The sequence below is a fragment of the Oncorhynchus masou genome, chromosome 17 (genome assembly GCF_036934945.1).
Source record: "Oncorhynchus masou masou isolate Uvic2021 chromosome 17, UVic_Omas_1.1, whole genome shotgun sequence".
NCBI classification, from domain to species: domain Eukaryota; kingdom Metazoa; phylum Chordata; class Actinopteri; order Salmoniformes; family Salmonidae; genus Oncorhynchus; species Oncorhynchus masou.
Window position 1 is genome coordinate 888,481 of NC_088228.1, and position 72,089 is coordinate 960,569.

The window sequence follows — 72,089 nt, forward strand, 5'->3', positions numbered from 1 at the left end:
ATTGAGATTTTCAATAAGTATTTTTCTACGGCTGGCCATGCTTTCCACCTGGCTACCCCTACACAGGTCAACAGCCCTGCATCTGCACAGCAACGTGCCCAAACCTCCCCCATTTCTCCTTCACCCAAATCCAGATAGCCAATGTTCTAAAAGAACTGCAAAATATGAACCATTACAAATCAGCTGGGCTAGACAATCTGGACCCTCACTTCCTAAAATGACCTGCCGAAATTGTTGCCACCCCTATTACTAGCCTGTTCAACATCTCTTTCACATTGTCTGTGATCCCCAAAGATTGGAAAGCTGCCACGGCATCCCCCTCTTCAAAGGGGGAGACACTCTAGACCCAAACTGCTACAGACCTATATCTATCCTACCCTGTCTTTCTAAGGAAAGCCAAGTTAACAAACAGATCATTGACTATTTTGAATCCCACCATACCTTCTCCGCTATGCAATCTGGTTTCTGAGCTGGTCATGGGTGCACCTCAGCCACGCTCAAGGTCCTAAACAATATCATAACCGCCATCGATAAGAGACAATACTGTGCAGCTGTATTCATCGACCTGGCCAAGGCTTTTGACTCTGTCAATCACTGCATTCTTATCGGCATACTCAACAGCCTTAGTTTCTCAAATGATTGCCTCGTCTGGTTCACCAACTACTTCTCTGATAGAGTTCAGTGTGTCAAATCGGAGGGCCTGTTGTCCAGACCTCTTGCACCCTGTATGGGGGTGCCACAGGGTTCAATCCTCGGGCCAAATCTTTTCTCTGTATACATCAATGATGTCGCTCTTGCTGCTGGTGAATTCTCTCTACGCAGACGACACCATTCTGTATACATCTGGCCCTTGGACACTGTGGACACCTTTGGACACTGTGTTAACTAACCTCCTGACGAGCTTCAATGCCATACAACTCTCCTTCCGTGGTCGCAAACTGCTCTTAAATGCAAGTAACACATGACTCCAGTTCTCCAGTTCTCTGCTGCCAATGACTGGAACAAACTGCAAAAAATCACTGAAGCTGGAGACCCATATCTCCATCACTAACTTTAAGCACCAGCTGTCAGAGCAGCTCACAGATCACTGCACCTGTACATAGCCCATCTGTAAATATCCCATCCAACTACCTCATCCCCATACTGTATTTATTTATTTATTCTGCTCCTTTGCACCCCAGTATCTCTACTTGCACATTCATCTTCTGCATATCTATCACTCCAGTGTTTAATTGCTATATTGTATTTACTTCACCACTATGGCCTATTTATTGCCTTTACCTCCCTTATCTCACCTCATTTGCTCACACTGTATATAGACTTTCTATTGTGTTATTGACTATACATTTGTTTATTCCATGTGTAACTCTGTGTTGTTTGTGTCACACTGCTTTGCTTTATCTTGGTCACAGTTGTAAATGAGAACTTGTTCTCAACTGGTTAAATAAAGAAGAAATAAAATAATACATCCATTACAGATGAAACCAAAACAACATAATAATGGTGCAGATGTTTTATATCTTAATCCCAGAATCGAGGCTAAGAGAGTATTACCACCCTCTTTCTCAACACACAGTCCAACACCAGCACACACACACCAACATACCACAAACACACACACACACACCAAAATATCACACACACACGCACACGCACACACACACACACACACACCAACATACCACACACACACACACCACACACACACACACACACATACATACACACACACACTCACCAACACAAGCGCACACACACACACACCTCACATACATACACACACACCGCACTCACACACATTTTGTGCGTTGTGTACCATCCTTTGGGCTTCTCACACTGACAGCTGTCTATTCTGAGCGAATAGAGATTAGATTGATCTGTAGTGCACACATGCACCGCACACACGCGCACACACACCGCATGCACACACACCGCATGCACACACACCGCATGCACACACACCGCATGCACACACACCGCATGCACACACACCGCATGCACACACACCGCATGCACACACACCGCATGCACACACACCGCATGCACACACACCGCATGCACACACACCGCATGCACACACACACACACCACACACCGCATGCACACACACCGCATGCACACACACACCACACACCGCATGCACACACACCGCATGCACACACACCACATGCACACACACCGCATGCACACACACCGCATGCACACAAAATCTCTGCATCAGATATCCCATCAGTGTTTCCTTCCACAGTATCACACTCTAAGTCTCTCCTTCCTTCACTGTCTCTCCTTCCTTCACTGTCTCTCCTTCCTTCACTGTCTCTCCTTCCTTCACTGTCTCTCCTTCCTTCACTGTCTCTCCTTCCTTCACTGTCTCTCCTTCCTTCACTGTCTCTCCTTCCTTCCTTCACTGTCTGTCTCTCCTTCCTTCCTTCACTGTCTGTCTCTCCTTCCTTCCTTCACTGTCTGTCTCTCCTTCCTTCCTTCACTGTCTGTCTCTCCTTCCTTCCTTCACTGTCTGTCTCTCCTTCCTTCCTTCACTGTCTGTCTCTCCTTCCTTCCTTCACTGTCTGTCTCTCCTTCCTTCCTTCACTGTCTCTCCTACTCTACTCCACTCCACTACACAATCAATACTCTTCCATTGTAGCTGATGAGTGGCTGGCCTCCTGCTGGTCCCAGAGAACACTAAAGCCGATTCTCACCAGGCTCTAGTTTAATGGAAACATGGGAGATCAATAAAGGTCATATGTAGTTTCAGTCGTCCTCATCAGACACTGTGCAGCACAGGGCTATACCAGAGGACATATTGGGAAAACCCATTTACAGCCCACACTGTTCAAATGAAATACAACACCAAACTAGTGGCGACTGAGCTGCCACACATGATGTTTTGAAACATTACTTAATCAAGCGTTGTACAACGCTTTGCCAGGGACTGGGAGTACTACCGAGTACTACCGAGTACTACCGAGTACTACCGGGTACTACCAAGTACTACCGGGTACTACCGAGTACTACCGAGTACTACCGGGTACTACCGAGTACTACCGGGTACTACCGAGTACTACCGAGTGCTACCGGGTGCTACCGAGTACTACCGGGTACTACCGAGTACTACCGAGTACTACCGGGTACTACCGAGTACTACCGAGTACTACCGGGTGCTACCGGGTATTACCGGGTACTACCGGGTGCTACCGGGTATTACCGGGTACTACCGGGTACTACCGGGTGCTACCGGGTACTACCGAGTACTACCGGGTACTACCGAGTACTACCGAGTACTACCGGGTACTACCGAGAGTACTACCGGGTACTACCGGTACTACCGAGTACTACCGAGTACTACCGGGTACTACCGAGTACTACCGGTACTACCGAGTACTACCGAGTACTACCGGGTACTACCGAGAGTACTACCGGGTACTACCGGGTACTACCGAGTACTACCGAGTACTACCGAAAAAGATTGAGAGTTGGTGGTGTTTCCTCTGCATAGCCTCTAAACACTGAGGGTGTTTCCTCTATAGCCTCTAAACACTGAGAGTGTTTCCTCTATAGCCTCTAAACACTGATGGTGTTTCCTCTCTCTATAGCCTCTAAACACTATGGTGGTGTTTCCTCTCTCTATAGCCTCTAAACACTGAGGGTGTTTCCTCACTCTCTATAGCCTCTAAACACTGAGGGTGTTTCCTCACTCTCTATAGCCTCTAAACACTGAGGGTGTTTCCTCACTCTCTATAGCCTCTAAACACTGAGGGTGTTTCCTCTCTCTATAGCCTCTAAACACTGAGGGTGTTTCCTCACTCTCTATAGCCTCTAAACACTGAGGGTGTTTCCTCACTCTCTATAGCCTCTAAACACTGAGGGTGTTTCCTCACTCTCTATAGCCTCTAAACACTGAGGGTGTTTCCTCTCTCTATAGCCTCTAAACACTGAGGGTGTTTCACATCCTGTCTAGTGGAGAATTAGATCCCTCCTTCTGGAGTATATAGTTTAACGTCGTTTCTGATCATTTCACAGTTTAACCCATTTTGTCCGGCATTGCTGATCACGTTGCTCAGACCACCAGCCGTGACTAGAGGTTTTACAGTAAGCACTGCATGATACTGTATTTGCCTCTACAATTAAATATTGGAAATATGGGAATGGGTCGTCTCATCATTACACCTCATTCTGCCTGCTGGTTCTGATGTCCATTCATCATGCTGGTTCTGATATCCATTCATCTGGCTGGTTCTGATATCCATTCATCTGGCTGGTTCTGATAACTGTTCATCACGCTGGTTCTGATATCCATTCATCTGGCTGGTTCTGATATCCATTCATCTGGCTGGTTCTGATATCCATTCATCACACTGGTTCTGATATCCATTCATCTGGCTGGTTCTGATATCCATTCATCATGCTGGTTCTGATATCCATTCATCTGGCTGGTTCTGATATTCATTCATCACGCTGGTTCTGATATCCCTTCATCACGCTGGTTCTGATATCCATTCATCACGCTGGTTCTGATATCCCTTCATCACGCTGGTTCTGATATTCATTCATCTGGCTGGTTCTGATATCCATTCATCACGCTGGTTCTGATATCCATTCATCTGGCTGGTTCTGATATCCATTCATCTGGCTGGTTCTGATATCCATTCATCATGCTGGTTCTGATATCCCTTCATCACGCTGGTTCTGATATCCCTTCATCACGCTGGTTCTGATATCCCTTCATCTGGCTGGTTCTGATATCCCTTCATCACGCTGGTTCTGATATCCCTTCATCACGCTGGTTCTGATATCCCTTCATCACGCTGGTTCTGATATCCATTCATCTGGCTGGTTCTGATATCCCTTCATCACGCTGGTTCTGATATCCATTGATCATGCTGGTTCTGATATCCATTCATCTGGCTGGTTCTGATATCCATTCATCTGGCTGGTTCTGATATTCATTCATCACGCTGGTTCTGATAACTGTTCATCACGCTGGTTCTGATATCCATTCATCTGGCTGGTTCTGATATCCGTTCATCATGCTGGTTCTGATAACTGTTCATCACGCTGGTTCTGATATCCATTCATCACGCTGGTTCTGATATTCATTCATCACGCTGGTTCTGATAACTGTTCATCACGCTGGTTCTGATATCCATTCATCTGGCTGGTTCTGATAACTGTTCATCACGCTGGTTCTGATATCCATTGATCATGCTGGTTCTGATATCCATTCATCACGCTGGTTCTGATATCCATTCATCACGCTGGTTCTGATATCCCTTCATCTGGCTGGTTCTGATATCCGTTCATCACGCTGGTTCTGATATTCATTCATCACGCTGGTTCTGATATCCCTTCATCACGCTGGTTCTGATATCCATTCATCACGCTGGTTCTGATATCCATTCATCACGCTGGTTCTGATATCCATTCATCTGGCTGGTTCTGATATCCCTTCATCTGGCTGGTTCTGATATCCATTCATCACGCTGGTTCTGATATCCATTCATCTGGCTGGTTCTGATATCCGTTCATCATGCTGGTTCTGATATCCCTTCATCTGGCTGGTTCTGATATCCATTCATCTGGCTGGTTCTGATATCCATTCATCTGGCTGGTTCTGATATCCGTTCATCACGCTGGTTCTGATATCCATTCATCACGCTGGTTCTGATATCCCTTCATCACACTGGTTCTGATATCCATTCATCACGCTGGTTCTGATATCCATTCATCTGGCTGGTTCTGATATCCATTCATCACGCTGGTTCTGATATCCCTTCATCACACTGGTTCTGATATCCCTTCATCACACTGGTTCTGATATCCATTCATCTGGCTGGTTCTGATAACTGTTCATCACGCTGGTTCTGATATCCATTCATCTGGCTGGTTCTGATATCCGTTCATCATGCTGGTTCTGATATCCATTCATCTGGCTGGTTCTGATATCCGTTCATCACGCTGGTTCTGATATCCATTCATCTGGCTGGTTCTGATATCCCTTCATCACGCTGGTTCTGATATCCATTCATCTGGCTGGTTCTGATATCCATTCATCACGCTGGTTCTGATATCCATTCATCTGGCTGGTTCTGATATCCGTTCATCATGCTGGTTCTGATAACTGTTCATCACGCTGGTTCTGATATCCATTCATCACGCTGGTTCTGATATTCATTCATCACGCTGGTTCTGATATCCATTCATCTGGCTGGTTCTGATATCCATTCATCTGGCTGGTTCTGATATCCATTCATCACGCTGGTTCTGATATCCATTCATCATGCTGGTTCTGATATCCATTCATCACGCTGGTTCTGATATCCATTCATCATGCTGGTTCTGATATCCATTCATCTGGCTGGTTCTGATATCCATTCATCACGCTGGTTCTGATATTCATTCATCACGCTGGTTCTGATATCCATTCATCACGCTGGTTCTGATATCCATTCATCACGCTGGTTCTGATATCCATTCATCACGCTGGTTCTGATATCCATTCATCATGCTGGTTCTGATATCCATTCATCTGGCTGGTTCTGATATCCATTCATCACGCTGGTTCTGATATCCCTTCATCACGCTGGTTCTGATATCCATTCATCTGGCTGGTTCTGATATCCATTCATCATGCTGGTTCTGATATCCATTCATCACACTGGTTCTGATATCCATTCATCTGGCTGGTTCTGATATCCATTCATCACACTGGTTCTGATATCCATTCATCACGCTGGTTCTGATATCCATTCATCACACTGGTTCTGATATCCATTCATCTGGCTGGTTCTGATATCCATTCATCACGCTGGTTCTGATATCCATTCATCATGCTGGTTCTGATATCCATTCATCATGCTGGTTCTGATATCCATTCATCTGGCTGGTTCTGATATCCCTCACAAGCTGCTTAATACTTATATAGATTAAACGTTTATTTCTTCAAACAGGCAACATTGTGTAACATAATCATTACTTAAAAATAAAAAAAGCATTGAATTACCCACAATCCTATGAAAACAGAGCCTCTTGGCAAGATAGGAAATGCAAGGAGATTAAAACTAGACTTCCAATGTGATCAATCCCTTAATTATCTCTGTCTTTGGTTGTCCTCATAAAAGACACTGACATTTTGAGCAAAAAATTAAGTTGGTTTTATTATGATCCATAGTATAACCATCTTAAAACAATTCCATATGCTCTAAAGAATTAAAAGAGAAACATATTCATGAAAACATTTCACAGCACATTTAGCCAATAAACCCTTTTTTCCCCATAACGTTTTTGAGTGAATTAAGAAGGAATCTCAGATTTAACTTCTAACGATCTAAAAAGCTAAATTCAGTTTTCCATCAAAATAAGAATTATTGCGAGCTAATGTGACTAATATGTCACGAGAGAAAAGACCATTTGCCCTTTTATGAAAATGTAAAAAGGAATGTTAGACTATTTTCTGGTACTTGTGCTGTTAATATGTGCCTGATGTTAAGACTACGGACTGTTTATAAAGGGCCTATTTGCGAGATTGACTTTTTGCGAGGCTAGGTCTACTGACTAAAATCAGGGTTTTTGATTGTAATTCAACTTGCCATGGTTTAGTTAGCTAGATGCAGGTAGCCTATAGCACCTGATAACCTAATCTAACTGTTACCTTCAATCTAATGCAGTTGTTCCCCAGGGGTACGCGCAATGCTGTCGGGGTACGCGCAATGCCGTCGGGGTACGCGCAATGCCGTCGGGGCCATACATTTGGGTGAGGTTTTTTTCTCACCTGAGTAGCCTCGTTTCACCGCCAAAAATAAAATGTAACCATCTAGAGTTCAGCCAAATAACAACACAATGTCAAATACAGGTAGTCAAATAATTAACATCCAATCACATTAACCATCTATCTCTAATCTTACCTCATTTGCACACATTGTATATAGATTTTTCTACCGTATTATTGACTGTATGTTTGTTTATCCTATGTGTAACTCTGTATTGTTGTTTATTTCGCACTGCTTTGCTTTATCTTGGCCAGGTCGCAGTTGTTAATGAGACCTTGTTCTTAACTGACCTACCTGGTTAAGTTAAGTAAAGCCATGACAGGGAGACGTAGCGGAGAGGTAACGCGTGTATAAGCAGTTGCTCCTGACGCCACTTGGGTACACTGCAGCATCATTATTATTATTATATTATTATTATATATTTATCATTATTATATTATTATATTTATCACTATTATATTATTATTATATTTAGCATTATTATATTTAGCATTATTATTTGTGCTCTAGTCTTTTAAGAGCTCTTTGTCACTTCCCACGAGCCGGTTTGTGACAGAAACTCACATTCATTCTTACATTTATTAAACATATCGTATAGTGTGTGTGGCAGGCTTACAATGATGGCAAAACAACATTTGAGAGTGCGCTGCCCCTGGTGTTAGAGGGGGTACAGCTGGAGGTTGAATGTTTGAAGGGGTACGGGACTATAAAACGTTAGTGAACCACTGCTCTAATGCATTCTAACAACAGCTGATAACCTGGAGCCTAATCTGACTGACTGTTACATTCAATGCAATGTATTCTTGGACTAGGTATCCACCTTACCCTTTCTAATAGCTGATCGGCAGTTGTGATAGAACTGTGACCATGATCACAATTGATAACTTCCAATTTAATTAATTAAAAACGTCCATTAATAATTCATTTATAACAAGGCTTCAACGACAAAAGTAAAAGTGAAGTTATAGGCTATTTATTAAATCAGTTTGTCAGCTCCAGGTAGCCTACGCAAGTGGCACAAACTGTCTGCAATGACTCCAGGGATATCGTCATTTCAACATATTTATTGTATAAAATGGTAGGCTACAGTAGCCTACACAGGCATGGAAATGAACAGGCTAATTGATGGCCAACAGATGTTTCATTCTCCAGATTTAATGTCAGGTTCATTGAGGACTTTTCCCCATAACAGAAGCACGAGGGGGAGTTCCACAACTTCCATTTGGAATGTCCACTCGAGGCCCGAGAACTGAGCGTAAAACCCCTTGATATTGTTTTCTAGATAATTGGGCGCCGCACTATGGGTCTCCCAATCACGGCCGGTTGTGATACAGCCTGGAATTGAACCAGGGTTTGTAATGACGCCTCTAGATGCAGTGCCTTCGGCCCGTGTCTTGATGGCTTGGGAGCTTCCCTGAAGGAATATTGTATTCCGGTTTGCAGCGCTTCACAGCGGTGTTGCTGAGGAGACGCTGATGGAAACAAGACCCAGGACTGGACTGAAGAGATCTAAATATGGAGATAGCGTAAGTTCAGTGATGGAGAAACAAAGCTTTCTGAAGCATTGAGCATTTATAGCCAATTGTGTCGAAAATGGGTTGATTACTCGAGGCATTGGTCAACACAGTGTACAGTAGCGGCACCTGCTGGACAAAACCATTTAAACAGACAAACTATAGATGACGTGGACCACGCCATAACGCGTGCGCAGTGTAGCCTTTTTCTCTTCTACTAAACCAATCAGGTGTTTTAGTTTATAATAATGTAGAATAGTCTGTATACATACAAGAAGTACACAAATAGACAATGAAACATATGCTAGGGGGTACAACAAATTACAGATTATACAAAGACCTTAAAAGAAACAACCATATTGATTGTTTTAACAGCTTTCTGATTAGAAGAATGTAGAATGGTCTTAATGTACTGCTGGAATAGAAAACACGGAAGAGTGGTTTTCTATTAGTGAATTTACATTATTAATATGAAATTTTGCCATTAGCACAATTAGATTTATGAGGTAAAATTGTTTTTCTTTATCTTTATGGACATGAAATTCTGAATAAGGAAACCGAGCAGCACATTCTCCTATAACAAAACAAAAGTCATCAAGAATATGAATAATTATAAAACTGTGAATATCTTTCCATAATTGTTTTACATGTAGACAATGCCAAAATAAATAAACTGTTTCTGAATGCTCAACACAAATAATACAATCAATGTTAATGTCTTTTTGAGTTTCTTCAGGTAATGATTCGACAGGGTAATACTCATGGATCATTCTGAAAGAGACCTCTTTGGCCTTGTTAACAAGCAAGTATTTGTGTGGTAATAACCAGACTTTTTTCCAACAGATATTAGTGACCAATGTATTCCAGTAACTTGTGACATAAGGAATGGATACAATATCCCTTTGAAATAAAGCATGTTGTTCTGAGGGAGCGAGGAGAAACATATTTTCCATATTGGAGAGTCAACTGGATTAAGGAGGTCAACAAGGTGAGGTCTGGCTACACCTCTAAATAACATGAGAGTTCCAGACGGAACAGCATCAAAGACTATGGAGAACCCTCTAGGTGTTACAGGGATATTGTGATGAGATCATTTTTTTTAAAGTCCTCATAATTGAGTAACAATCCTTCTGCATTAAAAAGTTGACTCACCAGCAGGATATGATTATTGAACCAATTCTTAAAAAACGTGTTTCTATACAAAATGTCCTTATTGTTACAAATGAAAGACTTAAGCAGGAAAAACATTTTTATATATTAACGACCACACTATTTTTTATTTTATTTGACCTTTATTTAACTAGGCAAGTCAGTAAAGAACAAATTCTTATTTTCAATGACGGCCTAGGAACAGTGGGTTAACTGCCTGTTCAGGGGCAGAACAACAGGTTTGTACCTTGTCAGCTCGGGGGTTTGAACTTGCAACCTTCTGGTTGTGTGTAGGGACTGGGCTGTGTGTAGGGACTGGGCTGTGTGTAGGGACTGGGCTGTATATAGGGACTGGGCTGTATATAGGGACTGGGCTGTATGTAGGGACTGGGCTGCATGTAGGGGACTGGGCTGTATATAGGGACTGGGCTGTATGTAGGGACTGGGCTGTATATAGGGACTGGGCTGCATATAGGGACTGGGCTGCGTTTAGGGACTGGGCTGCGTTTAGGGACTGGGCTGTATGTAGGGACTGGGCTGTATGTAGGGACTGGGCTGCATGTAGGGACTGGGCTGTATGTAGGGAATGGGCTGCATGTAGGGACTGGGCTGCGTGTAGGGACTGGGCTGTGTGTAGGGACTGGGCTGTGTGTAGGGACTGGGCTGTATATAGGGACTGGGCTGTATATAGGGACTGGGCTGTATGTAGGGACTGGGCTGCATGTAGGGGACTGGGCTGTATATAGGGACTGGGCTGTATGTAGGGACTGGGCTGTATGTAGGGACTGGGCTGCATGTAGGGGACTGGGCTGCATGTAGGGGACTGGGCTGCATGTAGGGGACTGGGCTGCATGTAGGGACTGGGCTGCATGTAGGGACTGGGCTGCATGTAGGGACTGGGCTGCATGTAGGGACTGGGCTGCATGTAGGGACTGGGCTGTATGTAGGGACTGGGCTATATGTAGGGACTGGGCTGTGTGTAGGGACTGGGCTGTATGTAGGGACTGGGCTGTATGTAGGGACTGGGCTGCATAAGTAAGTCTGGAGATATCTTCATCTTTAGAAAGCAATACTCAACCTTTCAAGGATAAATCCCTCTGCAACCAATGGTTCATCTTCTTTTAGTTTTTTTTCAATAATAGTTATGAAATGTAAGGAGCATCTTTCCTGTCTATCCTTAGAAATGGTAATCCCAAGGTATTGTACCTTTTCCTTGACTGGAAAATTGAATATAGAAGGTATCACAAAGTCTTAACAGCAAACAATTCACACTTATTAACTCTTGATACTCTCCATCCCGGATCCGGGAGTGTAATCATCGACTGACACTAATTAGCATAACGCAATGGGCATAAATATCACTATAAAATATTCCTTTTCATGAAAATCACAATTGAAATATATTGAGACACAGCTTAGCCTTTTGTTAATCACCCTGTCATCTCAGATGTTCAAAATATGCTTTACAGCCAAAGCAAGACAAGCATTTGTGTAAGTTTATCGATAGCCTAGCATAGCATTATGTCCAGCTAGCAGCAGGTAACTTGGTCACGAAAATCAGAAAAGCAATCAAATTAAATCATTTACCTTTGATGAGTTTCGGTTGTTTTCACTCAAGAGACTCCCAGTTAGATAGCCAATGTTCATTTTTTCCAAAAATATTATTTTTGTAGGCGAAACAGCTCCGTTTGTTCTTCACGTTTGGCTGAGAAATCGCCCGGAAATTGCGGTCACCACAACGCCAATTTTTTTTCAAAATTAGCTCCATAATATCAACAGAAACATGGCAAACGTTGTTTAGAATCCATCCTCAAGGTGTTTTTCTAATATCTATTTGATAATATATCCGTCGGGACAATTCCTTTTTCTCTAGGACCGATTGGAGTAATGGCTACCTCTGTACTTTACGCGAGAATCTCTCTCGGAGCCACCATGTGACCACTTACGCAATGTGCCCCCATACGGCTATTCTTCAACAGAAATGTGTAAAACTACGTCACAATGCTGTCGACACCTTGGGGAATATGTAGAAAACGTAAGCTCGTTGATGGTACATTCACAGCTGAATAGGGAGTCATTGGAACGCAGCGCTTTCAAAACCTGGGGCACTTCCGGATTGGATTTTTCTCAGGCTTTCGCTTGCAACATCAGTTCTGTTATACTCACAGACAATATCTTTACAGTTTTGGAAACGTTAGAGTGTTTTCTATCAAAAGCTGTCAATTATATGCATATTCTAGCATCTTTTCCTGACAAAATATCCCGTTTAAAACGGGAACGTTTTTTTTTCTCCAAAAATGACAATACTGCCCTTAGAGTTCCAAGAGGTTTTTAAGGCTGGGACACAGCCAGTTGATTAAGGCTGGGACACAGCCAGTTGATTAATGCTGGGACACAGCCAGTTGATTAATGCTGGGACACAGCCAGTTGATTAATGCTGGGACACAGCCAGTTGATTAAGGCTGGGGCACAGCCAGTAGAATAAGACATGTGAAATGAAAGCATCCAACAGGAAAATGTGAGTAATGCCACGAAACAGAGACAGTGGAGCATGTATTGATACAGTGTGGACATTATTGTAGAGAAAGAGAGAGGATGAGATCTAGTATGAGGGAGAAGGGGGATACAGGAAATTAGTTTAAAGAGTATAGTGAGTAGAACGTCATTAGATATAGTCGCAAATATTTTATCTTTTTTTAAGAGCAACGGGGCTGACAGGTAGGATTTAGTTTCTCCGTGTCCCTGGCCCACACTCCAGTACAGTAGGTGGCGGTAATGCACCATAATATTGGATGCCAACCGCCGATAAACCCCACCGAAGAAGACTGAATACTGCTTCGTGATTTCAACGCATACCTCGGAGCTCCGGTATCAAATGTAACATAACTATTTAAACATTTAGAATAGGTTTTACTTGACTTGGGAAGTTGTGAATTCCACACGAGACTGATTTTTTTGTCGAGGGAGAGTGACAACTACACAGATTTGTTTGATACATATCTGCTCTTCAAATCTATTTCTGTAATTGTTTCTCAGCCTGAACTGCAGCCCGGAGTTTCAGGATAAGACGGTGAACGTGCAGTGTTGATTTCGGACAACACGTTTCTGATCAAAACAGTCATGTAAGTTTGTTACGACTAAACTTCAACGTTGGTCTGCGCTGTCCGCTGTGAGTTCATGTAATTTCTAAGTTCGCTTAAAAATGTGTTAATATCTAATTCACATTTGGAAGACTATAACATCTTTACTGTGCCACTTTTATATGGATGGGAGGCTAATCTACATTTCCCCTTTTATATACAAACTGAGTGTACAAAACATTACATGTTCTTTCTATGACCAGGTGAATCCAGGTGAAAGCTATGATCCCTTATTGATGTCACTTGTTAAATCCACTTCGAATCAGTGTACATTTGGTGAGGAGGCGGGTTAAAGAGGGATTTTTAAGCTTTGAAACATGGATTGTGTATGTGGCATTAAGGGTGAATGGCCAAGACAATAGTCTGAATGACTAAAACCAGGTAGAAAGTGTGTAGAAATGATAATTAAACTTTTTTTAAATTTAACCTCTTTTTTTTAAAGTTAACCTCTGAACTCTTTTTCTTTCCATTAGTATTTTCAACAGTTATTAGCAGCACTATTTAGTGAATTTGGTAGATTTTTGATCTCAAACCAGTGAATTTAACATTCAAGTATATGGGCAAAACTGAATTATTGATAATGGAAAAGTTGTTCCCTTGTCATGTAATTGGTACATTTACTATCAATCTAGTTTTCCAGATTGCATTTTGACCCCCCCTCCCCAATATGGATCACGACAGACAACCTGGTTCAATTTGGGTCTGAGGCAAAACCAGTTGAGAACCACAGTATTAGGCTAGCCCATTACTGGACTACAGGAGTTTATCGTTACTCCATATAATCCAAGGACCTTAGCTTGCTACATGTTCTGTTTAAAGGCCAATTTGGCTCTGGAAGCCGAAACGGACAAATACTACATCCTGAACGTGAATCGATTCTCTGCGGTACGGTTCTAGAAGCAAAAATCCCTTGACTTTCTTATCACATCAAAATAATTCCACAACTGAAAAAGACACTCTTAACCGGTTGGTGCCAACAGTATTTTTCGGTGACAGCACGTTGGTGGCATCATTCTCCTGTTTAGGAGATGTAGATGGTCAACTGGCATCGGTAGTCCACTCTGTCTTCATTAACACGCTCTTATATGGACATATGACTGTGTTGGGACACTAACCCTAACCATATCAATTTCACACTAAACCTGACCGTGTATCAATTTAACCCTATTTATATATATATATATATAGTGGGGCAAAAAAGTATTTAGTCAGCCACCAATTGTGCAAGTTCTCCCACTTTAAAAATATGAGGCCTGTAATTTTCATCATAGGTGCACTTCAACTATGACAGACAAAAATGAGAGAAAAAAATATAAAAAAATCACATTGTAGGATTTTTAATGAATTTATTTGCAAATTCTGGTGGAAAATAAGTATTTTAAAAATGTACATACAAAAAAATACTTCAGGGGAGTCTCAAGTTGGATATGATTTACCTTGAATATTGTAGACTATTAGCCAGACAACCTGCTGAGTTTAACAATAGACTGGATTTATCCACCAGGCGACCACTTTTTCCTCACTGTTGGGCTATTTGATGTGGAATCTTTAAGGGTTTATACATGGAAGCTAAATATCGTATATAGATAATATACTGCATAATCAAACACTCCCTAGTCAGCTAGTGTTTTGAGGGTGAACTGACGATATTATCTGGCGTTAATAGACTGGTTTTACGCACGACAACGTTCTAACCAAGCTGGGGATTAATTCCAGGACGGCTCATGTCACTCAGGTTCAGCTCGATTACATATTCAAAACAATCTATTGGCTGATCAGTATGTTGCATAAAAACTGTTTTTTTACCGATAGCCAGGGGCTCCAACAGTCACACTGTTAAGTGAGTTCAACAGATCATATCAAATAAAGGTTAAATAAATACAATCTGAGGCAGGATGACCAGGGATGTTCTCTTGATTAGTGTGTGAATTAGACCATTTCCTGTCCTGCTAAGCATACAAAACATTACTTTTGGGTTTGAGGGAAAATGTATGGAGTAAAAAGTACATTATTTTCTTTAGGAATCTAGTCAAGTAAAAGTTGTCAAAAAATATAAATGGTAATGTACAGATAAATACATAAACTACTTCAGTAAAAATACTTGAAAGTACTACTTAAGTACTTTACACCACTACAAGTGAGCCAGCTGTGATCAGTACCATCAGCTGGGAACTCGAGGTGGGCCGGCTGTAGGCTGGGTATACCCCACTTGGGTTCTTGAGAGCTAATCTAAAGTAGGAGAAATTGTTTGCTGAATGTATTTGCTGTCAGTAAGAGGCTAAACTGTGATATTTTAGTGATTAGCTGAAGCTGTATCGGCTCATTTTCTAGACCTTTGCAGGGTATGTGTACAGTATCCCGGACAACTTGTAGATGTACATACTGTTCCAGCTAACCCTGTCCATGAATCATTCACACCTACCAGGTTTCTACAAACCACCTTTCAAGCTGAACCTGTTCTTATTTATTTCAAATCCCCACATAGCTGATGTGCCCTTAACAACAGACTGGCAGCCAGGCCTGTCTGTGTAGTTGTCGACACCCTGATGACCCTGCTGAAACTATTTGCTTGCCTGCCTGCCTTGCCTGCCTGTATTGCTGTCTGCCTGCCTGTATTGCTGTCTGCCTGCCTGTATTGCTGTCTGCCTGCCTGTATTGCTGTCTGCCTGTATTGCTGTCTGCCTGCCTGTATTGCTGTCTGCCTGTATTGCTGTCTGCCTGCCTGCCTGCCTTGCCTGCCTGTATTGCTGTCTGCCTGCCTGTATTGCTGTCTGCCTGCCTGTATTGCTGTCTGCCTGCCTGTATTGCTGTCTGCCTGCCTGTATTGCTGTCTGCCTGCCTGTATTGCTGTCTGCCTGCCTGTATTGCTGTCTGCCTGCCTGTATTGCTGTCTGCCTGCCTGTATTGCTGTCTGCCTGTCTGCCTGCCTGTCTTGCTGCCTGTCTTGCTGTCGCGTAACACTACCTCTCCCCCTTCTCCAGGGAGATGTTACTGTGGGTGTTAGGGGTGTTGCTGCTGCTGTTCTCCAGTCTGGATGTGTGGTACTTCGTGCGTGCGGCGGTCACGGTGGTCAGGGCCTGGTTCCAGAAGCCGGTGTGGGACGTCCTGGGGGAACAGAGTGTGTCGGGACGCGTCCTGCTTCACGATATCGACCTGGGACACATGAACAATGCCAGATACCTCCGGGAGTGTGACTTCGCCAGGTTAGATGGGTCCCAGGAAGCTGAGTTCTCTGTTAGTTTTAACATATTCCTTTACCTCAGTAGCTCCTAACCCCTAGAGGATTCCTTTACCTCAGTAGCTCCTAACCCCTAGAGGATTGCTTTACCCCAGTAGCTTCTAACCCCTAGAGGATTCCTTTACCTCAGTAGCTCCAGTAGCTCCTAACCCCTAGAGGATTCCTTTACCCCAGTAGCTCCAGTAGCTCCTAACCCCTAGAGGATTCCTTTACCCCAGTAGCTCCAGTAGCTCCTAACCCCTAGAGGATTCCTTTACCCCAGTAGCTCCAGTAGCTCCTAACCCCTAGAGGGTTCCTTTACCCCAGTAGCTCCTAACCCCTAGAGGATTCCTTTACCTCAGTAGCTCCTAACCCCTAGAGGATTCCTTTACCCCAGTAGCTCCAGTAGCTCCTAACCCCTAGAGGATTCCTTTACCTCAGTAGCTCCTAACCCCTAGAGGATTCCTTTACCCCAGTAGCTCCAGTAGCTCCTAACCCCTAGAGGGTTCCTTTACCCCAGTAGCTCCTAACCCCTAGAGGATTCCTTTACCCCAGTAGCTCCTAACCCCTAGAGGATTCCTTTACCCCAGTAGCTCCAGTAGCTCCTAACCCCTAGAGGATTCCTTTACCTCAGTAGCTCCTAACCCCTAGAGGATTCCTTTACCCCAGTAGCTCCTAACCCATAGAGGATTCCTTTACCTCAGTAGCTCCAGTAGCTCCTAACCCCTAGAGGATTCCTTTACCTCAGTAGCTCCAGTAGCTCCTAACCCCTAGAGGATTCCTTTACCTCAGTAGCTCCAGTAGCTCCTAACCCCTAGAGGATTCCTTTACCCCAGTAGCTCCAGTAGCTCCTAACCCCTAGAGGGTTCCTTTACCCCAGTAGCTCCAGTAGCTCCTAACCCCTAGAGGGTTCCTTTACCCCAGTAGCTCCTAACCCCTAGAGGATTCCTTTACCTCAGTAGCTCCTAACCCCTAGAGGATTCCTTTACCCCAGTAGCTCCTAACCCCTAGAGGGTTCCTTTACCCCAGTAGCTCCTAACCCCTAGAGGATTCCTTTACCTCAGTAGCTCCAGTCGCTCCTAACCCCTAGAGGATTCCTTTACCTCAGTAGCTCCTAACCCCTAGAGGATTCCTTTACCCCAGTAGCTCCTAACCCCTAGAGGATTCCTTTACCCCAGTAGCTCCAGTAGCTCCTAACCCCTAGAGGATTCCTTTACCCCAGTAGCTCCAGTAGCTCCTAACCCCTAGAGGGTTCCTTTACCCCAGTAGCTCCAGTAGCTCCTAACCCCTAGAGGATTCCTTTACCCCAGTAGCTCCAGTAGCTCCTAACCCCTAGAGGGTTCCTTTACCCCAGTAGCTCCAGTAGCTCCTAACCCCTAGAGGATTCCTTTACCCCAGTAGCTCCTAACCCCTAGAGGATTCCTTTACCCCAGTAGCTCCTAACCCCTAGAGGATTCCTTTACCCCAGTAGCTCCTAACCCCTAGAGGGTTCCTTTACCCCAGTAGCTCCTAACCCCTAGAGGGTTCCTTTACCCCAGTAGCTCCAGTAGCTCCTAACCCCTAGAGGATTCCTTTACCCCAGTAGCTCCTAACCCCTAGAGGATTGTGTGTGTGTGTGTGTAACGTCCTGTACTTCCCCAGTACACCCACACAGGGTGTATGATGATGATGGTGATGTGAAAATGTTGTCCTCTCTAAGGTTCTCCCTGTACAGTCGTAACGGGGTGTTTAAAGCCTGCAGAGCCCTGAGGGCCACCATGGTGGTGGGGGCCACTACTATCCGCCTGCGCCGGGCCCTGTGCCTGGGGGAAGCATTTGAGCTGCGCACCAGAATCGTGGTCTGGGACGAGAAGGCCTTTTACCTAGAGCAGCGTTTCGTCTCCTGCAGGTGTGTGTGTCTGCTAATATAATGCCTTATGGACTTCAATGGAACTGTGTATGGCATGGGAACAACTGTGTATGGCATGGGGACAACTGTGTATGGCATGGGGACAACTGTGTATGGCATGGGGACAACTGTGTATGGCATGGGGACAACTGTGTATGGCATGGGGACAACTGTGTATGGCATGGGGACAACTGTGTATGGCATGGGGACAACTGTGTATGGCATGGGGACAACTGTGTATGGCATGGGGACAACTGTGTTGTTTACAACCTGTTTTGGCTTCATGTGTTACATCCCATATTAATCAGTCTATCATTTTTTCCTCTTCCAGGGACGGTCTGGTGGCAGCTGTCATGTTGTGTAAACAGAACGTCATGCGCAGCAGTCCTGACAAGATCCTACAGTTCCTCTGCAAGAGAAAAGTAAGAGGAAGTGGAAGGGAAGGAGGGGTGTGGGGGAGATGGTGGAGAGGAGGAAGATGGATGAGTGGACGAGCGACTGATGTAGAAGTTGAGATTTTTAAAGGAGGGCTGATATAAGTTTCAGTCCTCATAAGGGCTCGGAGGCGTGGCTCTCTCCTGTGTGTGTATGTTTGAACGTGGGAAGAGTTGGGACATCTGCCAAAACACAACAGCTACAGGCACTCAGCCTTCTAGATAACTTTAAACTGTCTAACCAGGAAGTAGCCTGTAACTTTAAACCGTCTAACCAGGAAGAAGCCTGTAACTTTAAACCGTCTAACCAGGAAGTAGCCTGTAACTTTAAACCGTCTAACCAGGAAGTAGCCTGTAACTTTGAACCGTCTTACCAGGAAGTAGCCCGTAACTTTGAACCGTCTAACCAGGAAGTAGCCCGTAACTTTGAACCGTCTGACCAGGAAGTAGCCCGTAACTTTGAACCGTCTGACCAGGAAGTAGCCCGTAACTTTGAACCGTCTGACCAGGAAGTAGCCCGTAACTTTGAACCGTCTGACCAGGAAGTAGCCCGTAACTTTGAACCGTCTGACCAGGAAGTAGCCCGTCACTTTGAACCGTCTGACCAGGATGTTGCCCGTCACTTTGAACCGTCTGACCAGGAAGTAGCCCGTCACTTTGAACCGTCTGACCAGGAAGTAGCCCGTGTCTTTGAACCGTCTGACCAGGAAGTAGCCCGTCACTTTGAACCGTCTGACCAGGAAGTAGCCCGTGTCTTTGAACCGTCTGACCAGGAAGTAGCCTGTAACTTTAAACCGTCTGACCAGGAAGTAGCCCGTAACTTTAAACCGTCTAACCAGGAAGTAGCCCGTAACTTTAAACCGTCTAACCAGGAAGTAGCCCGTAACTTTGAACCGTCTTACCAGGAAGTAGCCCGTAACTTTGAACCGTCTGACCAGGATGTTGCCCGTCACTTTGAACCGTCTGACCAGGAAGTAGCCCGTCACTTTGAACCGTCTGACCAGGAAGTAGCCCGTCACTTTGAACCGTCTGACCAGGATGTTGCCCGTCACTTTGAACCGTCTGACCAGGAAGTAGCCCGTCACTTTGAACCGTCTGACCAGGAAGTAGCCCGTCACTTTGAACCGTCTGACCAGGATGTTGCCCGTCACTTTGAACCGTCTGACCAGGAAGTAGCCCGTCACTTTGAACCGTCTGACCAGGAAGTAGCCCGTGTCTTTGAACCGTCTGACCAGGAAGTAGCCCGTGTCTTTGAACCGTCTGACCAGGAAGTAGCCCGTGTCTTTGAACCGTCTGACCAGGAAGTAGCCTAGACTATCTAGCCAACTTTCTTTCTTCGGCCGGTTTGACTTTGGATAGCCTCTCTGGGGCTAGTTAGGAACGTCCAATATATTCCACAATGTAAATGGGACAATATTTTCATGTTGCACACCTTTTCTCATTAAATGCTTTCAATATTTGTATATGAATTTCTACAATTCATAGTATCAGGTTTTTAAGTCATTGAATTTTAACATATTGTCCCATGTACATTGTGTTATTTACTGATGGGTATATCCAAAGTCAAACCAACATACCAGAGTCGGTGTGCGTTCCATTCCCAGGTGTTGGGCATTATGATCGGGTTGCCTTCAGCTCCAAATGGATAATAACTTGGGTACAGCTTTGAGCATATGGGCAGGAATGAAATAAACTCAACCCAGGGTTACACTTATACATAGTCTACCCTTCATCTGTCTGGCAAATCTCCACTTTGGACGAGACCTGACTTTTTGACCAAAATCCTAGATCCTATTTCCACTTCCTACTGTATTTTGACACTAAAATACATGGGATATCACTCAGTCCTCTTCTCTCACTCAGTCTTCTTCTCTCTGTGTGTTCAGGTGGAGTGTCCCGACTCAGTCCTCTTCTCTCTGTGTGTTCAGGTGGAGTGTCCCGACTCAGTCCTCTTCTCTCTGTGTGTTCAGGTGGAGTGTCCCGACTCAGTCCTCTTCTCTCACTCAGTCTTCTTCTCTCTGTGTGTTCAGGTGGAGTGTCCCGGCTCAGTCCTCTTCTCTCACTCAGTCTTCTTCTCTCTGTGTGTTCAGGTGGAGTGTCCCGACTCAGTCCTCTTCTCTCACTCAGTCTTCTTCTCTCTGTGTGTTCAGGTGGAGTGTCCCGACTCAGTCCTCTTCTCTGTGTGTTCAGGTGGAGTGTCCCGACTACCCTGAGGATCTGCAGCACTGGATCAGCTTCATCTCAGCCAGCAGCCAGGCCCTGAGAGCCCAGAGTGGACTAGAGGACAAGACTGGAGCGCAGGAAGACAAAGACAAGTGATTGAGTGCTGTGCTGTTGTCGACGATATGGGAGCATGAAGGCTCTCTCTGACAGATCTGTGGTGTATTCATTAGTGTCGACTGTAGGAAAACGTTTCTCATTTGAAATTAAGAGTTAATATTAGATTAATGTAGGTAGGTTTGTTCCGTTTGGTTCCTAGTGAATACACCCAAGCTTCAGACTGCTGGACGCGCTATCTCATCCACTCTGACCTCCTGCTGACTAAGGCTGCGTTTACACAGGTAGCCCAATTCTGATATTTTTTGCCACTAATTGGTTTTTTGACCAATCATATATTTTCACATCAGAAATTTTTCGGAGCTGATCAGATTTGGGCTGCCTGTGTAAACACAGCCCATGATACTTCACTTCACTGGTGCCTTCTCTCTTCTAGGCTCAGTCCCAAATGGACCATACGCCATATGCACTTGTGGAGATCTGAGAGGATTTGATTGGTATAAGCGATACGGTGAAACTTCTACCGAGCCTATCAAAGTGGAAGTTGGATCCATTTCCATATCGATTGCATCTGACCAATCATCTCACATCTGTACTAGGGCGTGTAGGGTCCGTTGTGGGACTGGACCTAGAGTCAAATAGGACAGACCTGTCTATCGACCCTCTGCTGTATCCTGGGTACTCCTTGTGGAGGGTGGCATGCACAACGGTCTGTTACTACTGACCATTCCATATAGGAATTGGAACATAGGAATCTATAGGAAAGAGGTCAAATGAATTCATCTATATTTTCTATGTTGTAAAATAAAAATCAATTGATTTGAGTTTGTTTGTTTGTTATAGGCTTTACTTAATACTGATAAAATGATTGTGAAATATTGGGAATAGAAACCTGGTTAAAACGTATTATAGTTTAAGATCTAATCAGGAGAATTTAAAGATTCTCTTGATGCAGACAGTGGGGTCTTTTCTCAACTCCTCGCCTCCTGCGAGACCTCTGATTTTCTCATCCAATGGGTTTTGAGGATGAGGAAAGAGGACGCGAGGGGTATGCATGAGAGAAGGCCAAACTCTCCTCGACCACTCATCGGTTTCCGGGTCACGGAGGAGAGAGGGAGGATGGACTTTTCCCCAAATGCGAGAAGGTCAGGGTCTTTGTTGTGATTAAAAATCAGCGAAGCATTTGACATTATTTGATTCGTGGAGTTCCTCCCTGGTTCAGCTGGGATGTGTACTACCTTGTCAGAGTTTTTGTATCCAGGCCATTGCAGTCGATGTTTTCTCATGTAGACAGTGTCGGCAGACAGGAGTTGTTTATTTTGTGTAGATTAATGTTAATTTTCTCACACCAAGTAGTATAATTCACCTTTCTTTCGTGTTTATTTTTTTCACCCCCGTCCAGTTGGTGGCGAGAATATACATTTTGCGTGTAGTTCGCCAACAAACCCGAAAAAGACATTGTTTGAACCAATCGAATTGTGGCAGGGTGACCGGCTGAAAGTAAGAACACGGTATATTACCGTTGTCCTGGCAGCAGGATATTAAGCTGACAGCACAATAGCGGATTTTTTTTATTCCTCTTCGAAATAAGAGTCCCTGTGGAAAAGACCAACATTTGAGAAAATCGATGTTTTTTCCACTCCAGTGCAGTACAACGTTTAATCACAGCATTGCAACCACCTCTTAAAAAGACAATGGGAAATTTGATGTATTTTTTATTTAACCCAGAATTATTATTTAAGTTTACATAAATACTCATATGTTGAAAGCTATTGGGTAGGCTATATTTAAAGAAATACACTGTTAATAAAATACAAAATATATGTTATTAGAATTACTCAATACAGTCTGCAAAACTTAAATGGGTCTCTTGTGCTGACAGAGTACTAGTGAGCCTTCACTCCACCCACTCCTTTCACTGCACCGCAGGACGCGGTATAAGGGATACTTATTATAGAGGCGGCAGGTAGCCTAGTGGTTAGAGTGTAGGGGCGGCAGGTAGCCTAGTGGTTAGAGTGTAGAGGCGGCAGGTAGCCTAGTGGTTAGAGTGTAGAGGCGGCAGGGTAGCCTAGTGGTTAGAGGCAGGTAGCCTAGTGGTTAGAGTGTAGGGGCGGCAGGTAGCCTAGTGGTTAGAGTGTAGAGGCGGCAGGTAGCCTAGTGGTTAGTGTGTAGGGGCGGCAGGTAGCCTAGTGGTTAGAGTGTAGGGGCGGCAGGTAGCCTAGTGGTTAGAGTGGATGGGCGGCAGGTAGCCTAGTGGTTAGAGTGTAGGGGCGGCAGATAGCCTAGTGGTTAGAGTGTAGAGGCGGCAGGTAGCCTAGTGGTTAGAGTGTAGAGGCGGCAGGGTAGCCTAGTGGTTAGAGCGTAGGGGCGGCAGGTAGCCTAGTGGTTAGAGTGTAGGGGCGGCAGGTAGCCCAGTGGTTAGAGTGTAGAGGCGGCAGGTAGCCTAGTGGTTAGAGTGTAGGGGCGGCAGGTAGCCTAGTGGTTAGAGTGTAGGGGCGGCAGGTAGCCTAGTGGTTAGAGTGGATGGGCGGCAGGTAGCCTAGTGGTTAGAGTGTAGGGGCGGCAGGTAGCCTAGTGGTTAGAGTGTAGGGGCGGCAGGTAGCCTAGTGGTTAGAGTGGATGGCGGCAGGTAGCCTAGTGGTTAGAGTGTAGGGGCGGCAGGTAGCCTAGTGGTTAGAGTGTAGGGGCGGCAGGTAGCCTAGTGGTTAGAGTGGATGGGCGGCAGGTAGCCTAGTGGTTAGAGTGTAGGGGCGGCAGGTAGCCTAGTGGTTAGAGTGGATGGGCGGCAGGTAGCCTAGTGGTTAGAGTGTAGGGGCGGCAGGTAGCCTAGTGGTTAGAGTGTAGGGGCGGCAGGTAGCCTAGTGGTTAGAGTGGATGGGCGGCAGGTAGCCTAGTGGTTAGAGTGTAGGGGCGGCAGGTAGCCTAGTGTTTAGAGTGTAGGGGCGGCAGGTAGCCTAGAGGTTAGAGTGTAGGGGCGGCAGGTAGCCTAGTGGTTAGAGTGTAGGGGCGGCAGGTAGCCTAGTGGTTAGAGTGTAGGGGCGGCAGGTAGCCTAGAGGTTAGAGTGTAGGGGCGGCAGGTAGCCTAGTGGTTAGAGTGTAGGGGCGGCAGGTAGCCTAGTGGTTAGAGTGTAGAGGAGGCAGGTAGCCTAGTGTTGTAACTTTTTTTTTTACCAATAATGAAAATGTTGACACCGTTATGTTGAGAATAGTGGGCTGTAGAGAAGTGTTCTACTGTCTCAGCTAAAGTGGGGTGGGAGATAATCAGTAAGATTTCTCTTATGTGTATTTTTAGAGGGGGACGGTGTCGTACATAACCATAAGCAGCACTTATGGCTGCACTCTATGCATTATGGTGCCATAGGCTATCCAAATCACTGTAGGGGGGGACTTGGTGGCCTGTATATTATTTGAATTAGTTATACACGTTGCAATGTTTTGAAATGCGGGCTTTTATTTTTAACATTTTCCTATTACCATACCAACCGGAAGTCATCGTTTGTGCTGCTTGCAGAATACCGGCTCGTCATTTACGGCTTCTTCCACTTCGCAGCACATCTCCAGATAAACGCTGTAAGTTTACCGGCTATTCAATTATGAAAATTAAAAACATACCTTGTACATGTTAACATCTGTCTAGAAATATATATAATACAACTTCAATGATAAAATAAGGGTCAATACAATCCCGACACCACATTTGAGCTAGCTAATTTAGCTAGCAGATTACCTGAGGTAGCACGCAAACGTTTGTTGGTCTGTACTTGAACGTTATTGAACAAGCTAACGCTAGTCAGCGAGTAATTCAATTACATTTTGCTCAGTGTTTGATATCAAGTTGAATGTGTAGTTTACGCTGCTGATGATTTACAGTGGTTGCCAAGGGAAAGCCATGTTTCCCCAAATAATATATATATATATTTTAAACAACCATATATATAATAATTCGGGAATCTCTTGTGTTTCATAAATGTCCAATCAATTCGCAAGAGGCTGAATGTGTCTCACTGGAGAAAGCGAACGAAACAACGCCCCTCTGTCTCAGTATGTGTACTGTATCTATCTGATGCTGTCTGGTCAGAAAGAGTATGACATTGAAGACACCCATAGCAGTAAATGCAAGGGAAGCCAGTGAGCATTTGGCCTCCCTTGATAAAAACATATAAAATAATAGCCAATCAGCGTTCTTTCCTCTCTTCCTGCAAGTGTATACTCGTCAGACGTCATGATACGTCATTAGAAGTGTCCACTTCATTTAAGGGCTGAGGGGATAGGGTGTGTCTTATAAGTGTTTGGGCTACAAGCCAGGGATTTGTACAGTTTTACTTAATTCTCTGTACTGGCCAATGATGATAATGGGGATTCAGATCCAACCATTAATTAATATATTATGCCCCTGGTCTGGGAGGATGGAAGTTCAATATGTAGCTGGAGGTAGTATGCGAGCAAGGATTTTAGCCAGGTAGCTTAGGACAACAAAACTGAAAGGTTGTACTGTATGACAGAGTCATAGACCGTTTAGACAACATGAAAATGAGGATGGCTTTGGTGTTTTTCTACAAATAGGGTGAGTCAACATGTCTTTTTCTTCTACACACAGATGTGCAAAAATCAGTACAATTGACAGCCACATCATATTTAGCTTACTTTGATTGGACTAAATAGTTTTTGGTATCTTTTAGTTGTCACTTTATTTGACTAAGAGGAGGTGATTGGATGCTGAAATGGTGTGGGTTTGTCATGCAATAGAATCCAACTGATGCATTCTGCCTACAACAAAATCTGTTTCATAGTTTGTTTTGGTATGTTGCATTGAAAGTAGCTAATAGGGCTTTGATTTGATCACAATTCCCACAATAGAGGGGAATGTTGATAGTGTTAACTAAAGGGGAAAATGAGAAAGGTGAGAAGTTCAATCGTGTGCTCCTCTGCGTGGGCTGATGCTTCTCTGTGCAGCAGTACCAGGGAGCTGCACACTCGCCACTTAGGGGGAACATTGATCACAACACATACGTTGTAATATGGCATTATCTTCTGGATTGGCTTCCCCGGTGATTTAACCCACGCTAATGTTGATTTAACAAATGACCTAGCTAGCTAGTGAGTAGCCATAATCCCAATAGACATTCATTACATTCTCTCTCTAATGTTGATTTAACAAATGACCTAGCTAGCTAGTGAGTAGCCATAATCCCAATAGACATTCATTACCTTCTCTCTCTACTGTTAATTTAGCAAATGACCTAGCTAGCGAGTAGCCATAATCCCAATATACATTCATTACCTTCTCTCTCTAATGTTGATTTAGCAAATGACCTAGCTAGCTAGCGAGTAGCCATAATCACAATAAACGTCATTACCATCTCTCTCTAGTCACATCACATTTTAATTGTCACATGCTTCGTATACAAGTGTAGACTAACATTGAAATGCTTATTTTACAGGCCTTTCAAACAACGCAGAATACAATAAAAAAATATATGCTAACACGAGGAATAAATATACAATGAGCAATGATAGCTTGGCTATATATAGGGAGTACCAGTACCTAGTCAATGATAGCTTGGCTATATACAGGGAGTACCAGTACCTAGTCAATGATAGCTTGGCTATATACAGGGAGTACCAGTATCTAGTCAATGATAGCTTGGCTATATACAGGGAGTACCAGTACCTAGTCAATGATAGCTTGGCTATATACAGGGAGTACCAGTATCTAGTCAATGATAGCTTGGCTATATACAGGGAGTACCAGTACCTAGTCAATGATATACACTATATATACAGCAGTATGAGGACACCCCTTCATACACTATATATACAGGACACCCCTTCATCCACTATATATACAGCAGTATGAGGACACCCCTTCATCCACTATATATACAGGACACCCCTTCATCCACTATATATACAGCAGTATGTGGACACCCCTTCATCCACTATATATACAGGACACCCCTTCATCCACTATATATACAGCAGAATGTGGACACCCCTTCATCCACTATACAGTGCCTTGCGAAAGTATTCGGCCCCCTTGAACTTTGCAACCTTTTGCCACATTTCAGGCTTCAAACATAAAGATATAAAACTGTATTTTTTTGTGAAGAATCAACAACAAGTGGGACACAATCATGAAGTGGAATGACATTTATTGGATATTTCAAACTTTTTTAACAAATCAAAAACTGAAAAATTGGGCGTGCAAAATTATTCAGCCCCCCCTTAAGTTAATACTTTGTAGCGCTACCTTTTGCTGCGATTACAGCTGTAAGTCGCTTGGGGTATGTCTCTATCAGTTTTGCACATCGAGAGACTGAAATTTTTTCCCATTCCTCCTTGCAAAACAGCTCGAGCTCAGTGAGGTTGGATGGAGAGCATTTGTGAACAGCAGTTTTCAGTTCTTTCCACAGATTCTCGATTGGATTCAGGTCTGGACTTTGATTTGGCCATTCTAACACCTGGATATGTTTATTTTTGAACCATTCCATTGTAGATGTTGCTTTATGTTTTGGATCATTGTCTTGTTGGAAGACACATCTCCATCCCAGTTTCAGGTCTTTTGCAGACTCCATCAGGTTTTCTTCCAGAATGGTCCTGTATTTGGCTCCATCCATCTTCCCATCAATTTGAACCATCTTCCCTGTCCCTGCTGAAGAAAAGCAGGCCCAAACCATGATGCTGCCACCACCATGTTTGACAGTGGGGATGGTGTGTTCAGAGTGATGAGCTGTGTTGCTTTTACGCCAAACATAAAGTTTTGCATTGTTGCCAAAAAGTTCAATTTTGGTTTCATCTGACCAGAGCACCTTCTTCCACATGTTTGGTGTGTCTCCCAGGTGGCGTGTTGCAAACTTTAAACACTTTTTATGGATATCTTTAAGAAATGGCTTTCTTCTTGCCACGCTTCCATAAAGGCCAGATTTGTGCAATATACGACTGATTGTTGTCCTATGGACAGAGTCTCCTACCTCAGCTGTAGATCTCTGCAGTTCATCCAGAGTGATCATGGGCCTCTTGGCTGCATCTCTGATCAGTCTTCTCCTTGTATGAGCTGAAAGTTTAGAGGGACGGCCAGGTCTTGTTAGATTTGCAGTGGTCTGATACTCCTTCCATTTCAATATTATCACTTGCACAGTGCTCCTTGGGATGTTTAAAGCTTGGGAAATCTTTTTGTATCCAAATCCGGCTTTAAACTTCTTCACAACAGTATCTCGGACCTGCCTGGTTTGTTCCTTGTTCTTCATGATGCTCTCTGCGCTTTTAACGGACCTCTGAGACTATCACAGTGCAGGTGCATTTATACGGAGACTTGATTACACACAGGTGGATTGTATTTATCATCATTAGTCATTTAGGTCAACATTGGATCATTCAGAGATCCTCACTGAACTTCTGGAGAGAGTTTGCTGCACTGAAAGTAAAGGGGCTGAATAATTTTGCACGCCCAATTTTTCAGTTTTTGATTTGTTAAAAAGGTTTGAAATATCAAATAAATGTCGTTCTACTTCATGATTGTGTCCCACTTGTTGTTGATTCTTCACAAAAAAATACAGTTTTATATCTTTATGTTTGAAGCCTGAAATGTGGCAAAAGGTCGCAAAGTTCAAGGGGGCCGAATACTTTCGCAAGGCACTGTATATACAGGACACCCCTTCATAGACTATATATACAGCAGTATGAGGACACCCCTTCATCCACTATATATACAGCAGTATGAGGACACCCCTTCATCCACTATATATACAGCAGTATGAGGACACCCCTTCATCCACTATATATACAGGACACCCCTTCATCCACTATATCTACAGCAGTATGAGACCCCTTCATCCACTATATATACAGGACACCCCTTCATCCACTATATATACAGCAGTATGTGGACACCCCTTCATCCACTATATATACAGCAGTATGAGGACACCCCTTCATCCACTATATATACAGCAGTATGAGGACACCCCTTCATCCACTATATATACAGCAGTATGAGGACACCCCTTCATCCACTATATATACAGGACACCCCTTCATCCACTATATCTACAGCAGTATGAGGACACCCCTTCATCCACTATATATACAGGACACCCCTTCATACACTATATATACAGCAGTATGAGGACACCCCTTCATACACTATATATACAGGACACTCCTTCATCCACTATATATACAGCAGTATGACACCCCTTCATCCACTATATATACAGCAGTATGAGGACACCCCTTCATCCACTATATATACAGGACACCCCTTCATCCACTATATATACAGCAGTATGTGGACACCCCTTCATCCACTATATATACAGGACACCCCTTCATAGACTATATATACAGCAGTATGAGGACACCCCTTCATCCACTATATATACAGCAGTATGAGGACACCCCTTCATCCACTATATATACAGCAGTATGAGGACACCCCTTCATCCACTATATATACAGGACACCCCTTCATCCACTATATCTACAGCAGTATGAGACCCCTTCATCCACTATATATACAGGACACCCCTTCATCCACTATATATACAGCAGTATGTGGACACCCCTTCATCCACTATATATACAGCAGTATGAGGACACCCCTTCATCCACTATATATACAGCAGTATGAGGACACCCCTTCATCCACTATATATACAGCAGTATGAGGACACCCCTTCATCCACTATATATACAGGACACCCCTTCATACACTATATATACAGCAGTATGAGGACACCCCTTCATACACTATATATACAGGACACTCCTTCATCCACTATATATACAGCAGTATGACACCCCTTCATCCACTATATATACAGCAGTATGAGGACACCCCTTCATCCACTATATATACAGGACACCCCTTCATCCACTATATATACAGCAGTATGTGGACACCCCTTCATCCACTATATATACAGGACACCCCTTCATCCACTATATATACAGCAGTATGAGACCCCTTCATCCACTATATATACAGCAGTATAAGGACACCCCTTCATCCGCTATATATACAGGACACCCCTTCATCCACTATATATACAGCAGTATGAGGACACCCCTTCATCCACTATATATACAGGACACCCCTTCATCCACTATATATACAGCAGTATGAGACCCCTTCATCCACTATATATACAGGACACCCCTTCATCCACTATATATACAGCAGTATGAGACCCCTTCATCCACTATATATACAGGACACCCCTTCATCCACTATATATACAGGACACCCCTTCATCAACTATATATACAGGACACCCCTTCATCCACTATATATACAGCAGTATGAGACCCCTTCATCCACTATATATACAGGACACCCCTTCATCCACTATATATACAGGACACCCCTTCATCCACTATATATACAGCAGTATGAGACCCCTTCATCCACTATATATACAGGACACCCCTTCATCCACTATATATACAGGACACCCCTTCATCCACTATATATACAGGACACCCCTTCATCCACTATATATACAGCAGTATGAGACCCCTTCATCCACTATATATACAGCAGTATGAGGACACCCCTTCATCCACTATATATACAGGACACCCCTTCATCCACTATATATACAGCAGTATGAGACCCCTTCATCCACTATATATACAGCAGTATGAGGACACCCCTTCATCCACTATATATACAGCAGTATGAGGACACCCCTTCATCCACTATATATACAGCAGTATGAGGACACCCCTTCATCCACTATATATACAGGACACCCCTTCATCCACTATATCTACAGCAGTATGAGACCCCTTCATCCACTATATATACAGGACACCCCTTCATCCACTATATATACAGCAGTATGTGGACACCCCTTCATCCACTATATATACAGCAGTATGAGGACACCCCTTCATCCACTATATATACAGGACACCCCTTCATCCACTATATATACAGCAGTATGAGGACACCCCTTCATCCACTATATATACAGCAGTATGAGGACACCCCTTCATCCACTATATATACAGCAGTATGAGGACACCCCTTCATCCACTATATATACAGGACACCCCTTCATCCACTATATATACAGCAGTATGAGGACACCCCTTCATCCACTATATATACAGCAGTATGAGGACACCCCTTCATCCACTATATATACAGGACACCCCTTCATCAACTATATATACAGCAGTATGAGGACACCCCTTCATCCACTATATATACAGGACACCCCTTCATCCACTATATATACAGCAGTATGAGGACACCCCTTCATCCACTATATATACAGCAGTATGTGGACACCCCTTCATCCACTATATATACAGCAGTATGAGGACACCCCTTCATCCACTATATATACAGGACACCCCTTCATCCACTATATCTACAGCAGTATGAGGACACCCCTTCATCCACTATATATACAGGACACCCCTTCATACACTATATATACAGCAGTATGAGGACACCCCTTCATACACTATATATACAGGACACTCCTTCATCCACTATATATACAGCAGTATGACACCCCTTCATCCACTATATATACAGCAGTATGAGGACACCCCTTCATCCACTATATATACAGGACACCCCTTCATCCACTATATATACAGCAGTATGTGGACACCCCTTCATCCACTATATATACAGGACACCCCTTCATCCACTATATATACAGCAGTATGAGACCCCTTCATCCACTATATATACAGCAGTATGAGGACACCCCTTCATCCACTATATATACAGGACACCCCTTCATCCACTATATATACAGCAGTATGAGGACACCCCTTCATCCACTATATATACAGGACACCCCTTCATCCACTATATATACAGCAGTATGAGACCCCTTCATCCACTATATATACAGGACACCCCTTCATCCACTATATATACAGCAGTATGAGACCCCTTCATCCACTATATATACAGGACACCCCTTCATCAACTATATATACAGGACACCCCTTCATCCACTATATATACAGCAGTATGAGACCCCTTCATCCACTATATATACAGGACACCCCTTCATCCACTATATATACAGGACACCCCTTCATCCACTATATATACAGCAGTATGAGACCCCTTCATCCACTATATATATACAGGACACCCCTTCATCCACTATATATACAGGACACCCCTTCATCCACTATATATACAGCAATATGAGGACACCCCTTCATCCACTATATATACAGGACACCCCTTCATCCACTATATATACAGCAGTATGAGACCCCTTCATCCACTATATATACAGCAGTATGAGGACACCCCTTCATCCACTATATATACAGGACACCCCTTCATCCACTATATATACAGCAGTATGAGACCCCTTCATCCACTATATATACAGCAGTATGAGGACACCCCTTCATCCACTATATATACAGCAGTATGAGGACACCCCTTCATCCACTATATATACAGCAGTATGAGGACACCCCTTCATACACTATATATACAGGACACCCCTTCATCCACTATATATACAGGACACCCCTTCATCCACTATATATACAGCAGTATGAGGACACCCCTTCATCCACTATATATACAGGACACCCCTTCATCCACTATATATACAGCAGTAGGACACCCCTTCATCCACTATATATACAGCAGTATGAGGACACCCCTTCATCCACTATATATACAGCAGTATGAGGACACCCCTTCATCCACTATATATACAGGACACCCCTTCATCCACTATATATACAGCAGTAGGACACCCCTTCATCCATTATATATACAGCAGTATGAGGACACCCCTTCATCCACTATATATACAGCAGTATGAGGACACCCCTTCATCCACTATATATACAGGACACCCCTTCATCCACTATATATACAGGACACCCCTTCATCAACTATATATACAGCAGTATGGACACCCCTTCATCCACTATATATACAGCAGTATGAGGACACCCCTTCATACACTATATATACAGCAGTATGAGGACACCCCTTCATCCACTATATATACAGCAGTAGGACACCCCTTCATCCATTATATATACAGCAGTATGAGGACACCCCTTCATCCACTATATATACAGCAGTATGAGGACACCCCTTCATCCACTATATATACAGGACACCCCTTCATCCACTATATATACAGGACACCCCTTCATCAACTATATATACAGCAGTATGGACACCCCTTCATCCACTATATATACAGCAGTATGAGGACACCCCTTCATACACTATATATACAGCAGTATGAGGACACCCCTTCATCCACTATATATACAGGACACCCCTTCATACACTATATACCCCTTCATCCACTATATATACAGGACACCCCTTCATACACTATATATACAGCAGTATGAGGACACCCCTTCATCCACTATATATACAGGACACCCCTTCATACACTATATATACAGCAGTATGAGGACACCCCTTCATCCACTATATATACAGGACACCCCTTCATCCACTATATATACAGGACACCCCTTCATCAACTATATATACAGCAGTATGGACACCCCTTCATCCACTATATATACAGCAGTATGAGGACACCCCTTCATCCACTATATATACAGCAGTATGAGGACACCCCTTCATACACTATATATACAGCAGTATGAGGACACCCCTTCATCCACTATATATACAGCAGTATGAGGACACCCCTTCATCCACTATATATACAGGACACCCCTTCATCCACTATATATACAGCAGTATGAGGACACCCCTTCATCCACTATATATACAGGACACCCCTTCATCCACTATATATACAGCAGTATGAGGACACCCCTTCATCCACTATATATACAGGACACCCCTTCATCCACTATATATACAGCAGTATGTGGACACCCCTTCATCCACTATATATACAGCAGTATGAGGACACCCCTTCATCCACTATATATACAGCAGTATGAGGACACCCCTTCATCCACTATATATACAGGACACCCCTTCATCCACTATATATACAGGACACCCCTTCATCCACTATATATACAGGACACCCCTTCATCCACTATATATACAGCAGTATGAGGACACCCCTTCATCCACTATATATACAGGACACCCCTTCATCCACTATATATACAGGACACCCCTTCATACACTATATATACAGCAGTATGAGGACACCCCTTCATCCACTATATATACAGGACACCCCTTCATCCACTATATATACAGGACACCCCTTCATCCACTATATATACAGCAGTATGTGGACACCCCTTCATCCACTATATATACAGGACACCCCTTCATCCACTATATATACAGCAGTATGAGACCCCTTCATCCACTATATATACAGCAGTATGAGGACACCCCTTCATCCACTATAGATACAGCAGTATGAGGACACCCCTTCATCCACTATATATACAGGACACTCCTTCATCCACTATATATACAGCAGTATGAGGACACCCCTTCATCCACTATATATACAGCAGTATGAGGACACCCCTTCATCCACTATATATACAGCAGTATGAGGACACCCCTTCATACACTATATATACAGCAGTATGTGGACACCCCTTCATCCACTATATATACAGCAGTATGAGGACACCCCTTCATCCACTATATATACAGCAGTATGAGGACACCCCTTCATCCACTATATCTACAGCAGTATGAGGACACCCCTTCATCCACTATATATACAGGACACCCCTTCATCCACTATATATACAGCAGTATGTGGACACCCCTTCATCCACTATATATACAGCAGTATGTGGACACCCCTTCATCCACTATATATACAGCAGTATGTGGACACCCCTTCATCCACTATATATACAGCAGTATGAGGACACCCCTTCATCCACTATATATACAGCACACCCCTTCATCCACTATATATACAGCAGTATGAGGACACCCCTTCATCCACTATATATACAGCAGTATGAGGACACCCCTTCATCCACTATATATACAGCAGTATGAGGACACCCCTTCATCAACTATATATACAGGATACCCCTTCATCCACTATATATACAGCAGTATGGACACCCCTTCATCCACTATATATACAGCATTATGTGGACACCCCTTCATCAACTATATATACAGCAGTATGAGGACACCCCTTCATCCACTATATATACAGGACACCCCTTCATCCACTATATATACAGCAGTATGAGGACACCCCTTCATCCACTATATCTGCAGCAGTATGAGGACACCCCTTCATCCACTATATATACAGCAGTATGAGGACACCCCTTCATCCACTATATATACAGGACACCCCTTCATCCACTATATATACAGCAGTATGAGGACACCCCTTCATCCACTATATCTACAGCAGTATGAGGACACCCCTTCATCCACTATATATACAGCAGTATGTGGACACCCCTTCATCCACTATATATACAGCAGTATGTGGACACCCCTTCATCCACTATATATACAGCAGTATGTGGACACCCCTTCATCCACTATATATACAGCAGTATGAGGACACCCCTTCATCCACTATATATACAGCAGTATGAGGACACCCCTTCATACACTATATATACAGCAGTATGAGGACACCCCTTCATACACTATATATACAGCAGTATGAGGACACCCCTTCATACACTATATATACAGGACACCCCTTCATCCACTATATATACAGCAGTATGAGGACACCCCTTCATCCACTATATATACAGGACACCCCTTCATCCACTATATATACAGCAGTATGAGGACACCCCTTCATCCACTATATATACAGGACACCCCTTCATCCACTATATATACAGGACACCCCTTCATCAACTATATATACAGCAGTATGGACACCCCTTCATCCACTATATATACAGCAGTATGAGGACACCCTTCATCCACTATATATACAGCAGTATGAGGACACCCCTTCATACACTATATATACAGCAGTATGAGGACACCCTTCATCCACTATATATACAGCAGTATGAGGACACCCCTTCATCCACTATATATACAGGACACCCCTTCATCCACTATATATACAGCAGTATGAGGACACCCCTTCATCCACTATATATACAGGACACCCCTTCATCCACTATATATACAGCAGTATGAGGACACCCCTTCATCCACTATATATACAGGACACCCCTTCATCCACTATATATACAGCAGTATGTGGACACCCCTTCATCCACTATATATACAGCAGTATGAGGACACCCTTCATCCACTATATATACAGCAGTATGAGGACACCCCTTCATCCACTATATATACAGGACACCCCTTCATCCACTATATATACAGGACACCCCTTCATCCACTATATATACAGGACACCCCTTCATCCACTATATATACAGCAGTATGAGGACACCCCTTCATCCACTATATATACAGGACACCCCTTCATCCACTATATATACAGCAGTATGAGGACACCCCTTCATCCACTATATATACAGGACACCCCTTCATCCACTATATATACAGCAGTATGAGGACACCCCTTCATCCACTATATATACAGGACACCCCTTCATCCACTATATATACAGGACACCCCTTCATACACTATATATACAGCAGTATGAGGACACCCCTTCATCCACTATATATACAGGACACCCCTTCATCCACTATATATACAGGACACCCCTTCATCCACTATATATACAGCAGTATGTGGACACCCCTTCATCCACTATATATACAGGACACCCCTTCATCCACTATATATACAGCAGTATGAGACCCCTTCATCCACTATATATACAGCAGTATGAGGACACCCCTTCATCCACTATATATACAGGACACCCCTTCATCCACTATATATACAGCAGTATGAGACCCCTTCATCCACTATATATACAGCAGTATGAGGACACCCCTTCATCCACTATAGATACAGCAGTATGAGGACACCCCTTCATCCACTATATATACAGGACACTCCTTCATCCACTATATATACAGCAGTATGAGGACACCCCTTCATCCACTATATATACAGCAGTATGAGGACACCCCTTCATCCACTATATATACAGCAGTATGAGGACACCCCTTCATACACTATATATACAGCAGTATGTGGACACCCCTTCATCCACTATATATACAGCAGTATGAGGACACCCCTTCATCCACTATATATACAGCAGTATGAGGACACCCCTTCATCCACTATATCTACAGCAGTATGAGGACACCCCTTCATCCACTATATATACAGGACACCCCTTCATCCACTATATATACAGCAGTATGTGGACACCCCTTCATCCACTATATATACAGCAGTATGTGGACACCCCTTCATCCACTATATATACAGGACACCCCTTCATCCACTATATATACAGGACACCCCTTCATACACTATATATACAGCAGTATGAGGACACCCCTTCATCCACTATATATACAGGACACCCCTTCATCCACTATATATACAGGACACCCCTTCATCCACTATATATACAGCAGTATGAGACCCCTTCATCCACTATATATACAGCAGTATGAGGACACCCCTTCATCCACTATATATACAGGACACCCCTTCATCCACTATATATACAGCAGTATGAGACCCCTTCATCCACTATATATACAGCAGACACCCCTTCATCCACTATATGAGGACACCCCTTCATCCACTATATATACAGGACACTCCTTCATCCACTATATATACAGCAGTATGAGGACACCCCTTCATCCACTATATATACAGCAGTATGAGGACACCCCTTCATCCACTATATATACAGCAGTATGAGGACACCCCTTCATCCACTATATATACAGCAGTATGAGGACACCCCTTCATCCACTATATATACAGCAGTATGAGGACACCCCTTCATCCACTATATATACAGCAGTATGAGGACACCCCTTCATCCACTATATATACAGCAGTATGAGGACACCCCTTCATCCACTATATATACAGCAGTATGAGGACACCCCTTCATCCACTATATATACAGCAGTATGAGGACACCCCTTCATCCACTATATATACAGCAGTATGTGGACACCCCTTCATCCACTATACATACAGCAGGACACCCCTTCATCCACTATATCTACAGCAGTATGACACCCCTTCATCCACTATATATACAGGACACCCCTTCATCCACTATATATACAGCAGTATGGACACCCCTTCATCCACTATATATACAGCATTATGGACACCCCTTCATCCACTATATATACAGGACATCCACTATATTCATCCCCCTTCATCCACTATATATACAGCAGTATGTGGACACCCCTTCATCCACTATATATACAGCAGTATGAGGACACCCCTTCATACACTATATATACAGCAGTATGTGGACACCCCTTCATCCACTATATATACAGCAGTATGAGGACACCCCTTCATCCACTATATATACAGGACACCCCTTCATCCACTATATATACAGCAGTATGTAGACACCCCTTCATCAACTATATATACAGGACACCCCTTCATCCACTATATATACAGCAGTATGGACACCCCTTCATCCACTATATATACAGCATTATGTGGACACCCCTTCATCAACTATATATACAGCAGTATGAGGACACCCCTTCATCCACTATATATACAGGACACCCCTTCATCCACTATATATACAGCAGTATGAGGACACCCCTTCATCCACTATATCTACAGCAGTATGAGGACACCCCTTCATCCACTATATATACAGCAGTATGAGGACACCCCTTCATCCACTATATATACAGGACACCCCTTCATCCACTATATATAAAGCAGTATGAGGACACCCCTTCATCCACTATATCTACAGCAGTATGAGGACACCCCTTCATCCACTATATATACAGCAGTATGTGGACACCCCTTCATCCACTATATATACAGCAGTATGTGGACACCCCTTCATCCACTATATATACAGCAGTATGTGGACACCCCTTCATCCACTATATATACAGCAGTATGAGGACACCCCTTCATCCACTATATATACAGCAGTATGAGGACACCCCTTCATACACTATATATACAGCAGTATGAGGACACCCCTTCATACACTATATATACAGCAGTATGAGGACACCCCTTCATCAACTATATATACAGCAGTATGAGGACACCCCTTCATCCACTATATATACAGGACACCCCTTCATCAACTATATATACAGCAGTATCTGGACACCCCTTCATACACTATATATACAGCAGTATGAGGACACCCCTTCATCCACTATATATACAGCAATATGAGGACACCCCTTCATAGACTATATATATACCATAGACTATATAGTATAGCCACGCCAGTTGCTGACAGTTGTTTAAAATCAAGCAGTAGCATGGCTCATACTGAAGAGCTCAGTGACTTTCAACATGGCACCGTCACACTTAAATGGTGCTGATGTTCACTAGAATTTTATCCTTTCCAACAAGTCAGTTTGTCAAATTTCTCCCCTGCTAGAGCTGCCCTGGTCAACTGAGATTGTGAAGTGAAAATGTCTTGGAGCAACAATGGCTCAGCCGCAAAGTGGTAGGCCACACAAGCTCACAGAACGGAACTTCTTGAGGATCTGACGGCCCATGCCAAATCTTTACAGCCTCCAGAGGCTAGCTCCTTAGACAGATTTTTACCTTGTCGGCTCGGGGATTCGATCTTGCAACCTTTCGGTGACTAGTCCAACACTCTAACCACTAGGCTACCTGCTGGTTACTAGTCCAACGCTCTAACCACTAGGCTACCTGCTGGTTACTAGTCCAACACTCTAACCACTAGGCTACCTGCTGGTTACTAGTCCAACACTCTAACCACTAGGCAACCTGCTGGTTACTAGTCCAACACTCTAACCACTAGGCTACCTGCTGGTTACTAGTCCAACACTCTAACCACTAGGCTACCTGCTGGTTACTAGTCCAACACTCTAACCACTAGGCTACCTGCTGGTTACTAGTCCAACACTCTAACCACTAGGCTACCTGCTGGTTACTAGTCCAACACTCTAACCACTAGGCTACCTGCTGGTTACTAGTCCAACACTCTAACCACTAGGCTACCTGCTGGTTACTAGTCCAACACTCTAACCACTAGGCTACCTGCTGGTTACTAGTCCAACACTCTAACCACTAGGCTACCTGCCTCCCCATATGCAGTATATGGAGGCTGATCAACCAGCTGGCTGCATTCAAAAAGAAATGCAGAAAAAAATCCTACTAAAAAATATATTGTTCATTTCATGAAGTCCCATTAGAACAAGGTCAGTGAAACCAGAGGCCCTGTCTTTCCTGCCCCAAAGTGAAACCTGACATGTTACTTCAGAGCTGGTCTCGTGTAACACCTGTCTGTCTCTCCCCTCTCTTTCTATTTAACCATTTAAAATGGAAGATCACTGAAGTTCATATTTAGTTTAGATCAACACAATGTTTAGCATATCTGGGGTTTCTGTACAATTTCCAGTGTTCTGTTTGTGACACTTAAATGGTGCTGATGGTCACTAGAATTTTATCCTTGTTTTACCCCAATGCTTACAGAACATTTGGTATTGTCTGATTAGGATATAGAGGGCCTGGCTGGTGTTTACAGAACATTTGGTACTGTCTGAATAGGATATAGAGGGCCTGGCTGGTGTTTACAGAACATTTGGTACTGTCTGATTAGGATATAGAGGGCCTGGCTGGTGTTTACAGAACATTTGGTACTGTCTGATTAGGATATAGAGGGCCTGGCTGGTGTTTACAGAACATTTGGTACTGTCTGATTAGGATATAGAGGCCTTGGCTGGTGTTTACTGAACATTTGGTACTGTCTGAATAGGATATAGAGGGCCTGGCTGGTGTTTACAGAACATTTGGTACTGTCTGAATAGGATATAGAGGGCCTGGCTGGTGTTTACAGAACATTTGGTACTGTCTGAATAGGATATAGAGGGCCTGGCTGGTGTTTACAGAACATTTGGTACTGTCTGAATAGGATATAGAGGGCCTGGCTGGTGTTTACAGAACATTTGGTACTGTCTGATTAGGATATAGAGGGCCTGGCTGGTGTTTACAGAACATTTGGTACTGTCTGATTAGGATATAGAGGCCTTGGCTGGTGTTTACAGAACATTTGGTACTGTCTGAATAGGATATAGAGGGCCTGGCTGGTGTTTACAGAACATTTGGTACTCTCTGAATAGGATATAGAGGGCCTGGCTCAAAAAAGCCAGTTAGAAACTTGTCATAAACCAGTTTTTTGTTGTTGACTTTATCTGTGACTTCTCTTCTGTTCACCTGGAAATTCAAACCCTTTGTCGCTCTCCTCAATCCCTCTCTCTCTCCTCCAGAGAGATGTTGCTGTGTGCTCTGGTGGGTCTGCTGCTGCTGTTCTCCTGTCTGGATGTGTGGTACTTCCTGCGGGGGGTGGTGGTGGTGGTGCAGGCCTGGTTCCAACCCCCGGTCTGGGATGTCCTGGCAGAGCAGAGTGTTGCTGGGAGGGTCCTACCTCATGACCTGGACTATATGGGTCACATGAATAACGCAAGATACCTCCGGGAGTGTGACTTCGCCAGGTTAGACGAACACACTCACATAGGCCTGCTACTTTACTACTTTACTTTAAAAACATATTTAAGGGTTTTGTATGTTTTATAGAGAGAGAGCGGTGAAAGGCACATTACCAGTCAAAAGTTTGGACACACCTACTCATTCAAGGGTTTTTCTATATTTTTACTATTTTCTACATTGTAGAATAATATTGAAGACATCAAAACTATGAAATAACACACATGGAATCATGTAGTAACCAAAAAAGTGTTAAACAAATTAAAATATATTGTATTCTTCCAGTAGCCACCCTTTGTCTTGATGACAGCTTTGCACACTCTAAGCCTCTTCTCAACCAGCTTCATGAGGAATGTTTTTCCAACAGTCTTGAAGGAGTTCCCACATATGCTGAGCACTTGTTGGCTGCTTTTCCTTCACTCTGCGGTCCAACTCATCCAAAACCATCTCAACTCTGTTGAGGTCGGGTGATTGTGGAGGCCAAGTCAACTGATGCAGCCCTCCATCACTCTCCTTCTTGGTCAAATTGTCCTTAAACAGTCTGGAGTTGTGTTGGGTCATTGTCCTGTTGAAAAACAAATGATAGTTCAACTAAGCACAATCCAGATGGGATGGTGTATCGCTGCATAGTGCTGTGGTAGCCATGCTGATTAAGTGTGTCTTGAATTCCAAATAAATCACTGACCGTTTCACCAGCAAAGCACCATCACACCACCACCTCCATGTTTCATTATGGGAACCACACATGTGGAGATCATTCGTTCACCTACTCTGCCTCTCAAAGACACGGTGGTTGGAACCAGAAATCTCAAATTTGGACTCATCAGAATGACAGATTTCCACCGGTCTAATGTCCTTCGCCCAAGTCTCTTCTTCGTATTGGTGTCCTTTAGTATCTGGACCCTCTCTTTCTATAATAATCCGCTGCCATTGTTGCAACCCCTATTACTAGTCTGTTCAACTTGTTTCGTATCATCAAAGATTCCTAAAGATTGGAAAGCTGCCGCGGTCATCCCCCTCTTCAAAGGGCTGACACTCTAGACCCAAACTGTTACAGACCTATATCCATCCTGCCCTGTCTTTCTAAATTCTTCGAAAGCCAAGTTAATAAACATATCACTGACCATTTCGAATCCCACCGTACCTTCTCCACTGCAATCTGGTTTCCGAGCTGGTCACGGGTGCACCTCAGTTACGCTCAAGGTACTAAACGATATCATAACCGCCATCGATAAACAACAGTACTGTGTAGCCGGCTTCATCGACCTGGCCAAGGCTTTCGACTCTGTCAATCACAGCTTTCTTATCGGCAGACTCCACAGCCTTGGTTTCTCAAATGACTGCCTCGCCTGGTTCACCAAGTACTTCTCAGATAGAGCTCAGTGTGTCAAATCGGAGGGCCTGTTGTCCGGACCTCTGGCAGTCTCTATGGGGGTACCACAGGGTTAAATTCTCGGGCCGACTATTGCTCTTGCTGCGGGTGAGTCTCTGATCCACCTCTACGCAGATGACACCATTCTGTATACATCTGGTTCTTCCAGCATCACTATTCTGGACGGTACTGACTTAGAATATGTGGACAACTACAAATACCTAGGTGTCTGGCTAGACTATAAATTCTCCTTCCAGACTAATATTATGCATCTCCAATACAAAATTAAATCTAGAATCGGTTTCCTATTTCGCAACAAAGCATCCTTCACTCACGCCGCCAAACATACCCTCGTAAAACTGACTATCCTACCGATCCTCGACTTCGGCAATTTCATTTACAAAATAGCCTCCCAACACTCTACTCAGCAAACTAGATGTTGTCTATCACAGTGCCATCCGTTTTGTCACCAAAGCCCCATATACCACCCACCACTGCGACCTGTATGCTCTCGTTGGCTGGCCCTTGCTACATATTCATATTTCATAGTTTTGATGGCTCCACTATTATTCTACATTGTAGAAAATAGTAAAAAGAAAGAAAGTCTTGAACGAGTAGATGTGTCCAAACTTTTGACTGGTACTGTATATATGCAGTACATCCAGAAAGTATTCAGACCCCTTGACTTTTTCCACATTTTAACAGCCTTTTTCAATAATGGATTTTCCTCATCAATTTACACACAGTACCCCATAATGGCAAAGCAAAAACAGGTTTTTGAGACATTTTTGCAAATGTATTATAAATAAAAATCTGAAATATCACATTGTCATAAGTATTTAGACCCTTTACTCAGTACTTTGTTGAAACACCTTTTGCAGAGATTACAGCCTCAAGTCTTATTGGGAATGACGCTACAAGCTTGGCACACCTGTATTTGGGGAGTTTCTCCAATTCTTCTCTGCAAATCCTCTCAAGCTCTGTCAGGTTGGATCGGGAGCGTCGCTGCACAGCTATTTTCAGATCTCTCCAGAGATGTTCGATCGGGTTCAAGTCCGAGCTCTGGCTGCGACACTGAAGGACATTTAGAGACTCGTCCCGAAGCCACTCCTGCATTGTCTTGGCTGTGTGCTTAGAGTCGTTGTCCTGTTGGAAGGCGAACCTTCGCCCCAGTCTGAGGTCCTGAGCACTCTGGAGCAGGTTTTCATCAAGGAGATATCTGTACTTTGCTCCGTTCATCTTTCCCTCGATCCTGACTAGTCTCCCAGTCCCTGCCGCTGAAAAACATCCCAATAGCATGATGCTGCTACCATCATGCTTCACTGTAGGGATGATGCCAGGTTTTCTCCAGATGTGACGCTTGGGATTCAGGCCAAAGAGTTCAAACTTGGTTTCATCAGTCCATAGAATCTTGCTTCTCATGGTCTGAGAGTCCTTTAGGTGACTCTTGGTAAACTCCAAGCGTTCTGTCATGTGCCTTTTACTGAGGAGTGACTTCTGTCTGGCCACTCTACCATAAAGGCCTGACTGGAGTACTGCAGAGATGGTTGTCCTTCTGGAAGGTTCTCCCATCTCCACAGAGGATCTCTGGAGCTCAGTTTGGCTGGGAGGCCAGCTCTAGAAAGTCTTGGTGGTTCCAAACTTCCATTTAAGAATGATGGAGGCCACTGTGTTCTTGGGGACCTTCAATGCTTCTGAATTTTTTGGTACCCTTCCCCAGATCTGTGCCTTGACTCAATCCTGTCTCGGAGCGCTATGGACAATTCCTTCGACCTCGTGGCTTGGTTTTTGCTCTGACATGCACTGTCAACTGTGGGACCTTATATAGACAGGTGTGTGCCTTTCCAAATCCTCTCCAATCAATTGAATTTACCACAGGTGGACTTCAATCAAGTTGTAGAAACATCTCAAGGATGATCAATGGAAACAGGATGCACCTGAGCTCAATTTCGAGTCTCATAGCAACGGGTCTGAATACTTATGTAAATAAGGTATTTTTGTGTTTTATTTTGAACAATATCTATCCATGGTGTTTACAGTTAATATCGGTGAGGTAGGACATGGATATTTTGGGGTTTTAAGGTATTTTAGATATTTTTGGATTGAATGGGATCCTATGGACAAATGGCATGACACATATCTATACGGTTCAAAGTACCAAAACCAGCCGTAGGATATTATTATTATTATTATTATTATTATTATTATAAACAACAGGTAAGTCTGAAATCTGGCACACTTGAAAATGAGGGATATACTCTTTTAAGTAGTAACGCTGCTCTTTGCTGAAACACACTGACAGTTGTGACTTAAAGTAAAATAACTGTTTATCCATGCCATATTTGTTGACAAACCCTACTTAATTAAATAACTGTTGTTTTACAACAACAAAATCTATCCATGTATGTTTAAGTCTTAGTAAATACATAACGTTACTTGCACTGCACACCGATTGACTATATATTACAATTAGCTTATTATCATTACCGAAAACAATGTTCTCATTACCGAAACGGACCTAAAAGGACGTGGTAATTTGAAATGTGTGTTTCTTTAATGAGGCTCAATCAAATACTGCTCAAAAAAATAAAGGGAACACTAAAATAACACATCCTTGATCTGAATGAATGAAATATTCTTATTGAATACTTTTTTCTTTACATGGTTGAATGTGCTGACAACAAAATCGCACAAAAATTATCAATGGAAATCAAATTTATCAACCCATGAGGGTCTGGATTTGGAGTCACACTCAAAAGTGGAAAACCACACTACAGGCTGATCCAACTTTGATGTAATGTCCTTAAAACAAGTCAAAATGAGGCTCAGTAGTGTGTGTGGCCTCCACGTGCCTGTATGACCTCCCTACAACGCCTGGGCATGCTCCTGGTGAGGTGGCGGATGGTCTCCTGAGGGATCTCCTCCCAGACCTGGACTAAAGCATCCGCCAACTCCTGGACAGTCTGTGGTGCAACGTGGCGTTGGTGGATGGAGCGAGACATGATGTCCCAGATGTGCTCAATTGGATTCAGGTCTGGGGAACGGGCGGGCCAGTCCATAGCATCAATGCCTTCCTCTTGCAGGAACTGCTGACACACTCCAGCCACATGAGGTCTAGCATTGTCTTGCATTAGGAGGAACCCAGGGCCAACCGCACCAGCATACGGTCTCACAAGGGGTCTGAGGATCTCATCTCGGTACCTAATGGCAGTCAGGCTACCTCTGGCGAGCACATGGAGGGCTGTGCAGCCCCCAAAGAAATGCCACCCCACACCATGACTGACCCACCGCCAAACCGGTCATGCTGGAGGATGTTGCAGGCAGCAGAACGTTCTCCACGGCGTCTCCAGACTCTGTCACGTCTGTCACGTGCTCAGTGTGAACCTGCTTGAATCTTGGTGAATCTTGGTGTTCTCTGGCAAATGAAAAACGTCCTGTACGGTGTTGGGCTGTAAGCACAACCCCCACCTGTGGATGTCAGGCCCTCATACCACCCTCATGGAGTCTGTTTCTGACCGTTTGAGCAGACACATGCACATTTGTGGCCTGCTGGAGGTCATTTTGCAGGGCTCTGGCAGTGCTCCTCCTTGCACAAAGGCGGAGGTAGCGGTCCTGCTGCTGGGTTGTTGCCCTCCTACGGCCTCCTCCACGTCTCCTGATGTACTGGCCTGTCTCCTGGTAGCGCCTCCATGCTCTGGACACTACGCTGACACACAGCAAATCTTCTTGCCACAGCTCGCATTGATGTGCTAACCTGGATGAGCTGCACTACCTGAGCCACTTGTGTGGGTTGTAGACTCCGTCTCATGCTACCACTAGAGTGAAAGCACTGCCAGCATTCAAAAGTGACCAAAACATCAGCCAGGAAGCATAGGAACTGAGAAGTGGTCTGTGGTCCCCACCTGCAGAACCACTCCTTTATTGGGGGTGTCTTGCTAATTGCCTATAATTTCCACCTGTTGTCTATTCCATTTGCACAACATCATGTGAAATGTATTGTCAATCAGTGTTGCTTCAGTGTTGCTTCCTAAGTGGACAGTTTGATTTCACAGAAGTGTGATTGACTTGGACTTACATTGTGTTGTTTAAGTGTTCCCTTTGTTTTTTTAAGCAGTGTAAAAGGAGACAGCTAATTTGAATCAACAAACAATTGACCACATCACTGAAACCCATTCATGCCTCCATGTTGGTAAGGTAATGGCTCTCTGACTTTTTCCCAATTTAGCTTTTTAGCCGTTTCGGTAATGAGAAGGCCAAGTGAGTTAAAGGGAGTGTTTAGAGAATGAGCTCCTCATTCGGAAGGTTAACTTGACCTGAGGACTACTCTAGACCAGGTTTCCCACAGTGACCCTGGGCAGGTGAGTCCTGAGAATACAGCTATATTCACACACTGTCTTCTTTGGGTCACGGGGGGACGGTCAATGTCTCATTTGGGTCACGGGAGGACGGTCAATGCCTCATTTCACGGGGGGACGGTCAATGTCTCATTTCACGGGGGCGGTCAATGCCTCATTTCACGGGTGGACGGTCAATGTCTCATTTCACGGGAGGACGGTCAATGTCTCATTTCACGGGAGGACGGTCAATGTCTCATTTCACGGGGGGACGGTCAATGTCTCATTTCACGGGGGGACGGTCAATGTCTCATTTCACGGGAGGATGGTCAATGTCTCATTTCACGGGGGCGGTCAATGTCTCATTTCACGGGGGCGGTCAATGTCTCATTCCACGGGGGACGGTCAATGTCTCATTTCACGGGGGGACGGTCAATGTCTCATTTCACGGGAGGACGGTCAATGTCTCATTTCACGGGAGGACGGTCAATGTCTCATTTCACGGGTGGACGGTCAATGTCTCATTTCACGGGTGGACGGTCAATGTCTCATTTCACGGGGGACGGTCAATGTCTCATTTCACGGGGGGACGGTCAATGTCTCATTTCACGGGGGGACGGTCAATGTCTCATTTCACGGGGGGACGGTCAATGTCTCATTTGGGTCACGGGAGGACGGTCAATGCCTCATTTGGGTCACGGGAGGACGGTCAATGTCTCATTTGGGTCACGGGAGGACGGTCAATGTCTCATTTGGGTCACGGGGGGACGGTCAATGTCTCGGGTCTGGAGCTGAAATAGTTTAAGAACCCCTGATGTAGATGATGCATCCTGGGTGTGCTTTTATGTAATAAACTTATTTTAATGTCAACTTCACCGAGTATACCATTTTTATGATTTATGGACAAACTAAAGCAACATATTTTGTATTCAAATAAGTTAGGTTTTTGTTAAGTCAAATTGTATAAAATAACTCCTTTGAATCCGGATATATTACGTAAATGAGAATTTGTGGTGAAAATTGTAAAAAACAAAAACATGATCTGGCAAATGTATTTAAATGTATTTAAATGAAGACACTTCCCCTACATTGTTTCACTACAAACTACTTAGAAATGCGATGCATTTTGTCTCTTTGCAATATTTTTTACAACTTAAAGCTAAACTGTAGGTGTTAAGTACTTACTATGATGACTACTGAATTCACGATCATGTTTGGTACAGAGTTTTTATTTTTTAAGACCTCTTAGTTCTCAGAATGACAGTTGATTTTTTGCAGGTGCATCATGGTTCTGTAACTCAAATTTGCTACAGACATTTTGAAACTGGTTTTGTGAGAATCACTCAGACGGACGGTAGGTAATGTCTGTACTGGTTCTTTATCCTCCTCCAGGTTCCACCATTACATGCGGAACGGGATCTTTAAGGCCCTACGGACCCTGAAGGCCACCATGGTGGTGGGGGCCTCCACTATTCGCTACCGACGCTCGCTGGCCTTCGGGGAAGCATTTGACTTGCGCACTCGCATCGTGGCATGGGACGACAAGTCATTCTTCGTGGAGCAGCGGTTTGTCTCCCAGGGCGACGGGTTCATCTCCGCGGTGATGCTATGCAGACAGAATGTTCTCCGTAGCAACCCTGAGAGCATCCTACAGCTGCTCTGCAAGAGGAAGGTAGGAGAGGAAGGGATGAGAGCATGTGGAGGGGATGAGAGGAAGGGAGGGAGGAGAGGGGACCTTTGATGCATGGGATATCACTCAGTCCTCTTCTCTGTGTGTTCAGGTGGAGTGTCCCGACTCAGTTCCTCTTCTCTCTGTGTGTTCAGGTGGAGTGTCCCGACTCAGTCCTCTTCTCTCTGTTCAGGTGGAGTGTCCCGACTCAGTTCCTCTTCTCTCTGTTCAGGTGGAGTGTCCCGACTCAGTCCTCTTCTCTGTGTGTGTTCAGGTGGAGTGTCCCGACTCAGTCCTCTTCTCTGTGTGTGTTCAGGTGGAGTGTCCCGACTCAGTCCTCTTCTCTGTGTGTTCAGGTGGAGTGTCCCGACAGTCCTCTTCTCTCTGTGTGTTCAGGTGGAGTGTCCCGACTCAGTTCCTCTTCTCTCTGTGTGTTCAGGTGGAGTGTCCCGACTCAGTTCCTCTTCTCTGTGTGTTCAGGTGGAGTGTCCCGACTCAGTTCCTCTTCTCTCTGTGTGTTCAGGTGGAGTGTCCCGACTCAGTCCTCTTCTCTCTGTGTGTTCAGGTGGAGTGTCCCGACTCAGTCCTCTTCTCTCTGTGTGTTCAGGTGGAGTGTCCCGACTCAGTCCTCTTCTCTCTGTGTGTTCAGGTGGAGTGTCCCGACTACCCTGAGGATCTGCAGCACTGGATCAGCTTCATCTCAGCCAGCAGCCAGGCCCTGAGAGCCCAGAGTGGACTAGAGGACAAGACTGGAGCGCAGGAAGACAAAGACAAGTGATACACACATTCCTTGAGTAGCCCTAACATTACACATTGTTGTAGCCCGGCCCCAAACACACCTGATTCAACGAATCTGCTTATCATTCAGCTGTTGATTAGTTGAATCAGGTGAGGGCCTAGAACGGACATGACTGACAGCTCCCTCAGAATACAGGAACTAAACTGACATGACTGACAGCTCCCTCAGAATACAGGAACTAAACTGACATGACTGACAGCTCCCTCAGAATACAGGAACTAAACTGACATGACTGACAGCTCCCTCAGAATACAGGAACTAAACTGACATGACTGACAGCTCCCTCAGAATACAGGAACTAAACTGACATGACTGACAGCTCCCTCAGAATACAGGAACTAAACTGACATGACTGACAGCTCCCTCCGAATACAGGAACTAAACTGACATGACTGACAGCTCCCTCAGAATACAGGAACTAAACTGACATGACTGACAGCTCCCTCCGAATACAGGAACTAAACTGACATGACTGACAGCTCCCTCAGAATACAGGAACTAAACTGACATGACTGACAGCTCCCTCAGAATACAGGAACTAAACTGACATGACTGACAGCTCCCTCAGAATACAGGAACTAAACTGACATGACTGACAGCTCCCTCCGAATACAGGAACTAAACTGACATGACTGACAGCTCCCTCAGAATACAGGAACTAAACTGACATGACTGACAGCTCCCTCAGAATACAGGAACTAAACTGACATGACTGACAGCTCCCTCAGAATACAGGAACTAAACTGACATGACTGACAGCTCCCTCCGAATACAGGAACTAAACTGACATGACTGACAGCTCCCTCCGAATACAGGAACTAAACTGACATGACTGACAGCTCCCTCAGAATACAGGAACTAAACTGACATGACTGACAGCTCCCTCAGAATACAGGAACTAAACTGACATGACTGACAGCTCCCTCAGAATACAGGAACTAAACTGACATGACTGACAGCTCCCTCAGAATACAGGAACTAAACTGACATGACTGACAGCTCCCTCAGAATACAGGAACTAAACTGACATGACTGACAGCTCCCTCAGAATACAGGAACTAAACTGACATGACTGACAGCTCCCTCAGAATACAGGAACTAAACTGACATGACTGACAGCTCCCTCAGAATACAGGAACTAAACTGACATGACTGACAGCTCCCTCCGAATACAGGAACTAAACTGACATGACTGACAGCTCCCTCAGAATACAGGAACTTATTCATTAGGATTTTAAAATACAAAACTGATCCTAGATCAGGCCATGTGGCTTGAACCTTTTACTGCAGTGGGCTAAATCAGGGTCACACAGAGTGATTCTGGGTAGTCTTAAACAGATCTACATTGAAACAAAACAATACATCTCACACACAGGGTTATGGGCTTAAACAAAGACACCTGTACCATGTCAGATATGGAGTTGAAATGTATAAAATGTTTAGTTTGCATCCCAATATTACACTTTATATACTTCACAGAATACTGAAATATAACAAAACTGCTTGACATAGAAACACCGGATTTCTACATTTAAAAAAAATTAATGTTTCTTAATTCTGAAAAATATGAGTCGCATTTCACCCATGAGGCCACTCGAGAGCGCTTTGGTCATTCGCCTGCAGGATAGAGGACCCTGGTGTTGTTAAGGGATTCATCCTAACCTGAGATGCAAAACCTTTTCCGATGAAACTCTTTCCATAATAGTTTTAGTTACGTGTGCATGTATCTCGAGATAGTCTCTTTCAATTATTCATTTCGACATCTCTGGGATTCACCAGAATTTCCTAAGTAGCTCGAAGGACCAATCATAAATGTCTGTCGGAGAATGACGGAGCCCCTCCCATCATACTAAAGAGCCAGTCACCTGCCCTCTGATCACCTCTCTTCCACACAGAGGAGTTCTACTCAGCTCTCAGCACCACTAGATCTGTTTCCCTGTTCACAGGCTTAACGGTTACACAGCCGAGCGATGGGTTATTCGTCTTTTGTGTTGGGTGACCTTGAACAAGGCACTTAACCCTAATTGCTCCCTGTAAGTCGCTCTGGATAAGAGTTTTTGCTAAATTACTAAAATGCAGAATGAACGTTTTCGCTTCACTGCTTTTTCTTCATTCGTCTCCTGTTGTAGCTAGCGTGAAACAGCTAGCGTGAAACAGCTAGCGTGAAACAGCTAGCGTGAAACAGCTAGCTAAGGAGAATTGGCTAGCTTAGCTGCAAGGCCAGCTCCCCTACTGACTAGCTCTTCTACCTGGAAGGGTAGAATTACTAGTTTGCTCTCTCGTTTAGTTCAACCCACTACCGATGTTGACCAGACCGACCATTCTAGCGTCACTGCTTATCGATCGAGAAGCACACTTTTGTTCATCACAAGACCAACATAGCACCATCTTCCTTTGGCTAGCCATGCTACTAGCCCTTGTGACGAACGCTAGCTGCGCTCACATTGTTAAAGGGATTGGCTTCTCCGGCCAGCACTGTGCTAACTCGCTAGCCTACCACACTCGCTAGCCTACCACACTCGCTAGCCTTCCACGCTAGCCTACCATCGTTTCACTTTGTTCTCGAATTAGCATTTTTTGGAGCCATGGAACATGCTAACTCGGCCCAAGATTTACCGAACAAGGCCTCTACCGGCACACCTGTGCCCATGCTGGGCTACCATATATTTTATACGGGATGACTTTACTCCGCATAAAAGTAAGGTTGTAGCCCCTTGGTGGCAAGGCAAGCTGTGGATAGCGGAGATCATTCACCTGCTGTACAACAAGCCTTGGCAACTCCTGTTACGCAGAGATCAGCTGACCAAAGCGAACTGAGAGACTGTCCCTCACCCGGGAAGCCATGGCCCTCTGTCCCTTGAGAGGTTAAATGTGGACTATTGAGTCTATCCAGAGTGCTAGGGCTCATTCTACACGCTCTCTGTATGGAAACAAGTGGTGTTTTTTTTATTTTTATGGTGACCTAAAAACAGATCATTCCTTACCAATGTTCTGTATCTGAGGTTTTACGCTTCCTGCAGTACCTTGTGGACAGAAGGAAGGCTTTCGCTACTGTTAAGGTCTATTTAGTTGCTATCTCTGCCTGTCATATGACCTTTGACGATAACACGGTGGGAAAACACCTATTTTATGTTGTTTCATGAAGGGGGCGTGTCACCTACGTCCAGTTGCCAAGCCGTTAGTCCCGTCATGGGGTTTGTCTCTTGTGCTCGAGGTTATTTCACAGCAGACTTTAAGCTGTTGCAGAGCATGGAGATCCATTATCTCTCCTCTTTACTGGTTCCCCTTAAGTCTGCAGAGCCAGTGAACTACATCCCCTGTCAGTTCTCCGTTCCTGTCTGTAGAGCCAGTGAGCTACATCCCCTGTCAGTTCTCCATTCCTGTCTGTAGAGCCAGTGAGCTACATCCCCTGTCAGTTCTCTATTCCTGTCTGTAGAGCCAGTGAGCTACATCCCCTGTCAGTTCTCCATTCCTGTCTGTAGAGCCAGTGAGCTACATCCCCTGTCAGTTCTCCATTCCTGTCTGTAGAGCCAGTGAGCTACATCCCCTGTCAGTTCTCCGTTCCTGTCTGTAGAGCCAGTGAGCTACATCCCCTGTCAGTTCTCCATTCCTGTCTGCAGAGCCAGTGAACTACATCCCCTGTCAGTTCTCTATTCCTGTCTGTAGAGCCAGTGAGCTACATCCCCTGTCAGTTCTCCATTCCTGTCTGTAGAGCCAGTGAGCTACATCCCCTGTCAGTTCTCCATTCCTGTCTGTAGAGCCAGTGAGCTACATCCCCTGTCAGTTCTCCATTCCTGTCTGTAGAGCCAGTGAGCTACATCCCCTGTCAGTTCTCCATTCCTGTCTGTAGAGCCAGTGAGCTACATCCCCTGTCAGTTCTCCATTCCTGTCTGTAGAGCCAGTGAGCTACATCCCTGTCAGTTCTCCATTCCTGTCTGTAGAGCCAGTGAGCTACATCCCCTGTCAGTTCTCCATTCCTGTCTGTAGAGCCAGTGAGCTACATCCCCTGTCAGTTCTCTATTCCTGTCTGCAGAGCCAGTGAGCTACATCCCCTGTCAGTTCTCCATTCCTGTCTGTAGAGCCAGTGAGCTACATCCCCTGTCAGTTCTCCATTCCTGTCTGTAGAGCCAGTGAGCTACATCCCCTGTCAGTTCTCCATTCCTGTCTGTAGAGCCAGTGAGCTACATCCCCTGTCAGTTCTCCATTCCTGTCTGTAGAGCCAGTGAGCTACATCCCCTGTCAGTTCTCTATTCCTGTCTGTAGAGCCAGTGAGCTACATCCCCTGTCAGTTCTCCATTCCTGTCTGTAGAGCCAGTGAGCTACATCCCCTGTCAGTTCTCTATTCCTGTCTGTAGAGCCAGTGAGCTACATCCCCTGTCAGTTCTCTGTTCCTGTCTGTAGAGCCAGTGAGCTACATCCCCTGTCAGTTCTCCGTTCCTGTCTGTAGAGCCAGTGAGCTACATCCCCTGCCAGTTCTCCGTTCCTGTCTGTAGAGCCAGTGAGCTACATCCCCTGTCAGTTCTCCGTTCCTGTCTGTAGAGCCAGTGAGCTACATCCCCTGTCAGTTCTCCGTTCCTGTCTGTAGAGCCAGTGAGCTACATCCCCTGTCAGTTCTCCGTTCCTGTCTGTAGAGCCAGTGAGCTACATCCCCTGTCAGTTCTCCGTTCCTGTCTGTAGAGCCAGTGAGCTACATCCCCTGTCAGTTCTCCATTCCTGTCTGTAGAGCCAGTGAGCTACATCCCCTGTCAGTTCTCCATTCCTGTCTGTAGAGCCAGTGAGCTACATCCCCTGTCAGTTCTCCATTCCTGTCTGTAGAGCCAGTGAGCTACATCCCCTGTCAGTTCTCCATTCCTGTCTGTAGAGCCAGTGAGCTACATCCCCTGTCAGTTCTCCATTCCTGTCTGTAGAGCCAGTGAGCTACATCCCCTGTCAGTTCTCCGTTCCTGTCTGCAGTTTGCCTTGGGCTTTTCCAAGGTCACCTTGTTGCTCAACCCCACCTTCATACTCAAGGTTGGCTGCAATTACAAATGTCTGTCCATGGAGCTTGTGGTTTTCCACATGCCGTCTGGCCTTTCTATGAAAGAGGATAGGCTACCCCATTTCTGTCCAGTACTCGCGTTGCGCGTATAATTGGATTGGACGACAGCTTTGCGCAAGCGCAACCAACTCTTTGTCCTGGGTGCCCCGGTGCAAGGGCTGAACGGTTGTCTCATTGGATGAGGAATCTTTTATATTGGCCTTCAATAGCAAGGAGTGACAGCCTCCGGAGGGCCAGAGGGCCCACTACCTCTCCGGAGGGCCAGAGGGCCCACTACCTCTCCGGAGGGCCAGAGGGCCCACTACCTCTCCGGAGGGCCAGAGGGCCCACTACCTCTCCGGAGGGCCAGAGGGCCCACTACCTCTCCGGAAGGCCAGAGGGCCCACTACCTCTCCGGAGGGCCAGAGGGCCCACTACCTCTCCGGAAGGCCAGAGGGCCCACTACCTCTCCGGAGGGCCAGAGGGCCCACTACCTCTTGGACACTGTTGAAGGGCATCTCCTAACAGGAGATCTGCATGTTGGGCATCCCCTCATATATTTATGAGGTTCTACCAACCAGACACTCTGCTTTCATTGGCACATACTGTCCTCGGTGGTGGGGCGTCTGGGGGATGCTATTGAAGACTGCCTGGCTTCAGAGAGCATCTGGGGGATGGTATTGAAGACTGCCTGGCTTCAGAGAGCATCTGGGGGATGGTATTGAAGACTGCCTGGCTAGAGAGAGCATCTGGGGGATGGTATTGAAGACTGTCCCTGACAGATGTGTATGATTGGTTCCCCCGAGCTATTTAGGAGATTCTGGTGAATTCCACGGTGAGACGTCTCGCTCGTAATATCAGAGAACCGTGGTTACGCAGGTAACCTTACGTTAGGGAACTCTATCTTGTGTGTACTGCGTATAAATTATGCACCAAAGCTTCTCCATTCTGTGTTTTTATTACAATTAGTGTTTCTATAATTTATTGATGATGATGTTCATTGTCTATTTATTTTTTACATTATTTATGTTGCTGTCTGTAGATTTTAAATATTGAATTGGATGCAGAGTATATCATGATTTGGAATTGAATGTCAATTATTTTGAATGCAATTTTGAATAAAACATATATGTAACCTCCTGGTTACTGTTAGTCCTGACTGCGTTAATTTACTGTGTTCAACACTAGACGACAGTCCGACGCAAAAGGGAGACTCGAAAACCCGCGCACTCCGAGCTAGCAATGCTGCTAATTTGTTGTTTTGGGTATTTAAGTTGAAAACTCACTGTTCATGAACTAAATAGCTATACAAAAATAGGTAATACAACGATAGCCGCGAGGACAATGGGAGATTTTTTAGTCTCCCACCCTCCTCAACTGTCATCGAAAGACCAGGTGCATCTCTCTGCCGTTGTCTCTTGCAACCCAGAGATTTAACTGTTGGGGTGCTGCTAGTGAGACTGAGTTGGATGATACTGCTCGTGAGTAACCACTCATTGTAAAAGATGCTTTCGGCATCTTGCAATTGATGAATGTATGCAGATATTCTATACTATGTGTTTTGGTAACAGGTCCATGTAGAATAAACCTTTTACATAATACCATAGAAGAAGTGTTGTGATAGTATAACGATGTAACAGATACTGTGCCTACATGCATCCTGTCTGGTGGTAATGGGGTTACCATGGTAACACGTCAGTGGTCATACCTTCCTGTCTGGTGGTAATGGGGTTACCATGGTAACACGTCAGTGGTCATACCTTCCTGTCTGGTGGTAATGGGGTCATACCTTCCTGTCTGGTGGTAATGGGGTTACCATGGTAACATGTCAGTGGTCATACCTTCCTGTCTGGTGGTAATGGGGTCATACCTTCCTGTCTGGTGGTAATGGGGTTACCTTGGTAACATGTCAGTGGTCATACCTTCCTGTCTGGTGGTAATGGGGTTACCTTGGTAACATGTCAGTGGTCATACCTTCCTGTCTGGTGGTAATGGGGTCATACCTTCCTGTCTGGTGGTAATGGGGTTACCTTGGTAACATGTCAGTGGTCATACCTTCCTGTCTGGTGGTAATGGGGTTACCTTGGTAACATGTCAGTGGTCATACCTTCCTGTCTGGTGGTAATGGGGTTACCTTGGTAACATGTCAGTGGTCATACCTTCCTGTCTGGTGGTAATGAAGTTACCATGGTAACATGTCAGTGGTCATACCTTCCTGTCTGGTGGTAATGGGGTTATACCTTCCTGTCTGGTGGTTATGGGGTTACCATGGTAACATGTGAGTGGTCATACCTTCCTGTCTGGTGGTAATGGGGTTACCATGGTAACATGTCAGTGGTCATACCTTCCTGTCTGGTGGTAATGGGGTTACCATGGTAACATGTCAGTGGTCATACCTTCCTGTCTGGTGGTAATGGGGTTACCATGGTAACATGTCAGTGGTCATACCTTCCTGTCTGGTGGTAATGGGGTTACCTTGGTAACATGTCAGTGGTCATACCTTCCTGTCTGGTGGTAATGGGGTTACCTTGGTAACATGATCCTGGTCCAGAATACCCAGGGTTTCTCCCTCCCCATATTGACTGATCCTGGTCCAGAATACACAGGGTTTCTCCCTCCCCATATTGACTGATCCTGGTCCAGAATACACAGGGTTTCTCCCTCCCCATATTGACTGATCCTGGTCCAGAATACACAGGGTTTCTCCCTCCCATATTGACTGATCCTGGTCCAGAATACACAGGGTTTCTCCCTCCCCATATTGACTGATACCTGATCCTGGTCCAGAATACACAGGGTTTCTCCCTCCCCATATTGACTGATCCTGGTCCAGAAAACACAGGGTTTCTCCCTCCCATATTGACTGATCCTGGTCCAGAATACACAGGGTTTCTCCCTCCCCATATTGACTGATCCTGGTCCAGAATACACAGGGTTTCTCCCTCCCATATTGACTGATCCTGGTCCAGAATACACAGGGTTTCTCCCTCCCATATTGACTGATCCTGGTCCAGAATACACAGGGTTTCTCCCTCCTATATTGACTGATACCTGATCCAGATTACACAGGGTTTCTCCCTCCCATATTGACTGATACCTGATCCAGATTACACAGGGTTTCTCCCTCCCATATTGACTGATCCTGGTCCAGAATACACATGGTTTCTCCCTCCCCATATTGACTGATCCTGGTCCAGAATACACAGGGTTTCTCCCTCCTCATATTGACTGATCCTGGTCCAGAATACACAGGGTTTCTCCCTCCCCATATTGACTGATACCTGATCCTGGTCCAGAATACACAGGGTTTCTCCCTCCCCCTATAGACTGATCCTGGTCCAGAATACACAGGGTTTCTCCCTCCCCATATTGACTGATACCTGATCCAGATTACACAGGGTTTCTCCCTCCCATATTGACTGATCCTGGTCCAGAATACACAGGGTTTCTCCCTCCCATATTGACTGATCCTGGTCCAGAATACACAGGGTTTCTCCCTCCTATATTGACTGATCCTGGTCCAGAATACACAGGGTTTCTCCCTCCCCATATTGACTGATCCTGGTCCAGAATACACATGGTTTCTCCCTCCTCATATTGACTGATCCTGGTCCAGAATACACAGTGTATTCCTCATATTGACTGATCCTGGTCCAGAATACACAGGGTTTCTCCCTCCTCATATTGACTGATCCTGGTCCAGAATACACAGGGTTTCTCCCTCCCCATATTGACTGATCCTGGTTCAGAATACACAGGGTTTCTCCCTCCCCATATTGACTGATCCTGGTCCAGAATACACAGGGTTTCTCCCTCCCCATATAGACTGATCCTGGTCCAGAATACCCAGGGTTTCTCCCTCCTCATATTGACTGATCCTGGTCTAGAATACACAGGGTTTCTCCCTCCCCATATTGACTGATAACATTCAAATAAATAAAGACAATACAAGTAAAAGTGGTCTAGTAACATGTATGCAGAGTGCCTGGTCTCTGTCCATTCAGAGACATCAGTGTCTGTCTGTCAGAGTGCCAGGTCTCTGTCCATTCAGAGACATCAGTATCAAGCCTGTCTGGTCTCTGTCCATTCAGAGACATCAGTATCAAGCCTGTCTGGTCTCTGTCCATTCAGAGACATCAGTATCAAGCCTGTCAGAGTGCCTGGTCTCTGTCCATTCAGAGACATCAGTATCAAGCCTGTCTGGTCTCTGTCCATTCAGAGACATCAGTATCAAGCCTGTCTGGTCTCTGTCCATTCAGAGACATCAGTATCAAGCCTGCAAGTCTTCATGTGCTGGCTCCATGTTTCTGTGAACACATAGTCACTGTTCTATTACCAATGGCAGTGAGGGATAGGTGATATCTGACACACAAACTTGAGGTTTGGACACATCTACTCATTCAAGGGTTTTTCTTTATTTTTACTATTTTCTACATTGTAGAATAATAGTGAAGACATCAAAACTATGAAATAACACACAGTAAAGTACACAAGCTTACAAACATTTACAATGAATAGCAAAATCACAGTCATCACAAGAATGTCTTCAGATCAAAGTCTACGTTGAGACCAAAGGGAGCAAGGGTCTTTAAATTAAAGATCCAGGCAGCCTCTCGTTTTAACAATAAATTATCGAGTTCACCCCCTCTCCTAGGGAGGGTGACATGTTCGATGCCGATATAACGTCGGGACGAAATCGAGGGGTTCCTTTCCAAAAAGTGGACCACAACTGGGTAAGTAAAGTTTTTGCACCTAATGGTGCTACGGTGCTCCGAGATTAATACTTTTAATTCGCTCTTCGTTTTACCCACATCATTTATACCACAAGGACAAGTTATAAGATAAATAACTGCCTTAGTGGAATACGTAATAACACCTTTAATTGGGATCTGTTTCCCTGTTTGGGGGTGTTTGAAGGATCTACATTTATAAGTGCCATTACATTGAGCACAGCCATTACATTTGTAGTTTCCATCCACTTGGGGCGCAAAACATTTTTTATCTGTTATTTCACCAGGTAAGTTGACTGAGAACATGTTCTCATTTGCAGCAATGACCTGGGGAATAGTTACAGGGGAGAGGAGGGGGATGAATGAGACAATTGTAAACTGGGGATGATTAGGTGACCGTGATGGTTTGAGGGCCAGATTGGGAATTTAGCCAGGACACCGGGGTTAACACCCCTACTCTTACGATGAGTGCCATGGGATCTTTAATGACCTCAGAGAGTCAGGACACCCGTTTAACATCCCATCCGAAAGACGGCAAACTACACAGGGCAGTGTCCCCAATCACTTGGGATATACCAACCAGGACCAACATTGCTTAGCTTCAGAAGCAAGCCAGCAGTGGTATGCAGGGTGGTATGCTGCTGGCTTTGATAGATGTTGTGCAGGGATATCTTGGGGTGGTAAATCAGAGTGTACCAATTGATCTCTGAGGTTTCTGCCCCGTGAGAATACGACCAAGGGAAGGTCAGACAACACATTACCGAGACTATCATCGGGTCTTAGAATGTGCCATTGTTTGTGGTCGATTCCCTTAACTTGTTCAGAGCACTTTGAATAGATAGAAGGCTGCTTTTTGTATGACTGTCCTTGAAAAACATCACGTCTCGGTTTGTTTTGAATTTTCTCAACGGCTGTATTAGTCTGACCATTTTTTGTACCCCCTCCTTGAATTTTCTTTGCATCTCAGCCATATTTCTGTCAAAATCTGTTTTTGTTTTTTTGCAAATGCTTTTGATTCGACAGAATTGTCTGTAGGGCAAACTGTTTTTCAAGGGAACTGGGTGCCAACTGTCAGCCCTCAACAAACTGTTACGATCAGTAGGTTTCCTGTAGAGATCAGTGTCTAGAACATTATCTTCACACAAGATCAGAAGATCAAGGACACTGATTTGACATGTGTCAGACTGCATAGTAAATCTCAGAACAGGAGTTAAGAAAAGCATGGAACGCCTGGAGCTGTTTTGCATCACTCCTCCATAGAACACAAATATCATCAATATACCGTTTCCACTTAATGATGCGAGGCAAAAAAACATTTTGGAGAGGATTGAAAATAGACTGTTTCTCCATGTAACCCACATACAAATTAGCATAGTTAGGAGCCATGGGGGATCCCATAGCAGCACCCTTCATCTGAATAAAGAAACAATTTAGAAACATGAAGTAGTTGTGTGTGAGTACTATTTCAGACAATGTTATAATGCAGCACTGGAAGGTAGTTCATTAGGGTCACGTTGCAGAAGAAAAATGTTCCATAGCTTCAATACCGCCCTCGTGTGGAATATTTGTGTTAAACGACTGTTAAGTAATTTTGTAATCAATGTTCAAAGATTCTAATTTATGTTTTCTGTCTGATACCCAGAGTTTGTAAAGTTCTGATCTTAAAATAAAACAGACAGAATTCCCAGCTCACAATTGATCAGATCCCGATTTATTTGCGAGAGCTTTCCAGTTTTCACAAATACATTCCTTCTTATACCATCCTAACCTACGCACATACAAGCACACCAACATAAGGATTTTCTCATGAGTCTCACCACAGTTTATAACCCCTCAGCTGACAGTTCCAGGCCCCCCCAGATACTAGAGCTCTGGAGGAGCCCTCCCTGTCCTCTCTTATCTCCACATTCCTTTCTTCCTAGGTACATGCCATATAAGCCCTTCCTAATGAACAAACATTATTTAACACGACAAGAAAGACAGGGTAGACTTCTTGCCCGTTATAGTGCTGTATACCTCATTATTCATAAAAAAATCCCATAACAACGAATCAACATCAAAAGTAACTAACAAGGTATTCTCAGGGACAGGATCAAGAGATTCAATAATAGAGACCATACTGCTGGTGTCCTTTAGGAGGGGAGCTGTTCTGAGATCATACTGCTGGTGTCCTTTAGGAGGGGAGCTGTTCTGAGACCATACTGCTGGTGTCCTTTAGGAGGGGAGCTGTTCTGAGACCATACTGCTGGTGTCCTTTAGGAGGGGAGCTGTTCTGAGACCATACTGCTGGTGTCCTTTAGGAGGAGCTGTTCTGAGACCATACTGCTGGTGTCCTTTAGGAGGGAGCTGTTCTGAGATCATACTGCTGGTGTCCTTTAGGAGGAGAGCTGTTCTGAGACCATACTGCTGGTGTCCTTTAGGAGGAGAGCTGTTCTGAGATCAGACTGCTGGTGTCCTTTAGGAGGGGAGCTGTTCTGAGACCATACTGCTGGTGTCCTTTAGGAGGGGAGCTGTTCTGAGATCATACTGCTGGTGTCCTTTAGGAGGGGAGCTGTTCTGAGACCATACTGCTGGTGTCCTTTAGGAGGGGAGCTGTTCTGAGACCATACTGCTGGTGTCCTTTAGGAGGGGAGCTGTTCTGAGATCATACTGCTGGTGTCCTTTAGGAGGGGAGCTGTTCTGAGACCATACTGCTGGTGTCCTTTAGGAGGGGAGCTGTTCTGAGACCATACTGCTGGTGTCCTTTAGGAGGGGAGCTGTTCTGAGACCATACTGCTGGTGTCCTTTAGGAGGGGAGCTGTTCTGAGACCATACTGCTGGTGTCCTTTAGGAGGGGAGCTGTTCTGAGACCATACTGCTGGTGTCCTTTAGGAGGGGAGCTGTTCTGTGACCATACTGCTGGTGTCCTTTACAAAGGAGGGGAGCTGTTCTGAGACCATACTGCTGGTGTCCTTTACAAAGGAGGGGAGCTGTTCTGAGACCATACTGCTGGTGTCCTTTAGGAGGGGAGCTGTTCTGAGACCATACTGCTGGTGTCCTTTAGGAGGGGGGAGCTGTTCTGAGACCATACTGCTGGTGTCCTTTATAAAGGAGGGGAGCTGTTCTGAGACCATACTGCTGGTGTCCTTTATAAAGGAGGGGAGCTGGTCTGAGACCATACTGCTGGTGTCCTTTACAAAGGAGGGGAGCTGGTCTGAGACCAGACTGCTGGTGTCCTTTAGGAGGGGAGCTGTTCTGAGACCATACTGCTGGTGTCCTTTACAAAGGAGGGGAGCTGTTCTGAGACCATACTGCTGGTGTCCTTTATAAAGGAGGGGAGCTGTTCTGAGACCATACTGCTGGTGTCCTTTACAAAGGAGGGGAGCTGGTCTGAGACCATACTGCTGGTGTCCTTTATAAAGGAGGGGAGCTGTTCTGAGACCATACTGCTGGTGTCCTTTACAAAGGAGGGGAGCTGGTCTGAGACCATACTGCTGGTGTCCTTTAGGAGGGGAGCTGTTCTGAGACCATACTGCTGGTGTCCTTTAGGAGGGGAGCTGTTCTGAGACCATACTGCTGGTGTCCTTTAGGAGGGGAGCTGTTCTGAGACCAGACTGCTGGTGTCCTTTAGGAGGGGAGCTGGTCTGAGACCATACTGCTGGTGTCCTTTAGGAGGGGAGCTGGTCTGAGACCATACTGCTGGTGTCCTTTACAAAGGAGGGGAGCTGGTCTGAGACCATACTGCTGGTGTCCTTTAGGAGGGGAGCTGTTCTGAGACCAGACTGCTGGTGTCCTTTAGGAGGGAGCTGTTCTGAGACCATACTGCTGGTGTCCTTTAGGAGGGGAGCTGTTCTGAGACCAGACTGCTGGTGTCCTTTAGGAGGGGAGCTGTTCTGAGATCATACTGCCGGTGTCCTTTAGGAGGGGAGCTGTTCTGAGACCAGACTGCTGGTGTCCTTTAGGAGGGGAGCTGTTCTGAGACCAGACTGCTGGTGTCCTTTAGGAGGGGAGCTGTTCTGAGACCAGACTGCTGGTGTCCTTTAGGAGGGGAGCTGTTCTGCGAGTGGTCTAGTAAAATAGTAAACAGAAGTCGATAGAGGGGCCGTTACTGCATCAATGCCCTCTACAAAAGTTGTGTTCTTTCTTGGTGATCTGACCAGAACTCAAAACCCCATCTAGGACAGTAAAGATTGTGTTCTGAGATATGGCAGTGGGGTCACTTCTGAGTTTCTTGTGAAAGGTGTTGTCAAGCAGTCTATGACCCTCATTTACATTACTATCCTATCAATGAGTACAACCGACCCATCCTTATCAGCAGGGCGGGTAATGACTGGCGTATCGGATTGTAAATCAAGCAAAGCTTGTTTTTCATCCTGAGGTAAATTCAGGAAAGATTTGGACTCCTGTTTGTTCTTAAGTAGATGAGCAACATCTTTTTCAACCAGTCTGCAATATGTCTCAATCGTGTGACTGTTTCAGCATGACAGTGCACCCATGCACAAAGCGAGGTCCATACAGAAATGGTTTGTCGAGATCGGTTTGATACCGATGTCTCTAAATAATTAGTAAAAAAATTCTTAACTAAATTTCTTGAACCACATTGTTGGTTAAGGGCTTGTCAGTAAGCATTTCACGGTAAGGTCTACACCTGTTGTATTTGTCGTGTTTGGTTAGGTTTCTTGTCAATCATTTACTTATTGGTGAAATCAGCAAACAGGCATTATCTTTAAGTAAATCAATCGAAAACCTTTATTAATGTAATTGCAGACAGAAGTTGACAACTGGAACACAGCATGCATGTTTCAGAGTAAGTTCTGCAAAATAGGAAAGGGTCCAAGTTGTTTTAATGTGCTTGCAGTCAACCCCTAGTGATGTAACTGCCTACAACAATACCTTCTACTCATGAGACCAAGCCCATGCATATACAGTTATACAAACCTGCAGGAGAAAAACAATAGTTCCAGTGTTTTCTAAGGGCTCAGCAGTAATTGTCCCTAAGTTACTTCATAGTGTTATGTCTGACTCTCTCTTATCTCTTTCACTCGCCTGCAGGGTTCTGCGTCTAGGAATCTCTTTTAGCCTTGAGGCGTTTTCTCACGGACACCCTGTTTTGACTGCAATAACTCGCACATCTCTCAGACCATTTCTTTATAAGAGGCAGACACTAGTAAAGAACAGTGGAATAGTTTAAACCTTATAATGAATGCATATATTGCTAATCTGTGGTCCAGAACCCTATACATGTAGTGATGGAGGGGTCTTATAGCCCCTCCCCTTCTATTAATACAATATAATCAATCATTTGGTGCAGCCCCTATCATGACCCCAAGGTGAACCACATCATTCACATGTGCTAAATTACATTTGATTAAGGGCTGTGTAGTTATTGACCTGGCAGTAAATCGCCTCTAGTCCTTCACCAATAATTGTACTTTTTTAAAAGCAGGATGTTAAACTCTGATTTCTTTAATTGCAACATACAGATTCATATTGTTTACTTTCCAGGAGGTACTCCGAGATAGACCATCTTCTTTAAAACTTGTTTGTGTGGGCCCACTTGAACTGACCCCATGGCTGTGACAATGTCAATCCCCCACTGCTCATTACTCTTCCTGGTCTGCCCTCCCATTAGTAGGATGGGTTTACAGCCACGCGCATGTAACGGCTGCGCCTGGAACACAAACATTAACAGCCCACATGTCTGATCTTTACAACGTAAACCAGTGTTTGGATGAATTGGCTCGAGAACAACATGCTCCAACTGTATGCCTACACAAGCATCCATCTGTCCAATGATGACACAGCTGTCCGTCTGCCCTTAGTTGAATTCAATCATTTCATTTCATATTGCCCTGGTGCCTGCTGCATCTGTATTAGATGTTGTATCCTCTGTTTTATCACATGATAAAATATTTAAATGAGAGCATTTTCAAACAACCCATCTCAAACTGCAGAGCCATCAAAAAGTGTCAGAATTATAGGCTACATGTTCTTGACTGTACAGTTTTGTGCAGCAGGAATATATATCATGACTCAGTGTTGTAGTATTGAGACAGGAATGCTTACCAGGGTTCAGTCTTGAATACCAGGGGCCGAGGTGTTTCAGGGTTCAGTCTTGAATACCAATGGCCGAGGTGTTTCGGGGTTCAGTCTTGAATACCAGGGGCCGAGGTGTTTCGGGGTTCAGTCTTGAATACCAGGGGCCGAGGTGTTTCAGGGTGCAGTCTTGAATACCAATGGCCGAGGTTTTTCGGGGTTCAGTCTTGAATACCAGGGGCCGAAGTGTTTCAGGGTTCAGTCTTGAATACCAGGGGCCGAGGTGTTTCGGGGTTCAGTCTTGAATACCAGGGGCCGAGGTGTTTCGGGGTTCAGTCTTGAATACCAGGGGCCGAGGTGTTTCGGGGTTCAGTCTTGAATACCAGGGGCCGAGGTGTTTCGGGGTTCAGTCTTGAATACCAGGGGCCGAGGTGTTTCGGGGTTCAGTCTTGAATACCAGGGGCCGAGGTGTTTCGGGGTTCAGTCTTGAATACCAGGGGCCGAGGTGTTTCGGGGTTCAGTCTTGAATACCAGGGGCCGAGGTGTTTCGGGGTTCAGTCTTGAATACCAGGGGCTGAGGTTTTGTGGGTCTTTAAAAAAAGGGGGGTGTTTTTCTCAATTTTACATGACTGCAGACATTACAACAATGACCATCAACTCTGATATTTACATACTGAGATCAATAAAACGAACAACCCATGTTTTAAATACAACCAATAGCATAGGCTAATGAAAAGTATATGTAATTTGTATTTCACTTAATCTGCAGCCCTTCTTGCAGCGCTGTGTTTTCTTCCATGTGCTGTCTCTCCCCAAGGCCAGATAATCACCACTTCTTATTATCAATTCAATGGATGGGGGTCAGTAACCCTATATGAGGTTATTATTGTGTAGGTAGGCCTACTGTTAAAATAATCTGCCAGCAAATAGCCTAGCCTACAATTAATTACAAGGAGAGGTGTGTTATGATCATCCTTGTGATCGTGGTTGAGTGCACTTGAATGCAGATCACAGACCTGTTATTAGAGCTTGCCACATTGTTAGTTTGTTCTTGCTTGCTAGGTAGACGCTAATCCTGATACCAGCCATAAAGGTACAATCGGGGATGTCCTGGTTGGTTTGTGCGCAGCAACAACTCACAGCTACAGCTCACCTCTGGTGTAAAGCTCCGTTCAACCTTCAGCGCGTGCGACCGTGCGCAGTGTGATGTTCCTGTAAAAATAGCGCTGGGTGGACTCTGATGCCTCAAAAAGACGATAAATAACCAACTCCCCTATTCATCAATACCATATACCCCTCATTCAACTCTGGACCTCTAAACCAGTTCCACTGATTTCTTTTCCCATTTTACCTTAACCTGTGACACCAGCTGGGTGTAATTCATTATCAGGTAGAAAACCAGCAGTAATCTGAACCTCGTAGGGTAAGATTTGAATCCCCTTGCTATATCGTTTTATCTACTATCAGTCAGGGATGACATGAATAGGAATGCTGACCATGTTTATTTAGGACATTTATAGATGAAATATAGTCTATTCTATCGCATCCAGGGATGTTGCTGTATCTGCTCCAGGGTTGGCCGGTCGTCTGGACTGACAGCGAGGCACCGGCGAATCAGGTGACGGCAATCTGCAACACAAAATGGTGACGTCATGTCAGTCTCATAACACATGCAGTTGAAGTGTTTTAGCCCGTTAAACTAAAGCCATTAACCATTGGGTCGGCATTTAGACCTCAGGCGAGTTTAACACGTAAGTACGGTTCACAAACCTAACTTCGTTAGGAGACACACAAAAAAATCTACATCAAATAACATTTTATTTGTCACACAGTAGACTATGCATATAAGGTGAAATGCTTGTGTGCTTGCTCAACATTGCACTACAATAATCAATATCGATATTTAAAAATAAAAAATATTTTTTTTAAAGAAGTAAAATATGAAGTACTAAGAAGGGAGCCTAGTAATGAACTGACATGTATACAATATAATATACTGTATAGATAATGAATGTGCTATGTCAAATATGACTGTATTTACCAACAAAGTGGATAGTGTCTTGGTCTCGCAGTTTAATCAGTAGTAAAGAATAGAACAGCAGCGTTGACCGTGTGTGTGTGTGTTTATTCCGTGCTTGTTTGTAAGGGTTGGATGTGTTTAGGGTCAGTGTAAGTAGTCTCCAAGTGCAGATAGTCTTGAAGGCCGCTACACACACGCTCACCTCTGGATATTCCACGTGGAAAGTAGAGGGTTGCTTTGACGATGCTTGCATCACTGTAGAAAGGAACATCACCCCACACCATCTAGACAAAAACAGTTCCACAGAAAAGCCTTATTACAGAAATCTGCTATCTCTTTATTAACGCAGCAGTGTTACTATTATTAAAGAGGAGGAGAGGGGTATTACTATGATTAAATAGGGGTATTACTATTATTAAAGAGGGGTATAACTATTATTAAAGAGGGGTATTTACTATTATTAAAGAGGAGGAGAGGGGTATTACTATTATTAAAGAGGGGTATTACTATGATTAAATAGGGGTATTACTATTATTAAAGAGGGGTAATACTATTATTAAAGAGGGGTATTACTATGATTAAATAGGGGTATTACTATTATTAAAGAGGGGTATAACTATTATTAAAGAGGGGTATTACTATTATTAAAGAGGGGTATTACTATTATTAAAGAGGGGTATTACTATTATTAAAGAGGAGGAGAGGGGTATTACTATGATTAAATAGGGGTATTACTATTATTAAAGAGGGGTATAACTATTATTAAAGAGGGGTATTACTATGATTAAATAGGGGTATTACTGTTATTAAAGAAGGGTATTACTATTATTAAAGAGGGGTATAACTATTATTAAAGAGGGGTATTACTATTATTAAAGAGGGGGGAGGGGTATTACTATTATTAAAGAGGGGTATTACTATTATTAAAGAGGGGTATAACTATTATTAAAGAGGGGGGAGGGGTATTACTATTATTAAAGAGGGGTATTTACTATTATTAAAGAGGGGTATTACTTTTATTAAATAGGGGTATTACTATTATTAAAGAGGGGGAGAGGGGATTACTATTATTAAAGAGGAGGAGAGGGGTATTACTATTAAAGAGGGGTATTACTGTTATTAAAGAGGGGTATTACTATTATTAAAGAGGGGGAGAGGGATGTTACTATTATTAAAGAGGGGGAGAGGGGTATTACTATTATTAAATTGGGGTATTCCTATTATTAAAGAGGGGTAGAGGGGTATTACTATTATTAAATAGGGGTATTACTATTATTAAATAGGGGTAGTTACTATTATTAAAGAGGGGGAGAGGGGTATTACTATTATTAAAGAGGGGTATTACTATTATTAAATTGGGGGAGAGGGGTATTACTATTATTAAAGAGGAGGAGAGGGGTATTACTATTAAAGAGGGGTATTACTATTATTAAATTGGGGTATTACTATTATTAAAAGGGGGAGAGTGGTATTACTATTATTAAAGAGGGGAGAGGGGTATTACTATTATTAAAGAGGGGGAGAGGGGTATTACTATTATTAAATAGAGGTATTACTATTATTAAATAGGGGTAGTTACTATTATTAAAGAGGGGGAGAGGGGTATTACTTATTAAAGAGGGGTATTACTATTATTAAAGAGGGGTATTACTATTATTAAAGAGGGGGAGAGGGGTATTACTATTATTAAAGAGGGGGAGAGGGGTATTACTATTATTAAATAGGGGTATTACTATTATTAAATAGGGGTAGTTACTATTATTAAAGAGGGGGAGAGGGGTATTACTATTATTAAAGAGGGGTATTACTATTATTAAATTGGGGGAGAGGGGTATTACTATTATTAAAGAGGGGGAGAGGGGTATTACTATTATTAAATAGGGGTATTACTATTATTAAAGAGGAGGAGAGGGGTATTACTATTAAAGAGGGGTATTACTATTATTAAATTGGGGTATTACTATTATTAAAGAGGGGGAGAGTGGTATTACTATTATTAAAGAGGGGGAGAGGGGTATTACTATTATTAAAGAGGGGGAGAGGGGTATTACTATTATTAAATAGGGGTATTACTATTATTAAATAGGGGTAGTTACTATTATTAAAGAGGGGGAGAGGGGTATTACTTATTAAAGAGGGGTATTACTATTATTAAAGAGGGGTATTACTATTATTAAAGAGGGGGAGAGGGGTATTACTATTATTAAAGAGGGGGAGAGGGGTATTACTATTATTAAAGAGGGGGAGAGGGGTATTACTATTATTAAAGAGGGGTATTACTATTATTAAATAGGGGTAGTTACTATTATTAAAGAGGGGGAGAGGGGTATTACTATTATTAAATAGGGGTATTACTATTGTTAAATAGGGGTATTACTATTATTAAATAGGGATATTTACTATTATTAAAGAGGGGGAGAGGGGTATTACTATTATTAAATAGGGGTATTACTATTTTTAAAGAGGGGTATTACTATTATTAAATAGGGATATTTACTATTATTAAAGAGGAGGAGAGGGGTATTACTATTATTAAAGAGGGGGAGAGGGGTATTACTATTATTAAATAGGAGGAGAGGGGTATTACTATTATTAAATAGGGGTGTTTACTGTTATTAAAGAGGAGGAGAGGGGTATTACTATTATTAAATAGGAGGAGAGGGGTATTACTATTATTAAATAGGAGGAGAGGGGTATTACTATTATTAAATAGGAGGAGAGGGGTATTACTATTATTAAATAGGGGTGTTTACTATTATTAAAGAGGGGGAGAGGGGTATTACTATTATTAAAGAGGAGGAGAGGGGTATTACTATTATTAAATAGGAGGAGAGGGGTATTACTATTATTAAATAGGGGTGTTTACTGTTATTAAAGAGGGGGAGAGGGGTATTACTATTATTAAAGAGGGGGAGAGGGGTATTACTATTATTAAAGAGGAGGAGAGGGGTATTACTATTATTAAATAGGAGGAGAGGGGTATTACTATTATTAAATAGGGGTGTTTACTATTATTAAAGAGGGGGAGAGGGGTATTACTATTATTAAAGAGGAGGAGAGGGGTATTACTATTATTAAATAGGAGGAGAGGGGTATTACTATTATTAAATAGGGGTGTTTACTATTATTAAAGAGGGGGAGAGGGGTATTACTATTATTAAAGAGGGGGAGAGGGGTATTACTATTATTAAATAGGAGGAGAGGGGTATTACTATTATTAAATAGGGGTGTTTACTGTTATTAAAGAGGGGGAGAGGGGTATTACTATTATTAAAGAGGGGGAGAGGGGTATTACTATTATTAAAGAGGAGGAGAGGGGTATTACTATTATTAAATAGGAGGAGAGGGGTATTACTATTATTAAATAGGGGTGTTTACTGTTATTAAAGAGGGGGAGAGGGGTATTACTATTATTAAATAGGAGGAGAGGGGTATTACTATTATTAAATAGGAGGAGAGGGGTATTACTATTATTAAATAGGGGTGTTTACTGTTATTAAAGAGGGGGAGAGGGGTATTACTATTATTAAATAGGAGGAGAGGGGTATTACTATTATTAAATAGGAGGAGAGGGGTATTACTATTATTAAATAGGAGGAGAGGGGTATTACTATTATTAAATAGGAGGAGAGGGGTATTACTATTATTAAATAGGAGGAGAGGGGTATTACTATTATTAAATAGGAGGAGAGGGGTATTACTATTATTAAATAGGGGTGTTTACTGTTATTAAAGAGGAGGAGAGGGGTATTACTATTATTAAAGAGGGGGAGAGGGGTATTACTATTATTAAATAGGAGGAGAGGGGTATTACTATTATTAAAGAGGGGGAGAGGGGTATTACTATTATTAAATAGGAGGAGAGGGGTATTACTATTATTAAATAGGGGTGTTTACTGTTATTAAAGAGGAGGAGAGGGGTATTACTATTATTAAATAGGAGGAGAGGGGTATTACTATTATTAAAGAGGGGGAGAGGGGTATTACTATTATTAAATAGGGGTGTTTACTGTTATTAAAGAGGGGGAGAGGGGTATTACTATTATTAAAGAGGGGGAGAGGGGTATTACTATTATTAAATAGGAGGAGAGGGGTATTACTATTATTAAAGAGGGGGAGAGGGGTATTACTATTATTAAATAGGAGGAGAGGGGTATTACTATTATTAAATA

At 44.0% G+C, this 72,089-nt stretch overlaps 2 protein-coding genes across 3 annotated transcripts; both read left to right on the forward strand.

The window, feature by feature from the left end:
• Positions 1-13,230: 13,230 nt before the first annotated feature.
• Positions 13,231-22,209, forward strand: them6 (thioesterase superfamily member 6). Its single transcript, XM_064992020.1, has 6 exons — positions 13,231-13,306; positions 13,466-13,551; positions 16,551-16,772; positions 18,486-18,674; positions 19,006-19,096; positions 21,299-22,209. Coding segments are annotated over exons 2-6 (633 nt in total). The 5' UTR covers positions 13,231-13,306; positions 13,466-13,549; the 3' UTR covers positions 21,428-22,209.
• A 278-nt stretch (positions 22,210-22,487) lies between these two features.
• Positions 22,488-54,044, forward strand: LOC135558300 (protein THEM6-like). Of its 2 annotated transcripts, XM_064992022.1 has the most exons (5): positions 22,488-22,530; positions 24,897-24,955; positions 41,745-41,969; positions 49,060-49,339; positions 49,986-54,044. In XM_064992022.1, the coding sequence occupies exons 3-5, from the start codon at positions 41,749-41,751 to the stop codon at positions 50,112-50,114; spliced, it is 630 nt and encodes a 209-aa protein (XP_064848094.1). In that variant the 5' UTR covers positions 22,488-22,530; positions 24,897-24,955; positions 41,745-41,748; the 3' UTR covers positions 50,115-54,044. The 2 variants fall into 2 exon arrangements, with proteins under 2 accessions (XP_064848094.1, XP_064848093.1); XM_064992021.1 differs by lacking the exon at positions 24,897-24,955.
• The last annotated feature ends 18,045 nt before the right edge of the window (positions 54,045-72,089 follow it).

What these genes read in the sequence shown, in the direction of transcription:
- them6 (XM_064992020.1), top strand. An exon ending in CAGCGTTTCGTCTCCTGCAG is followed by an intron (nt 18,675 to 19,005) that starts GTGTGTGTGTCT and finishes TTCCTCTTCCAG; the next exon opens with GGACGGTCTGGTGGCAGCTG. An exon ending in AGTTCCTCTGCAAGAGAAAA is followed by an intron (nt 19,097 to 21,298) that starts GTAAGAGGAAGT and finishes CTGTGTGTTCAG; the next exon opens with GTGGAGTGTCCCGACTACCC.
- LOC135558300 (XM_064992021.1), top strand. Translation starts at nt 22,505, where the DNA reads ATGGACTTTTCCCCAAATGCGAGAAG. An exon ending in TTTTCCCCAAATGCGAGAAG is followed by an intron (nt 22,531 to 41,744) that starts GTCAGGGTCTTT and finishes TCTCTCCTCCAG; the next exon opens with AGAGATGTTGCTGTGTGCTC. An exon ending in CGGGAGTGTGACTTCGCCAG is followed by an intron (nt 41,970 to 49,059) that starts GTTAGACGAACA and finishes ATCCTCCTCCAG; the next exon opens with GTTCCACCATTACATGCGGA.